Raw genomic sequence first — 72089 nt, 5'->3', positions numbered from 1 at the left:
TCCAGGAGTGTATTTTATTCGAATATTACAGGATTGTTTTTTCTATTTATCCGCATTAACTTACATGTTTTTACATTTAGAGCAAGTTGCCATTCATCACATCAAATAGAAATTCTATCCAAGCCATATCGTAGCCTCCTACAGTTACTCAACGACGTTATTTTCCCTTATACTACAGCGTCATCAGCAAACAAACATAGATTGCTGCTCACTCTATCCGTTTCTCTTTCACAAATTTTCGGCAGTTATTCTTACACTGTTCCTGAATCTGCACATACCTCCCTACTTGCAACACTTCTGAAAACTTCTTTCGAAAGACACACTTCGTCACTTTTAGAGCCACCTGTTGAATAGCATTGTGTTTGATAAATGCAAAGTTAAGTTTGTTCTTTACAGAGCCTTCCATTGCAGCGCAGGGTGGTCAGAAACAGTCTGAAAAGATTGTAAGGATGTTGCAGGGTAGATGGGGCTGAGAAGTAATTGTTGAGAAAAAATTCGATAGGTTGCGCAGTTTTCGAGTTAATTAGCACTGAAGATAGCCAATCAGGACGTTGCGTGTGTGGTGTCACCGCCAGACACCACACTTGCTAGGTGGTAGCCTTTAAATCGGCCGCGGTCCGTTAGTATACGTCGGACCCGCGTGTCGCCACTGTCAGTGATTGCAGACCGAGCGCCGCCACACGGCAGGTCTAGAGAGAGACGTCCTAGCACTCGCCCCAGTTGTATAGCAGACTTTACCAGAGATGGATCACTGACAAATACGCTCTCATTTGCCGAGACGATAGTTAGCATAGCCTTCAGCTACGTCATTTGGTACGACCTAGCAAGGCGCCATTGCTAGTTAATATTGAGATTGTAAAACATGTACCGTCAAGAGCGATGTACACCAATTATGGATTAACGTTAAGTATTCCAGCAGCAACGTACCTTATTGGCTATATTAATTACATTGTCCTGTTCCAGATCTCACGCCAGTTTGCGTGAGCTTAAACGCGTGCATTTCGGCCTCCTCTAGCAACACGGTGTTGGCTCTTCTGCCAACACATAAGCGTGCGCAAATGGAGGCAGCCCGCCAGAGGCAGTGTCGCCAAACGAGTCTCTCTTTGACTTCTTAAAACCGAACAAGAGAGCGCTACAAACATTGGACATGGGACGGTAGTGAGGATCGAAATCAAGCTAAAGGTAGAGCAGTCTCGTGCGCTATCATCTATGCCATGAAAACAAGTCACACTAGTTGATATTTCTCAGCACAAGTTACTTTATTATATTTTAATTAATTAATTAAGGAATTTTGTTTAAGAAAATTCTCTGCTTCTTATTTATTTTTAGTATTTTTAGTTATGTTTTCCAGTGGTTTTATTTACGTTTTAGCTTCAGTATTTTAAAAGCTGAAGAATATAAGTCTTTGGTTTTAAATATCACGGTAGAGCTGGATATATGTCCCGTCCCGCAGTTTCGACCTCGCTGATACTCCTCGTCGGAACTGCTCCACCTGGAATCTCTAAAAAGTTTATTTCGCTACGAAGATCGTTCGGAACAACTAGGTGCTATGTTGTGTGATGCGTATGGATTGGTCTGTCTAACTTTTTTATCAACGAAAAGTTTATTGCTTCTGAGATATTCTCTCGAAGAATATTGATCGTGAAAAGATGCAGGCTCGCTCTATCATTCCACACTGCACCTCCGATCGATCTACGTCACGTGATATCTGAAGAATGTTTGTCAAATCTTTTATAAATTGATAAATACGCACCTTGAATGCGTATTATTTTCTTGAATTTGTTTATTGTGCCATGGACTAACTAAACATTCAAAATAGAGCTTAATAGCGTCGCACAACAGTAGCAAAATCTCTCCAACATAAAACATGTCCGATCTCTCTAATCGCTTCGCACAGAGGAAATATATATCTTAGGTTACTTATTCCAGAGAGATTCGTCCGCAGCACGGAACGTACAATTCTCGCAGGCAGTTTATATTACTCTCGGCATTAATAAATCGCCGCACCGGAGACAACGATTTTCGCCATTTATGATCCATTACATCACACTGTTCCATTACAAGCTTTTCACACTGTTGCTATTGTCTCTCAAGTTATATCACATCAGTCAAGTAAGGAAACAGTTTAATTTTAGCTGTGAAATTAAGACTTGGTTGACTAGGGGAATAACTGTGGGGATAGGCTATAAATTTTAATGAGCACTCGGGAATGACTACATAAATTTTATACATACTTAAGTGTTCACAATGTTCGAAATGAGTATGAAGAGAGCTGACTGCACTCACGAAGTACTTATTGTTAGCTGTGATTCCTGTCCTGTCCACTGGCACATTTTCACGATTCGGAATGCATAGAGACAATAACTGGCATACTGAGAACTACACCACTTGTAGTCTTTGAATATTTTATCTGCGCTTCTGATCTTCCTGGTAGGCTATTTCTTTAATCAATTTCAGCCTCAGCGGACCACGCCATTTTGCTACATTATTATACAGGGCGAGACTGTCCAACGTCTTCTCACCTCAACTGCCCACAACAATGTTCTGTAACACAGAAAACAAAAAGGCGATGTAAGTGAATAAGATAAAATTGATTGCAGTGTATACGATGTGATATAACACGCTATCAATAACTGTTATTCTTTTACTCTCGTAGAACTTTAATTTAAATACTCATTACCATTACAATATCTTTTCAGTGTCTTAATTAACCTTATTCTCAATGTATATTTTCTGTAAATGTGAAGATGGTTGTATGGTCAAGAAACCGAAAAAGCAATAAAGAACCAATCGAAATTTGAAATTCTTTGTTCTTGCGATGGTGCAGTCAACAGTTATTCGTGACTGACATGCAGCATAGGGTACAAACAACTTTTGCTAAGTGCGTTTGTTTCGCAGATGTTAACATAATTTTTACAATAAGTACTTTCAGTTGATAATACTCATTCTACTGAGTAGGACAAATTTTTAAGCAAGACTTTATTGTTCACAGCTCCACATTCCTGGGAATAGCCTGCGTCGAGTACTGTGGCCTATCGATGCGCAGTCGGCACGGCACGCATCAGGAGAGCAGTAGTGGCCCTGGTTACGGGCAGACGCTGCAGGAGAAATGCCAATCGCTCGAGGGGAAGTACCGCTCTAAACTGAAGCCTACACTCACAATTTTGTAAATATGGAGCCCCTCCACACCCTCGCTTGCGTGGTGACTATTCCAAAGGACCTATCACCTCTTCCTTGTTTAGTATCTAAAAACAATTCTGCCAAAAATGCAGGAATTTATTTCCACTTGGCTTGTTAACCATTTGTAACTTTCACAGAAGCACAATGAGTGGCGAATTTTGAGTAAAACTTAACACATTTCTTGCCGTGTTAAAAATTGCTTCTATTACGAAAATACTGCGGAGTTTGCACAGTGCCACTAACATGGTGTGCACATGCAACTGAGAGAAAATTCTGAAACAGTGGTTTTTTAAGTTTATTAAGTGAGAAACTGATGAAAAATAAGCTCAGTAGCTTGTGACAAATCTCATGCTTGGTACAAAGTAAATGTGTAATGTCTTCACTTATGTTGTTCCAAAACCCATAGTAGAGATGGGCAAACTGAAACACGTAACTGTTTCGAAACAAATGAAACAGTACAATGTAATGTTTCGATACGCTGTTTCGAAACAGTGAAACAGTTTGTGTTTTGTAATCAATAAACCTACACATTTTATCATCTTGAATGACACATTTTATCGTCTTGAATGTCTACTGTGTAAGTATGTCCACATAAACACAAATGAGTTGCGAGAGCGCTAATCATATCGCAGAAAGTATGAAATTATCACTTAGGCGTCTTGGCAGTTTCGTATTTCTGCAGAAAATGCGCTGCTTTCATGTCGTGTGGCTTTCATACTTTTCAGTTGGCTGAGGACAGCCATAGCTGAGGACAGAAAGGCCACCACGAACGGAACTGGAGGTGGGAGCAAATTGCAGAAACAACGGATATGCTACTGGGATTCCCACATTCCGTTAGTATGGGTAATATACCCATCCTGCTAATTTCCATGCACACAAAGGGAATCATTGAGGATAATAGGCACAGTGACTATAGGCTCACAAGTAACGCCAAATAATTCGAATAAATAACAAAATATAACAGAAAAAAATTTTGTCTTTCAAGGTGTTTCGAACCGTTAATATAAATTCACCATGCTTCCTAGTCCTTCCCGTTCACCATTACACTATCAGTGATATGTCAAACAGATTGCTTGCAATTATACCTACATCAGATTTATGTATATGTCTAATAACTGTCACTCTACGCCTTTTTTTATTCAAAATGTTGTAGGCTTACTTACGTTTCTTAATATGATTACTGTACATGAACAGAGAAGCGTATGTTATCAAAAAGTGTAATTTAACTGAATGATTTTCACATATTTATTATTTTGAATGTGAATAGTATGCCTTGTTTATTGCTTGGTTAGTGTTTATAAAGCAGATGTTACGCCATTTCGGAATATGACAGTCAGCTAGAAACGAAGCTTTATTTTCGGATATCTTAAGCTTCATGCTATTGCTTGTCAAAAAGATTTTGACACTCTTGAAAGTGTTTCATGAAGTGGTATGTTAAATGTGTTTCAGTACCTGTGCCGAGCCCGAATCTCGTCCGACACAGAGGGGAATGAAACATCACTGTTTCGATACAATTAGTCCGCTCCAAGCACTGGTGGACTGAAACAGCCTTATTTTGAAACAACGATACAGTTTCTGTGTCTGGCTCGAGGCCGAATCTGACCCAGTTATCCGAGACAGGGATGGAATGAAACACCACTGTTTCGAAACAGTGAACCGTAGCCGTTCCGAAACACTGAAACAGTTCCACGTATCGATACACTGTATCGGAACATAGAAACAGTGGCCAAGTCTAACCCATAGCATTTCTTATTTCACCATCTATCGATGGCCCCTAAAAATTACGTTCTTTCATTGAAAAAGTCTGCAGTTAGTGGAATAACATGGTAGATAATGAAGGTTTGTATAATAACCATACGGCAAAATTCTCTCCTCTTTGCATGCTATGATTTTCCAAAGCCTCATTTCAATATTAGGTCTACAACTTTGCTTCCGCCGTTTTGCAATAGACGGCAGTAGCGGCAAGTGGGGTTCAGGTGGTTGGTCGTAGGTGTAATACAATAAGATTAGGCATCTGTAAACGTAATACCATAAAAACATTAGACGATTTGTGATTGCATCATAAGGTTATTCTCGATGAAGTACGTCAACTTACGCTCCCATTTCTCGCCATTTGCGGGAAGTTTTAATTTTCTGCTTTAACATGAAGAAATCTACGGCTGTGGCTCTTAAAATGCCGGGTAAGACCAATGGTGGGGGAATTATTAGTGGAAGAACGTGCGGAGAATGTTTGCAACGCCTTAAGAACGCTGATTTTGATGTCGAAGGCCGGCATGGCGGTGGAAGACAGAACGTTTTCGTAGCTACTGAAAGAGACTAAGACAGTCACAGGACATCGTTATCGAAAGCAATTCTTGCGTTCCAGCCCATCACTGAAACACAATACAGCGATAGACACGTAAAGGTAATTTTGCTTCAGGTCAGTGCTCGACCCCATGTCCCAAAACCCTTCAAAATATACATGGAACTGCTGAATTGAGAAGTCCCATCCCTCCCGCCGTATTCTCCGTACATTGCTCTCTCTGACTACCATCTTTTCCCATCAGTGGCATACAGTCTGGCTGACCAGCACTTCCGATCATATGAAGAAGTGCAAAATTGCATCGATTCGTGGATCCCCACAGAAGACGCCCAGTTACCCACTTCTTCCGCCACGGGATTCGTATGCTATCCGAAAGATGGGAGAATATAGTGGCCAGCGATGGGCAATACTATGAATCATAAGTTTTTTTGTAAATGTTTCACAATAAAGCCCCGAACTTCGAGTAAAAACGGCAGAAGCAATGTTGTAGATGTAGTACTTTAAACCATTTATGAGATATGTGGAATGTGGCTTTATCGCTTTATCGCTGGCGACGCACGATCGCAAATGAGTGTGCTACATCAGATCAATTTTCTCGAGATTGGTGACAGATAGAGACGTCTACCCGAGTGTAAAGAAAAATTCAATATGTTAGCTAAATTTCAAGAGCAGGGACATATTTCGTAATATGCACCAAACACAAAATCATAGGGACTCCTATTTTTCATTGCACACTCTTTCGAATTTCGAGAGTGTGTTACTTCTATGTAAATATCACAATAATTATGACCATTAACGAAATGATGGGCGCATCATTATGAACCTGACATATGAAAATATAAGTACTGGAAAAACGAAATTTTTTTTTAGTAAATAGTTTCTGCAAAATCGTTTGGGAAAGACTGCACGGCGTGCTCCTCGCTTTTGTCATTGCCGACAGGCCTAAAGGTGGGTGGCTAACGCTATTGGCCTCCCCTTTCGAACAAATGAATGAACTCGTCCGGCGCTTTGAACGAAAATTGGTCACTGTGCATTGGCCGCCTTGTCCCGGGCGGACTCTACCTTCCAAAACCTCAATGACTCTCTTCTTGCGCGTTCGCGCTGCAATATGTGGTTATTCAGGCTTTTGACAGGTGACCACATTAATGTCACAGAGACAAGTATTACAGAACTTGGGTAGTTTATGAAATGCACTCCATGAGAATCAAAACAAATAACGAAGATTAGAGTTTATTTCCAGACTGTTATCTCTAAGTATCAAAAAAATGGCTCTGAGCATTATGGGACATAACTTCTAAGGTCATCAGTCCCCTAGAGCTTAGAACTACTTAATCCTAACTAACCTAAGGACATCACACACATCCATGTCCGAGGCAGGATTCGAAGCTGCGACCGTAGCGGTCGCGCGGTGCCAGACTGTAGCGCCTAGAACCGCTCGGCCACCCCGGCCGGCCTCTAAGTATCACAGGAAAATGATGTTCCGCCGACATGTTTCGCTTTTCTTTTTGACACACACTTCGAAATGGCAAAAATATGAGTGGAAGCCACCCGTTGAGTCCCAAGACATTCACAGCTGCAGATGTGTACCCACAACGCATGTTTCGGTTCAACTTTATAGCATCACTTTGTTGTTTGTCCGTATGTCTGTCCGACTGTTAAAAACCTTCTTCTCAGGAACTGGTAGACGTATCATCTTGAACTTTACGTCACGTACTGAGTTCTGTGGTCTCTTAACAGTGCTCAACTGAAGCTTCGAAGTCAATGCAAACAAAAATTATAGTCATTTATGTTACGTATTTTAATACTCTCAAACTCACTCATCAAAACCTCTGGGGTACTCACCTTTAGCGTAGAATTCTGAAATTTGGCAAAAAGGAAGGTTTCACTGTATAACAAAAGGGAGAAAACCCGAAAACTGCAATTTTATAATTGTATCACACAATTTTTTTTTGTTTTCTTAGGGGCGGGTAGACGTATCAAGTTGAGATTTATGCCACGTACTGAGGTCTATGGTGTCTTGGCGGTGTAAAAAGTTGCAGCTTCTCTAAGTCAATGTAACTAATAGCTACGGCCATTTGTGTAACATATTTTAATACGCGCAAATTCAGTCTAGGGAACACCCCCTCCCCTATAATCAAGGAATTTGGTAAAAAAAAGGTTTCACAGTACAATAAAAGGAAAAAAATTGGAAAGTTGTTAACCTGTAATTATAACACATGAAAAATTTTTTGTCCTGTCATCTGTTATCTCCTGTCAAACTTCTTTTTTTTTTCGTTTTGTTAGCTTTCGGGCACTGAGCCATCTCAATATTAATGTGAAGTGCGACAAAACGTATGTATGGATAACACAACAGTCAGTCTCCGAACAAAGAAAATCTCCAACCCTGCCGGGATCCCACCACACTGACCTCGGAGCTACCGAGACGGAAAACGTGTGGATTGAAATTGGCACAGACAGTAGTGGTGCATTCAGCTGACTGGGTCGCAAAGGTAAAAGTCGAACATCAGCCCAAGAATGCCTTCATTGCTCCTATGGCGCGTTTCGGAATTTAGGATGCATCCAGGAGCGATCACTGTACGTAGATATGGCATTTTAGGTTGTATGTGAAACATACATTCACAGACTAGTCTGCGACCCAGTCACCCTGAATGGGGGACTCCTGATTATTATAACAATGGTCGCCCACCTTCTGCGTGAATTTATGTCGTCACATCTGTATTATTGAAATTAAAACATTCTCGAAAATCTCGCAATCTCTGGTTCCAGTATTTTGCCAGTATCAAAGTGGATAAGAGGCAGAAATGGTCGAGTATCTTGATTCCCAGAATGTATGAACAGTCCATACACATAATTAAGTTTGTACGAATCTCCCAGTGCGCGATTCCTACTTGTACCTGACCAGTTTTATTTTTAATATTTGTGGTATGCAAAGTTCAGAACACTAATATCAATGTGCCAAGCGTGGCGATGCAGCTCTCAAAAATTCTCGAAAAAATCGACTTTTAAGATTTTTGAGGAACTTTAGTTTACTAAAAGCAAGGTCTTTCACAGTATGGGATGCGTAGCTCACTCACTGTAAATGTTTCGTGATTCTTGTTGCTGAATAAATTCAAGAAAAAACAACTCGGCAGTGTTGGAGGGTGGTAGTTGGTTAAATCCATTGTGTCAGTGGTTTGAATCTTGCTATGGAGTTTCATTTTTTCTTTCAGTTCGAATACCTACATCATTCAAATATAATAGTCATCAAATGTATGCTAAGTAATAGCTAGCCATCGTTTTATTGAAAAATACACATGTCATTTTTTCTAATTACATATTGTTTGCAAAATTCCAGTTTTCATTGTAACTACTTAATTACGATACTTTATAAAAGATGCTGAATAAATTTGTAATTTTTTTAAATTTAAGCAATAGTTGAGGATTTATATTTGCAATGGATCTGACATGTAACTGAAACAAATATTAATAGTTAAGGGTTTATATTTGCAATTGGTTTGATATGTAACAGAAACAATGTGACGTTCATTTTTCATAAATAATTATGCTTAGATATGTGTTAATTAGCATATATTTGATGGATTTTATATCTATTTGATGTGGTATTCGAACTGAACGTGAAAAGGAAGAAAAACCCATTGTGAGGTGTAGATTAGATTAGATTAGTTAGATTAATACTAGTTCCATGGATCATGAATACGATACTTCGTAATGATGTGGAACGAGTCAAATTTTCCAATACATGCCATAATTAGGTTGATTTAACAACATACTTAAGTTAATATAACAACTTTATTTTTTTAATTTTTTTTTAATTTTTTAAATATTTTTTTCTTTTTTTTCCTTAATTTATATCTAAAAATTCCTCTATGGAGTAGAAGGAGTTGTCATTCAGAAATTCTTTTAATTTCTTCTTAAATACTTGTTGGTTATCTGTCAGACTTTTGATACTATTTGATAAGTGACCAAAGACTTTAGTGCCAGTATAATTCACCCCTTTCTGTGCCAAAGTTAGATTTAATCTTGAATAGTGAAGATCATCCTTTCTCCTAGTATTGTAGTTATGCACACTGCTATTACTTTTGAATTGGGTTTGGTTGTTAATACCAAATTTCATAAGAGAATATATATACTGAGAGGCTACTGTGAATATCCCTAGATCCTTAAATAAATGTCTGCAGGATGATCTTGGGTGGACTCCAGCTATTATTCTGATTACACGCTTTTGTGCAATAAATACTTTATTCCTCAGTGATGAATTACCCCAAAATATGATGCCATATGAAAGCAATGAGTGAAAATAGACGTAGTAAGCTAATTTACTAAGATGTTTATCACCAAAATTTGCAATGACCCTTATTGCATAAGTAGCTGAACTCAAATGTTTCAGCAGATCATCAATGTGTTTCTTCCAATTTAATCTCTCATCAATGGACACACCTAAAAATTTGGAATATTCTACCTTAGCTATATGCTTCTGATTAAGGTCTATATTTATTAATGGCGTCATACCATTCACTGTACGGAACTGTATGTACTGTGTCTTATCAAAATTCAGTGAGAGTCCGTTTACAAGGAACCACTTAGTAATTTTCTGAAAGACAGTATTGACAATTTCATCAGTTAATTCTTGTTTGTCAGGCGTGATTACTATACTTGTATCATCAGCAAAGAGAACTAACTTTGCCTCTTCATGAATATAGAATGGCAAGTCATTAATATATAATAAGAACAACAAAGGACCCAAGACTGACCCTTGTGGAACCCCATTCTTGATAGTTCCCCAGTTTGAGGAATGTGCTGATCTTTGCATGTTACGAGAACTACTTATTTCAACTTTCTGCACTCTTCCAGTTAGGTATGAATTAAACCATTTGTGCACTGTCCCACTCATGCCACAATACTTGAGCTTGTCTAGCAGAATTTCATGATTTACACAATCAAAAGCCTTTGAGAGATCACAAAAAATCCCAATGGGTGGTGTTCGGTTATTCAGATCATTCAAAATTTGACTGGTGAAAGCATATATGGCATTTTCTGTTGAAAAAACCTTTCTGGAAACCAAACTGACACTTTGTTAGTACTTCATTTTTACAGATATGTGAAGCTACTCTTGAATACATTACTTTCTCAAAAATTTTGGATAAAGCTGTTAGAAGGGAGATTGGACGGTAATTGTTGACATCAGATCTATCCCCCTTTTTATGCAAAGGTATAACAATAGCATATTTCAGTCTATCAGGGAAAATGCCCTGTTCCAGAGAGCTATTACACAGGTGGCTGAGAATCTTACTTATCTGTTGAGAACAAGCTTTTAGTATTTTGCTGGAAATGCCATCAATTCCATGTGAGTTTTTGCTTTTAAGCAAGTTTATTATTTTCCTAATTTCAGAGGGAGAAGTGGGTGAGATTTCAATTGTATCAAATTGCATAGGTATGGCCTCTTCCATTAACAGCCTAGCATCTTCTAATGAACACCTGGATCCTAGTATATCCACAACATTTAGAAAATGATTATTAAAAATATTTTCAACTTCTGACTTTTTGTTCATAAAGGTTTCATTCAATTTGATGGTAATACTGTCTTCCTCTGCTCTTGGTTGACCTGTTTCTCTTTTAATAATATTCCAAATTGTTTTAATTTTATTATCAGAGTTGCTGATTTCAGACATGATACACATACTCCTGGATTTTTTAATAACTTTTCTTAATATAACACAGTAGTTTTTATAATTTTTGATAGTTTCCGGGTCACTACTCTTTCTTGCTGTCAGATACATTTCCCTTTTCTGGTTACAAGATATTTTTATACCCTTAGTAAGCATGGTTTGTTACAAGGTTTCTTACGAGTATATTTAACTATTTTCTTGGGGAAGCAGTTTTTAAATGCATTTACAAAAATGTCATGAAATAAATTATATTTTAAATTGGCATCAGGTTCATGGTACACCTCATCCCAGTCTATCTGCTGTAGGCTTTCCCTGAAATTTGCAATTGTTAAATCGTTGACTGAACGTACTACTTTGGAGGACTGTTTAGTATTGCTGAATGGAACTATGTCATATATTGTAACTAGCTGTGCACCATGATCAGAAAGACCATTCTCAACAGGCTGAGCATTTATCTGGTTAAACTTATCTTGGTCTATAAAGAAGTTATCTATCAGTGAGCTGCTATCCTTTACCACCCGAGTAGGAAAATCAATAACGGGTGTCAAATTGAAAGAACCGAGTAATACTTCAAGGTCATTTTTCCTATTACCCTCTTTCAGAGAATCTACATTGAAGTCCCCACAAATAATAATTTGCTTCCCCCTGTCTGACAGATAGCACAACAAGGAGTCCAAATTTTTCAGAAATAGATGAAAATTTCCTGATGGGGACCTATATACAGTTACAATTATAAATGTGCCTTTATTTAATTTAAGCTCACAGGCACATGCTTCTATATGTTTCTCTACACAAAACTTTTTTGTTTCTATACTTTTTGCAAAATGATAACTTTTGACATATATGGCAACTCCTCCTTTCTCCATATTTTCTCTCATTACATGTGCAGAGAGCTTATATCCACTTACATTTACCTTATCCATATCAGTAACAATGTGATGCTCAGACAGGCATAGTACATCTATTTCATTCTCAGCTTCTAAATCTTCTAAACAAACCAGAAGCTCATCTACTTTATTCTTTAAACTCCCAATATTTTGATGAAATATACTTACATTATTTTTAATTATACTTTTCTGAGAACCTTTCCTTATTCTAACATTTGCAGTACTCTCCTGTCTGAGTTTCTCATTGTGCTTAGGCCTAGTTCCTATACCAGTGATCACACGGTGTTCAGAGAGGCAGATTATGTCAACTGGGTTGGGTGACTTTAATTCATCAATGCAGTTACCTAGGACTGAGATACAACTTGGTGGAGATAAAATTTCTGGTGATTGGTGAAAATTTATAATTGATAGCTATGATTGGTGATCCAATGTGCTAGAATTGTGCTGTTTAATTTCTTTCCTAAACTGAATATTTGTTTCAATCCTGACCTCTCGTAGAACTTGACATCTTTCTGTCTTACCTATCCTAAAAAAGGTGCTGCTCCAACACCTGTAACCACTGGTATTTTACCATTCATGGCAGTGCCTCCCCCCCTTAAATTTCCTGCTATTACCCCAGCCAGTTTCCCCTTCCCTTTCCTGTTGAGATGTAGGCCGTGCCTGGTATAGTCCCACCTACTGAGATCATCAACAGGAACCACACCAATATGAGCCCCCGCACCTGACCCAAGCAGCCGTTCCAACTCCAAATTAACTCTCCCAACAGAAGAGTTCAAATGAGGCCGGTCATGGCGTCTCAGGACAGATACAAATTCAACATTGATGTGTCTCGATGCCGACGCAATCTTTACCAGGTCACACTCTGTACTGTACCCAGGATCTCTGTCGATGCTGTTCCCTGGCCCTCCCACTATAACCACAGTGTCTTCCCTGGTAAATCCTTTACAGAGTGAACCTAAATCCTCTGTCACCTGATCCAGACTAGCACTTGGTTTGAAAAAATTTGTGACCTGGTATTCTGGTCCTCATTCCTCCTGCAGAAGTTGGCCTACACCTCTGGCATGAGAACTGCCTAACAACAAAACTTTCTTCCTTTTCGATGACTTTCCTACATTCTTTTTCAATTTCCTATTGAAAGTTTGTTGTGTCCTGTCTACACCTACCTCTGCTTGAGGCTCATCAGTTTCTAACTGAAGCAACAGGTCAAACTTATTTTTGACATTCACCATAAAACTGTCAGACTTAGTTCTAGGCCTGTTCCTTCTGCTACCTGTTGCCACTTCCCACCTCTCTTTGCCCTTCTCCCTCCTTAACCTGTCCAGATCTTCCCTAGCCTGTTCTAGCTCAGCCTGAAGGGCAGCAATTTTCCCCTCCTGTTCCACTATCTTCCTATCTCTGCTGCAAATCCTACATAACCACTGATGAGCCTGATCCACTTTCCCAACACCCACGCCACTGCAGTCCCCCCAGTGAAAAAAACTACTGCATCCATCACACCAAACCCCGGAACTAACAATTCTACGGCATGTCAGGCACTTCTCACTCATGGCAAAAATAATACTTTAGCTAGAATAAATCAGTTAAATTACCGAAAATCAAAAAAAACGTTACAAGAATTAAGCCTATTCACGAATGTATATAAGCAAGTTTCTGATTTAAAATTCCGCTGTTTTTCTGAGATCTGTATTAAAACAATGAAGGTATACGCTATTTATTATATATTTCACTCGATGGAATGAAAAAAAGGACAATTAAACGAGATACTTTAACTTTGATTCTCCAAAAACGTTACGAGAATTAGGCCTATAAAACAAATGTATATCGGCAAGTTTCTGATATAAAGTTACGCTGTTTTTCTGAAATCTGTATAAAAACAATGAAGTTATACGCTATTTACGGTAGTTTACTTATTTGTTACCGAGAAACTAATTAAATTACCGTGAAACAAGAAACAAACACGTTTACAGAATTTAAGCCTAAGCGCGACTTCGCGAAGTTACGATCTTTTCGTGTTTTCTAAAAAAATACGCAAAGAAAAGTCAAACCTTTAATGGCAAGGCTAAACGATACACTAATGCACGTATTTAATTTGTTGTCGGCGTTAAACTAAATTATATTCCTGTCTAAATCACTTAACTTTCTGGAAATGGTTTCTGGCGTCACTTACTCGGCGGCCATCTTGGATCCAACGATCCACTGATTATCGAGTTTACATTCTAAGATGCTACCAAGTGAACCACGCGACGAGTGTCAACATTGGGTTTAACTTTGGTGAATTAAAGTGCCTCACAAATCTTGAAGGCCGTTTCTCTAGAGAATTTTGAGAGTTGCTTTGAACTGCTGTGGGAGAGTGATATTAGGGTTCTGACCTTCACATAGCATAAATACAAAAAATTACAAAAATCCGATTTCTGGATGGTCTCCTTGCTAGAATGAAAACCAGACACCTTAAGGTAAAAAAGAGACCATGTATTGCCTCCTAATATTGTTTACAAACGTCTTTTGTAGGTATATATTTTCTCGATCAAAGAAATGTCATGTTTTGAAATATTTGTATGATACTTTTGTTTCAGCTCTCAGCAATTTAGAAAATTTATCATACGACTTTCACAAGGAACCACCACTATTTTGCTTTGTGGCGCCTCAACACTAACATGTGTATAGCATATTTGCTTGCATTTTGTTGAAAGCTTCTAATTATGAGGAATGAAGATGAAGAATGAAAGTGGGGCTGTTGTTAATCTAGTTTAACTAGTTCCATTTTGCTGATGACATACTGCTTGCCTCTAATGTGGATGTATACAGGGTGTCCTAAGAGGAATGGTTAATATTCATGGATGTGAAAGGAACGATCATTCGAAGCAAAAGAGTCTACTAAACATGCGCTTTAAAATGCATACTTTCTGAGCTGTGAGCACTTCTTTATCTTCCATACCACGATAAAAGTCGCTTCTACTGCAAGATTTTGCTTTCTATATTTTGGGAGGGGATAGTATGGAAGAAAAAATAAAGAATGTCCAGTAAATATGGGCTTGGAAGTGCATGCCGTAAGAGTTATGAGCACTTGTTCAGAAAAAGATATGGGTTTTTCAACTATGGAGTACTGTGCAGTAGCTCTTAAAGTATTCACTTTATAGCCCATGTTCAGCTGTAGATTTGTTCTTGTTTTGGTCCATAGTACCTCCTCCCGAGATATGGAAAGCTAATTCCACAGTATCGAAGATGAATAAGTGCTCATAGCTCTTAAGGTATGTACTACAGAGCTCACATTTACTTGAATTTTTTGCTTCGAATGATCGTTCTAATCATATCCCTGAATACTGACTACTACTCCTGAGACATCTTATAACTGAATAACTATTGGAATTTTTTTTTCCTCGTCTAATACTGGAACAGTAAATTTACCCAAAAGAATATAGTGAAAACATCATAGTCTTTCCGCAAAGTACCTCAAGTCCCCTGAGCATCTCCTTTAACCTTTGGAATGGGCCATTCTAATTCTTACAGTGTATCCATAAATTTGTTGGTTGTCTGCTGTCTTGCCCGCTTAATACAGAATTCAAAGAACTTGTAAGTTACTCTAAAACTGGTCACGTCATATTCTGGTTCTTCTATAGGAATCTTTCCTTCTTTTATTGAGGACTTAATTCTTTTAATCACAATGAGAATGGTGACAATATAGAACACTGCAATTGGTTTCTAGGTTTGTTTATGTTGGACATGGTTTTCCTTCGTCTTACTCCATCCTATGGACCAAAAACAGGCGAAATACCCTCAGACTTCAAGAAGAATATAATAATTCCAGCCGGCCGAAGTGGCCGTGCGGTTAAAGGCGCTGCAGTCTGGAACCGCAAGACCGCTACGGTCGCAGGTTCGAATCCTGCCTCGGGCATGGATGTTTGTGATGTCCTTAGGTTAGTTAGGTTTAACTAGTTCTAAGTTCTAGGGGACTAATGACCTCAGCAGTTGAGTCCCATAGTGCTCAGAGCCATTTGAACCATTTAATAATTCCAATCCCAAAGAAAGCAGGTGTTGACAGATGTGAAAATTACCGAACTATTAGTTTAATAAGCCACAGCTGCAAAATACTAACACGAATTCTTTACAGACGAATGGAAAAACTAGTAGAAGCCAACCTCGGGGAAGATCAGTTTGGATTCCGTGGAAACACTGGAACACGTGAAGCAATACTGACCTTACGACTTATCTTAGAAGAAAGATTAAGGAAAGGCAAACCTACGATTCTAGCATTTGTAGACCTAGAGAGAGCTTTTGACAATGTTGACTGGAATACTCTCTTTCAAATTGTAAAGGTGGCAGGGGTAAAATACAGGGAGCGAAAGGCTATTTACAATTTGTACAGAAACCAGATGGCAGTTATAAGAGTCGAGGGACATGAAAGGGAAGCAGTGGTTGGGAAGGGAGTAAGACAGGGTTGTAGCCTCTCCCCGATGTTGTTCAATCTGTATATTGAGCAAGCAGTAAAGGAAACAAAAGAAAAATTCGGAGTAGGTATTAACATCCATGGAGGAGAAATTAAAACTTTGAGGTTCGCCGATGACATTGTAATTCTCTCAGAGACAGCAAAGGACTTGGAAGAGCAGTTGAATGGAATGGACAGTGTCTTGAAAAGAGGATATAAGATCAACATCAACAAAAGCAAAACGAGGATAATGGAATGTAGTCTAATTAAGTCGGGTGATGCTGAGGGAATTTGATTAGGAAATGAGTCACTTCAAGTAGTAAAGGAGTTTTGCTATTTGGGGCGCAAAATAACTGATGATGGTCGAAGTAGAGAGGATATAAAATGTAGACTGGCAATGGCAAGGAAAGCGTTTCTGAAGAAGAGAAATTTGTTAACATCGAGTACAGATTTAAGTGTCAGGAAGTCATTTCTGAAAGTATTTGTATGGAGTGTGGCCATGTATGGAAGTGAAACATGGACGATAAATAGTTTGGACAAGAAGAGAATAGAAGCTTTCGAAATGTGGTGCTACAGAAGAATGCTGAAGATTAGATGGGTAGATCACATAACTAATGAGGAAGTATTGAATAGGATTGGGGAGAAGAGAAGTTTGTGGCACAACTTGACCAGAAGACGGGATCGGTTGGTAGGACATGTTCTGAGGCATCAAGGGATCACCAATTTAGTATTGGAGGGCAGCGTGGAGGGTAAAAATCGTAGAGGGAGACCAAGAGACGAATACACTAACCAGATTCAGAAGGATGTAGGTTGCAGTAAGTACTGGGAGATGAAGAAGCTTGCACAGGATAGAATAGCATGGAGAGCTGCATCAAACCAGTCTCAGGACTGAAGACCACAACAACCACAACAATGGACCAAATTGTTGGTGTGTAACTGTATCGTTGTCTTTATTATGGTCTGGAATACAGACTGCGAAAAAATGTCTGGGAAGCTTAACAGCCTTCTTCTGAAAGAACATGAGAATGCTTGGAGTTTTATGATCGTCCCACCATTTGTACAAATGCTCAGATTACAGAAAAAATGGAAATGAGCATACAGCGTTGTGGGCCAGGAGTCCCCCATTCGGGGAAGTTCGGCCGCCGAGGGCAAGTACTTATTGCATGCATTCGACGCCACATTGGGCGAGTTGCGCGTCGGAGATGGGGATGAAATGATGATGTGGACTGCATAACACCCAGTCCCTGAGAGGAGAAAATCTCCTGCCCCAGCCGGGAATCGAACCCGGGACTCTTGGCGTGGCATTCCGCCGCGCTGACTACTCAGCTAACGGGGGCGGAATCTCTCTTATACGGATTCCTCCATCCACTTTCCACCAACTGGCCATCTTCGCGATGGTCTGTTGCCTGGCCCAGGTAAAATGTTTTGCCAACTGGCGCCCTCCTGCTCTGACCCTAAGTGGGGAGAGGGGAGTCCCTCTGCAGGTACAAACCACAGAGCGCTGCTTCCCAGGATCATTCGCTCAGCCAGGTCACTGGACACAGCATTTATAGCCCGCAGTCCATCTTTCTCCCTGTTCTCCATTGCCTCCACTACGGTCCCTTGGGGACAACATGCAGTTATATGAACATTCTGCCCAGAATTTCACCATGTAAAAAAGTATAGGCCACACACACCAAATGTAGTACCGGGGAACACCGAAATCATGATCTAAAATATGAATATTAACCTGAGTGACAGAGTTATTAAAGTGAGAGACTGGCGTGCTACCACTCAACTTTTTGGGATGCACATAAATCTCTAACTCCTCCGTTAAATCCGTTGTATGTGACTTCTGGATGTAATAGAGTGTCTTAGGATTTTCCTCTATATCTGCGAATGTGTGTACTGCGTTTTTGTGTGTGCTGCTATAAGTGCTTTTGTGAATTGTTTATGGGTGTAACACTTGATACGTTATGCGTATCTAATATGAAAATACCTGACCTTCTCTCTCATGCAGTAGCTTGAGCTTTTGAGTTCTACATGTGACTCTGTATATTGTTAAGTGTAAGAATGTATTTGTTTTATTGTTTAAGGTGTGAACTAGTTTCTTTTTTGTTCATTGTTTTTGGACAAGGTTACTGTATTTTCAGGTGACCCCAGTAGGGTAGTGAATGAAAACACACAAGGCAGTGGTGAAACATTCTAAAATAGTGTAGAATATACACCAGTGCTGTGTGTGTTCTCGTTTGTAACGTATAAAATATTCTACCAAGAACCAGTGGAACAATCAGTCTAAGCAGCGTTGTTGTGTTGTAACGCCGGAAATGCATATCCTCCTGTTTCCATCTATTGTACTGTAAATTTTTTCCTTATTTTGTTACCTGAATATATGACATTTCTGTGCCTTTATATATTGTAATTGTTTTACTATTTGTATATATATATATTTATGCATTTATGTCGATGTACACTCCTGGAAATGGAAAAAAGAACACATTGACACCGGTGTGTCAGACCCACCATACTTGCTCCGGACACTGCGAGAGGGCTGTACAAGCAATGATCACACGCACGGCACAGCGGACACACCAGGAACCGCGGTGTTGGCCGTCGAATGGCGCTAGCTGCGCAGCATTTGTGCACCGCCGCCGTCAGTGTCAGCCAGTTTGCCGTGGCATACGGAGCTCCATCGCAGTCTTTAACACTGGTAGCATGCCGCGACAGCGTGGACGTGAACCGTATGTGCAGTTGACGGACTTTGAGCGAGGGCGTATAGTGGGCATGCGGGAGGCCGGGTGGACGTACCGCCGAATTGCTCAACACGTGGGGCGTGAGGTCTCCACAGTACATCGATGTTGTCGCCAGTGGTCGGCGGAAGGTGCACGTGCCCGTCGACCTGGGACCGGACCGCACCGACGCACGGATGCACGCCAAGACCGTAGGATCCTACGCAGTGCCGTAGGGGACCGCACCGCCATTTCCCAGCAAATTAGGGACACTGTTGCTCCTGGGGTATCGGCGAGGACCATTCGCAACCGTCTCCATGAAGCTGGGCTACGGTCCCGCACACCGTTAGGCCGTCTTCCGCTCACGCCCCAACATCGTGCAGCCCGCCTCCAGTGGTGTCGCGACAGGCGTGAATGGAGGGACGAATGGAGACGTGTCGTCTTCAGCGATGAGAGTCGCTTCTGCCTTGGTGCCAATGATGGTCGTATGCGTGTTTGGCGCCCTGCAGGTGAGCGCCACAATCAGGACTGCATACGACCGAGGCACACAGGGCCAACACCCGGCATCATGGTGTGGGGAGAGATCTCCTACACTGGCCGTACACCACTGGTGATCGTCGAGGGGACACTGAATAGTGCACGGTACATCCAAACCGTCATCGAACCCATCGTTCTACCATTCCTAGACCGGCAAGGGAACTTGCTGTTCCAACAGGACAATGCACGTCCGCATGTATCCCGTGCCACCCAACGTGCTCTAGAAGGTGTAAGTCAACTACCCTGGCCAGCAAGATCGCCGGATCTGTCCCCCATTGAGCATGTTTGGGACTGGATGAAGCGTCGTCTCACGCGGTCTGCACGTCCAGCACGAACGCTGGTCCAACTGAGGCGCCAGGTGGAAATGGCATGGCGAGCCGTTCCACAAGACTACATCCAGCATCTCTACGATCGTCTCCATGGGAGAATAGCAGCCTGCATTGCTGCGAAGGTGGATGTACACTGTACTAGTGCCGACATTGTGCATGCTCTGTTGCCTGTGTCTATGTGCCTGTGGTTCTGTCAGTGTGATCATGTGATGTATCTGACCCCATGAATGTGTCAATAAAGTTTCCCCTTCCTGGGACAATGAATTCACGGTGTTCTTATTTCAATTTCCAGGAGTGTATAATTGATTTGTTGTGTAAAGATTATTTGTATTTATACGCTGGGTCTGGCCTAGGGAAAACTATACTATCGAACGAATACATCGATAGGTCGTGTGGAGAATGAAAGTGTTTAGGATCTTTGGTAGTGTTAACTCTGTCGCGTGGAGCGCGGGCAGAGAGGGGGTCTGGCTGGAGTAGCGAGTGGAGCAGGTGTGTTGTGTGACGCTCCCGCGAGTTGCCGCGCTTTTGGGGTTTGGCAGCATGTAATTGCGCTCGACTTGGGATGATAGTTTCTGACATGGTGTCGCGGACGGGAAGCATTAGCTGGCGCACATCAAGAGCCCGTTTCGTCTGGTGACCGTGTCGAGAAGAAGGCGCGCCAACATCCAGCTTCTGCAACAGCGACGGCCGACAATGAGTGACTGTCGCCACCTCCTCGATCGACGGCTTCAAACCTTCAATCAACCAACAAGGAAGACTGGGAGCACGTAAAGTTTTAGAACTGTATGGCAGACCTCAGCTTTTCAAACTGTACCATTTTCGTAACTATAATTACAGCAACTTAGCATGAACATTTGTTGCTCATTGTCCCAATTGCATTACCAAGCAGGGTCCCTTCCTTTTCCGGAATGAACCCGAGTGTCGTTGAAATTCAAACGCCAGCATTAAAATAATAATATAGGATTTCACTGCTTTAATTTCAAAGTTCAGTTAAAGTTTTCATAGCTGGCTACAATATTTAGATTACACAAGCACGAATTAAGAGTGCGAGTTTTGTTACCGTATTTTAGCATACCTGTGACTGCAGCTCAGCTTGGTAGTACTAAATTTTACTATTGTTAATTGTTCAGAATCATTTAATTCAAGTTCAAAGTTAAATCTCTTCTTTCTAAATTGCGTAGATTCAAGTAGCTTTTGAAATGATTGTTGAGGTAGTCCAAGACTAACCGTATTTTACTGAATTTCGATGTGCTTAGAAAGCTGACTATTAACTTCAGTCACCAAATTAACTTTCGATTTTCCGGTTTTATTAATTCTTTTGCTAAATTAAGTCAGGGTGTAGCGAAATTTATTACTTCTGACAAACTTTCAGTTTTCACACTACACGTGTCAACCTTCAGTTGCCACGCTTCTAGTGCTAATTATATGTGTAATAACCTTTCTTTTTCAGTTACTATAGTAATTGTCCTTAGGACTGGCGACCGTAATTTCCCCCAAATCTCAAATACATAATTACCGCTAGTTAATTGTTACCGTAACGGCTGCACATTTACTTTCTTTATTAACTTTACCCCTTTTCAAAATTAATTTCCACCAGTTTCATTAGCACTTTTCCTTTCATTTAGATGTAACCCTTTCCTCCCTCTTTACCGACAAATTAACTTCGGTGACGATTGCTTTCCCAAATTTCCATTAGGTACACGCGGTTTAATTTTTCACTGTCATTAAGGTCGATAAGTGAGGGGGAGGTTACAGTGTGTGTGAATTTCTGCCCAAGAAGGGAGGTGCAGAACCTGTAAATAAACAGACAGAAATATTGTTTTCTAATTTTAGCATCTAATAAATACTGAGATTTATATTTTCGATCTTCCGATTGCAGTAAAGCCAAAAAAAGAGACTGTATAGCCAGAGAAACAGAAGGAAAAGTACGTAGGTATCACATAGAAAACCAAAGTAAATAATTGCGACACAAAATGGGAAATAAATCCCCGAACGTTTCGTGCTGTGCGTGAGGAAAAGTAACTGATTATTATTTACAAGTATATACTACTCCTTTATTTACAAGTATATACTACTCCTACATACATCCCCGTGTGAGGCGATCACCATGAACAGCATCACCCTTGAACGTGAGACCGTGCAGACAGGTTCGAAATAACACCCATGGCATCGGTGCATAGCCTGCTAATGAGGAAATTTGCGTCGTCAGTAGTCCTCCCCTAGGTGGCCAAAAGATGGCAATGAAGACTTATTCTGTAGCTGGGATTCGACACAGCTATCTCCAGATGGATAGACAGCGCTCTGCCGCACAGAGGTAGATTGTTCTGGTGCAGGGGCGTACGTCATTAACACTTGCTATGCTAGCCGGCAGCAAAAGTTGATCATTCTGTAACTACAGGGCTGCCCAAAGTTTCGGCAGTCGTCACGTGACGACTGGAAACCGCCAGAGCGCTCTCTCCTGCTAAATATTTCCTGGTACTGCCACCATCCGGAGGCGCTACGTGCACCTCAACCGGCGACAGCAGTTAGTGCGAATTTGAGTCTGGAGTTCCTGGAAATGTGGGAAACCCGCTCGCACTTTGGGTAGGAGGTCGGCGCGCGGTTTTGCAGCGTTTGGCACCATCACTCGGTAAAACCTGGCATCCTGTTGCGCTGATTCAATGAGCAGCGCCCCTCGGTAGTCACGCAGTTTTACCGTTTCCTTATCGCTACTGAATGCCACGTCATCGACCTCAATTCTCCTCTTAAGATTAAAGAGATCGTGCTCCTGTCAATGACACCAGCGGCTTTCGAATCTACGAGAAATTTAAATGCGAGCGAAAGAGGTGTCAGCTGTATCGGATAATGCGTAACTATTGGTACAGTGAGTGCAGTTTTATAGATCGTTTTCACCAAGAAGTCTTAATGGTTGCTACCAAATGCTAGGAGTTATGATTATTTTCCTGGTATTTATTACAAGCAGTTCGCACTTACGTCGCCTCGTTTACCCCTCCAAAAAAAAAAAAAAAAAAAAAAAAAAAAAGGTTCAAATGGCTCTGAGCACTAAGGGACTTAACATCGGAGGTCATCAGTCCCCTAAAACTTAGAACTACTTAAACCTAACTAACCTACGGACATCACACACATCCATGCCCGAGGCAGGATTCGAACCTGCGACCGTAGCGGTCGCGCGGTTCCAGACTGAAGCGCCTAGAACCACTCGGCCACTCCGACCGGCTTACTCCTCCAGATCAAAATCATAATCTCCTATGCATGTGATAGTTTTTGCTATTTTTGTTAGGAAACGGCGATTCCTTCGATCCTCCATTACATTTAAAAAGGAGAAGATATCGGAAATTTTTTCATTATTTCTCAATTTAGCCTTCACCTTAATCACTAAAGCAACACAAAGTTTTGAAACAAAAGTTAATAGTTATTTTCTAACATAATAGAGAAAATAATGAAAGATAGATGAAAACAGAAAGGAATGTCCTCGAAACGCAAAGCTGTTCGTAGGTAAAAAACCGCTACGAACTTATGTATTAACATAATATGAGAGCTTGCTGAAAAGTAATGCCTCCGAATTTTTTATGTGAAACCTCCTAGGGATTTTAAAATAAAGCAAGCATTGTTAACATTCTGTATCTTCATTCTTCACGTCTACATCTTTACTCCTTAACGTAGTCACACTGGCGGGGAACATGCTTCTCCCAACGAGGGACCACTTTGCTGATACTGTCAGTGACTTTGTTAACGGAGCCACAACCTCGGTTCTGCTTGCACCGCTTCATCAGTGTCCGCCCCCGGTAACTAGTGATCAGCGCGACAGAATGTAAGTCCGAAGGGCCCGGGATCGATTCCCGGCTGGGTCGGAGATTTTCTCCGCTCAGGTACTGGGTGTTGTGATGTCCTAATCATCATCATTTCATCCCCATCGACACGGTAGTCGCCGGAGTGGCGTCAAAGCGAAAGATTTGCACGCTGCGAATGGCTTCATCAGTACCAAACTGAATTCCTCGAACGTGTTCTTTAAATTTTGGAAACAAATGAAAATCGGATGGGGCCAAGTCGGGACTGTATGGGGGATGATCGACGACAGTGAATCCAAGGCGTCGGAGTGTTTCAGACGTCGCAGCACTCGTGAATGGTCTGGCATTGTCGTGCTGAAGGAGGAGGTGCTCCATGTAGGGACGAAATATTCTGCGGTTAGAAACTCGATTACAGCACACTGTTTCTAACTCGTCGACATAATTATGTTACACACCGCTATGTTGCACACTACAATTCGGAGCCCTCTAGCGGCAGATGGCTGAAAATATGTAGACGTAAGGAATAGATGTGGATTGGTTGTTTTACTTAAGAAGCTTTAAGTTTTCACACAAAAAAATTTCGAGGGCATTACTTTTCGCCACGTCTCAAAAATGAGATCGACAGGAAGTGCAAAATGGCTAAGCAGGGATGGCTAGAGGACAAATGTAAGGATGTAGAGGCTTGTCTCACTAGGGGTAAGATAGATACTGCCTACAGGAAAATTAAAGAGACCTTTGGAGAGAAGAGAACCACTTGTATGAATATCAAGAGCTCAGATGGCAACCCAGTTCTAAGCAAAGAAGGGAAGGCAGAAAGGTGGAAGGAGTATATAGAGGGTTTATACAAGGGCGATATTACGGGAATGGAAGAGGATGTAGATGAAGATGAAATGGGAGATAAGATACTGCGTGAAGAGTTTGACAGAGCACTGAAAGACCTGAGTCGAAACAAGGCCCCGGGAGGTGACAACATTCCATTAGAACTACTGATAGCTTTGGGAGAGCCAGTCATGTCAAAACTCTACCATCTGGTGAGCAAGATGTATGAGACAGGCGAAATACCCACAGACTTCAAGAAGAATATAATAATTCCAATCCCAAAGAAAGCAGGTGTTGACAGATGTGAAAATTACCGAACTATCAGTTTAATAAGTCACAGCTGCAAAATACTAACGCGAATTCTGTACAGACGAATGGAAAAACTGGTAGAAGCGGACCTCGGGGAAGATCAGTTTGGATTCCGTAGAAATGTTGGAACACGTGAGGCAATACTAACCTTACGACTTATCTTAGAAGAAAGATTAAGAAAAGGCAAACCTACGTTTCTAGCATTTGTAGACTTAGAGAAAGCTTTTGACAACGTTAACTGGAATACTCTCTTTCAAATTCTGAAGGTGGCAGGGGTAAAATAGAAGGAGCGAAAGGCTATTTACAATTTGTACAGAAAGCAGATGGCAGTTATAAGTGTCGAGGGCCATGAAAGGGAAGCAGTGGTTGGGAAAGGAGTGAGACAGGGTTGTAGCCTCTCCCCGATGTTATTCAATCTGTATATTGAGCAAGCAGTAAAGGAAACAAAAGAAAAATTCGGAGTAGGTATTAAAATTCATGGAGAAGAAGTAAAAACTTTGAGGTTCGCCGATGACATTGTAATTCTGTCAGAGACAGCAAATGACTTGGAAGAGCAGTTGAACGGAATGGACAGTGTCTTGAAAGGAGGATATAAGATGAACATCAACAAAAGCAAAACGAGGATAATGGAATGTAGTCAAATTAAATCGGGTGATGCTGAGGGGATTAGATTAGGAAATGAGACACTTAAAGTAGTAAAGGAGTTTTGCTATTTAGGGAGTAAAATAACTGATGATGGTCGAAGTAGAGAGGATATAAAATGTAGACTGGCAATGGCAAGGAAAGCGTTTCTGAAGAAGAGAAATTTGTTAACATCGAGTATAGATTTAAGTGTCAGGAAGTCGTTTCTGAAAGTATTTGTATGGAGTGTAGCCATGTATGGAAGTGGAACATCGACGATAAATAGTTTAGACAAGAAGAGAATAGAAGCTTTCGAAATGTGGTACTACAGAAGAATGCTGAAGATTAGATGGGTAGATCACACAACTAATGAGGAGGTATTGAATAGAATTGGGGAGAAGAGGAGTTTGTGGCACAACTTGACTAGAAGAAGGGATCGGTTGGTAGGACATGTTTTGAGGCATCAAGGGATCACAAATTTAGCATTGGATTGCAGTGTGGAGGGTAAAAATCGTAGAGGGATACCAAGAGATCAATACACTAAGCAGATTCAGAAGGATGTGGGTTGCAGTAGGTACTGGGAGATGAAGAAGCTTGCGCAGGATAGAGTAGCATGGAGAGCTGCATCAAACCAGTCTCAGGACTGAAGACCACAGCAACAACAACGCTCTCAGAGGTGTGCGACATCACGCAGTGGCGTAACCGGCGTATGGTGCCCTGGACGCTGTTTTCACGGGGTGGTGCGTTTCGACAAGCGAAAGCTATGAGGAAGAGCAAAATAAAAGGAGGAGAGGAGGGACGAAGTAAGAAGGAGAAGAAGAAAAAGCAGAGGAAGAAGTGGAAGGTTTGGAAGGTACTAATATGGGAAGTGGGTAGAATTCTATGGATGGAAATGACGAGGAGATTATGATGGTACTGTGTTGAGCAACGGCTGCATAAGACCAGCCTTTATGGTACGGAGAGGCTAGTATGTTGTTTTCGGCTACTATGTGGAACTACTATCGTTATGCCAACTGAGAAAGGAAAATGTTTTGCACACATTTGTTAAGGCTTTTACTGACACTTCTTGACGTGTTGCCTGTTGGCACTTACCTCGGGATTTTCGGCCGATGACCGTTCAATGCTTTTCCTCGAAAACGAGTTGCCGGATTTGTAAAGACTCCATTGCCGGTGGATACCAGAAAACAATCGCTCGAAGGTCCCAAGACGAGAGAGCCAAAAGGCATGCGACGCTACATTTTGCGGTTTCATGAGTTACGGCCTTCCATCGATCGTCAGTGAAACCATGGAAAAGAAACCGTGTCATTGTTGAAGCAATGCGGCTTTGTACTGTGTATTTTCTATGTTTGGAATTCTATATTCACATCAGCATCTACAGCTCTACTTCGCAAGAGTATTTCCACTGCGATTCCTCTCGCTTTTCTGTTCTATTCGGGAAGAACGATAGTCGGCAAACCTCCGTATTAGCTCGAATTTTTCGGATTTTCTCGTTGTGGACATTTTGTGAGACGTATGTGGGAGGAAGTAATATGGTTCCCAGTTGTTCCCGGAATGTACTCTCTCGGAGTTTCAGTAGTAGACCTCTCCGTGATGTGCAACGCCTCTCTTGCAGCTTCTGCAGTGGAGTTTGTTGAGCAGCTCCGCAACGCGCTAGCGCCGACTAGACTCTCTCATGATGAGACTTACCGGTCTTCATCGGGTCTTTTCTGTCTCTTCTAGCAATCAAAAGCGGCGAGGGTCCCAGACTAATGAGCGGTACTCAAACATTTTGTAAGCCACTTCTTTCGTGAATGAATTATATCTCCTTATGATTATTCCAATGAATCTCCATTTGGCATCTGATTTTCCTGCTATTTGTTTTATGTGATCATTACACTTTAGATCGCTCCACATGGCTCCTTCTAGATATTTTACGGTAGTTGCTGTCTACCATAATTGGTCTCCAGTAATGTAATCGTTCAGTAGTTGATTTCTTTGCCTATTTATGGCCGCTACGTTACGTATGTTTGCGCTCAGGAAAAACTGTCAGTTCCTGCACTGATCATCGATATCTGCAATTCTTCCTGCAGTTCGCTACAATCTTCTGGGGTTGCTACTTGCTTGTAGACAACAGCATTATCTGCCAACAGTCTTAAAGAGTTGTTCCATAAAAACACGGGAGAACTGCCGGGTATCAGTAACGTTCTGCCACGATGTTTCGGCGCAGAGTCTTCTGGCCATCTTCAGGTGAATGCCACTGTAGTAGTACTGGCGAGTGCGCGCTGAGCTCCGCTATTTAAAGCCGTTCTGAGGTGACATTGCGCATGCGCTGCTCAGCGTGCGCGTGCATAACGGCTCCGTGCGCTGCGCCTTGCGCCCTCCACTGCGAAAGCCTGGCGTATCGGTGTCAGGTCGATTTCCATCTTTATGCAGATAACTACGTCGACTACCAAGTTTCTCTATAACAGGATTCCAAGCAGAGTTCAACTGATAACCGCTATCTCGATTGATGAGAGTCTCGTTGTCAGACAATCTTATTTCCACAGATTCATTGATAATGGAGCTCCAAAAGTTTGATGTATGGGCCAAAATTTTTGTGTCGTCGTAATTCGTGGAATGGTCTGTGGAAATACAATGTTCGGCGATTGCGGACTTGGTGGGTTGGAGAAGGCGAGTATGCCGTTGGTGTTCCACAATGCGTTCCTGCATAGTTCGTGTTGTTTGCCCTATGTATGATTTGCCGCATTAACACGGAATTTTGTAAACATCTGGTTTACACAGGTCCAGGTCGTCTTTAACGGATCCCACCAGTGATGAAATTTTGGAAGGAGGACGAAAGATGACTCTCACTTGATACTTTCTCAATATTCTGCCTATCTGTGAAGAAATATTCCCAGTAAATGGTAGATAAACAGTCGACCTGAAAGCCTCTTCCTCTTCCTTGTTCCGTCGTTTGTAGGTCTTCATCACGCTGTTCACTTGCCTAGGTGAAAAGCTATTCTCTAAAAATAATTTTTGCAGGTGTTCCAGTTCCGCTTGAAGACTGTCGGCGTCAGAGATAGGGTGGGCACAGTGGACCAAGGTTTTGAGAACGCCCATTGTTTGTGCTGGATGGTGGCAACTAGTAGCTTGTAGATACAGGTCTGTATGAGTGGGCTTTCTGTACACCGAGTGACCAAGTGTGCCATCACTCTTCCGTCGCACCAAGACGTCTAAAAATGGCAGATAACCATCTTTCTCTATCTCCATGGTAAACTTTATGTTTTCATGTATGGAGTTCATGTGACGTAAAAATTCTTGGAGACGGTCCAGACCCTGAGGCCACACTATAAAAGTGTCGTCAACGTACCGCCAAAATACTGTCGGTTTAAAAGTGGCAGAGTCGAGTTCTCTCTCCTCAAAATCCTCCATAAAAAGATTGGCCACCAGGGGAGACAAAGAACTCCCCATGGCGACACCATCAGATTGTTCGTAAAATTCGTTGTTAAATATAAAATATGTAGAGGAGAGAGTGTGCTCAAACAACGCTGTAATGTCTGCACCAAACATATTGCCAATGAGTTGTAGTGAGTCCACCAGAGGCACCTTTGTGAACAGTGAAACCACATCAAGACTGACCAATAAGTCACTACTTTGCAGTTGTAGTGACTGAAATCGACTGATAAAATCACCAGAATTCTTTATGTGATGTGCACACTTGCCTATCATTGGTTTGAGCAAAGATGCCAAGAATTTTGCTAGGTCGTAGGTGGCTGCTCCAATGTTACTCACAATTGGACGTAATGGCACATTTTCCTTGTGGATCTTAGGCAGTCCATATAGCCTATGTGGAACTGAACTGTTTGGTTTCAGTCTCTTGATAACCTCCTTCGGTAGAGAACTATTTGATAAAAGTTCTGCTGTTTTTCGCCGGGAAAGCTTTAAACATCACAGTCTTAAAGAGCTTCGGACGTTTCCTACAAGATAGTTTATATACACTGTAAACAATAACGATCCTATCACATTCACATCGCAGTATTTCAGAAATTACCATTACATGAAGATTTTGTTTCGTAAAGAGCAACGCATGGAGTCCTATCTACAAGGAAGTCCTGAATCCAGCCAGTGGTCTGATACTCTGCAAGCTCGTACTTTGTTTACGAAGCGGCGGTGCGAAACTCAGTGAAATGGCTTCCTGAAACTGAGGAACACTGTAACAACATGGCCGCCGTTGCCTACGGCGCTTCGGATCTCATGGACGAACAGAGCGAGCACAGTTTCATAAGATCTCTGTTTGCGGAATCCATGTTGGTTTTTATAGAGCAAACTTTCACTTTCCAAAAACGTCATTACATATAAGCTTAAATCGTGTTCGACAGTTGTACAACAGACTTGTCAGCCACATAGGGCTCTAATCATTTCGGCTCTTCTTGAAAACAGGAATGAACTGCACTTTTCGCCAGTCGGAAGGTGTAGAAAATGGAAAATTAAAACTGAGGATTCGTTAGATGGCGATTAGTTTCGCTCTAGGATAGGTAAACACACCAGAGAGGCAGTTCTGATGTTGCGGTTGATGATTGAAGCAAGACTAAAGAAACAAAGCACGTTCATAGGATTTACCGACCTGTAAAAAGCGTTCTACAGCGTCAAATGGTGCAAGATGTTCAGAACTCTGAGAAAAATGTGGGGTAATCTACAGGGAAAGACAGGTAACATACAACATGTACAAGAGCCTAGAGGGAACAATAAGAGTGGAAGTCCAAGATAGAAGTGCTCGGATTAAACATGGTGTAGGACAGGGTCGTAGTCTTTCGCTCCTACTGTTCAATACGCCGAAGAAGTAATGACAGAAATAAAAGAAAAGTTCAATAGTGGAATTAAAATTCAATGTGAAATGATATCAACGATATGATTCGCTCATGACATTGCTACTCAGTGAAAGTGAAAGATTAAAGAATCTGCTGAATGGAATGAACGGCGTAATGAGTACAGACTTGGATTGAGAGTAAACCGAACAAAGACGAAAGTAATGAGAAGCAGCAGAAATGAGAACACCGAGAAACAGAAAATCAGGACTGGTGATCGCAAAGTAAATGAAGTTGAGAAATTCTGCTACCTAGGCGGCAAAATAACCCGTGATGGACGGAGCAAGGAGAACATGAAAAGCAGAGTAGCACTGGCGAAAAGGGCGTTAATTCAAGTAAGACATTTCTGAGAATATACGTTTGGAGCACAACTTTGTATGATAGTGTAACACGGACTGTGGGAAAGCCGGAAAAGAGAATCGAAATATTTGACATGTGGTGCTACAGAAGAAAGTTGAAAATTAGGTGGACTGATAAGTAATGAGGAATTTCAGCGCAGAATAGTGAGGAAAGGAATATATGGAAAGCACTGACAAGAAGAAGAAGGGACAGGATGGAAGCACATCGGCTAAGGCATGAGGGAACTAATTCGATGGTACTAGATGGAGCTGTAAAGGATAAAAACTGTAGAGGAAGACAGAGACTGGAATACATCCACAAAAAACTGAGGTCGTAGGTTGCAAGTACCGCTCTGGGATGAAGAGATTGGCACAGGAGAGGGAATAATAGCGGGCCGCATCAAACCAGTGAGAATACTAAAATAAATAAATAAATATGAGAAACCAACCAGCGGGAACAACCGAATGAAAACAGTCCACAAATAACGGGAGTGATGCTGTTACAGAGTACGTACGCGTGCGCGAAACATGAACAACATAATCCGTAGAATATCATCCTGTCGAGGTAACTTTTCCCCATTAAGCAAACGACTTTGCTTTCCTATTCTGAAATCTCGTATCTCAATATCTGTCGTTACGAGTTCCGTGCTATATATAGAACAGACACCACGCGGAATCCGCAGTGGCCCGCTGCATCATACACAGTCGAGTTTCTTAAATGTATATGTTTTATTTCATTGTAAAGTTGTTTGACTCTCAGTGAGTTAGTAAACACGACGAGGATTAACTAGAATAAATGAGAAGATGTCAGCAGAAGCGGAGAAGGGAGGGAAGCGCAAATTCAGAGCTTTCCGTGGGCAGTAGTTACCTCACTTAGGCCACTGCAGTCACCTTCTGCTAAAGAGGTATTTGTAGCCAAGTAGTTGTCTTTACAGACACTAGAAACACTTATAAAAATTATATTGGCTGTTTCATACTGACATCGTTAGATCAATTCCCATCACAGTTGTCTTAGCGACTTTCAGCACAATGCATTGGCAAAAAAAGGTAATTATTGTGCTTGGAAATTAAAATTATTTTAATAGATATAACCGTCAGATTGTCTCTGCATGATAGAAATATATTTCCTAGAATCTCAACAAGGGAGGGACGGTATCTAATGAATCTGAGCATCGTCTTCTGATACGTAGAAAACTCTGGCCACGTTTAGGTTGCAAGTATGGTGTGTAATGAAATCCCATGTGCCTTTTCTCTGGCGAAATTTCTTAATGGAAAGCTACAGACTTAATATTTGAAGTCATTTTAGTTATTCGAAGAATCTAATCTGGACGGTACCGCCATTTAGTTCAGGAAGCAGTGGTGTCTGTCATTATGTAGTTCCACGCATGTCGGACAAGCCCATTACGTATATCGTGACCCAGTTGTTACACTGGAAGCCCTACGGCGTCGCATTGTACCAATCGCTGCTGGAATACCACCTCCAATACGCAGAAGACATTCAGATTGCAATTTCCTCCTCCTGTCAGAAAGTAGGTCAGTGACAGTTGCTAGTGAAAGGTTCTACGTTTCAAATAGAGGAGTGTCGAAGTACACGAACCATTGCAAAATGTTACCTGTCATCAATTTATTTTTCAGTTTTGATTGTCTGGCAGTATGGTCGTCTCAGTAATCCTCCATGTGCTTAGGGATTCGAACTAATTTTCTGTGTGCATAAGGTCTCGAAGTAATTTCTGGAATAATTGTGTAAACTGAAGGTGGAGAGTGGAGGAGAAACAAGAAAAAAGGGGGAGGAATTTTTTAAGTCAGCAAGGAGTGAGTAATGGGTACATGGTGCTGGTTGGCAACGTGAGTCGTCGTGGGGCATACCGAGATAGTCCGCCCAACTGCGGTAAACACTGTGCGTGGGTAGCGCATTGGTTAAGCAACTGCCTTGTAAGCAGATTTCGGATACGAATTCCGGTCCTGTACGCGTTTTCACACATCGCCGCTGACTCCGCATTAAGTCCCGATGTAGCTGACATCACGAATTCCTTACCTTTCCTCTCCTTCCTCCACCGTCCCTCCCCCCTACCGATCTTCCACTTTCAACTTACGTAATATGAATCGCAGCTGCTGATTCCGCGTGGTTTCAGACATGTCCGAAAGAACAGACACCACGCAGTCATGTAATATCACATCATATTCTGGAGTAATCTTACAAATTTTACATCAAGTACCTGTCAACGAACTCCTCTATTGCTGCCCTTTCAATGTCGTCTCTACTTACAGAATTACCCTGTGAACACAACTAAGGTAGCACAAAAAGTGTGGTCAGAAATAGTCTGAAAAGCTTCTAAGGGTGTTGCGTGGGAGGATGTGCTGAGAAATAATTGTTTCCGAGTTATTTAGAATGTATCTTAGCCAATCAGGTCATTACGCACGCAAATTCAAGCAATTCTACGTGCTAAAATGCGGTAATGCACAGACATCTGTAGGTCCTTGAGTTATCACTTGTTCAAATACTCATTACCAGTTAAAATGTGGCTTTTTTGGGAACGGCAAATTTAAGCTAAGTGCACAAAAATCTACCATCATTTTTCGGTTTGAGGAAACTAAACGAAGAATTTGGCGACACAGTCTCCGGCACGCTGCTAGAGTTTGAGGGTGCAACGAATTGACTGGCTAATTTCAATGCTAATTAAATCTGAAATGGCGCAACGTATCGAATTTTTTTCTCAATAAATACTTCTCGGTGCAACCTATCCCGCAACTCTATTACAGGCTTTTCAGATTGCTTGTGACTACCCTGTATTTCTCGTCAGTGCTGTCAAATCGCTTCTACTCCAGCGAGTGTTAAAGCAATGAATAACAAGAAGTCAGCAATGACGGTACGTGGACATTGGAGCTTCTTCCGCTAGAGTCTTTCGTTTGCTTATTTCTAGGAATCAACTTCTGTTGTAGCTCGATACACCTCACGGACATTCATAAAGAACAATGCCGTGATCGGTTAAAATAGCTTTTAAATGTTTAATACGCCGTAATGTTGGGTCTTTTTCCAGTACTGATCAATTGCGACAAAAGAATTTTCATTTCTATTATCACACCTACAGAACCATGTAACTCCGTCAGTTACCGTTTCAAGTAATGATTTCCCTTCACTTATGCTAAAAGAGTCTATGGGTAGCTGTACAGTTGTCCTCATGCTCATGGATTAGAAGACCGAAACGAACAACCAGGCAGGAAATGCGATAGGCTGAAAGTATAGTGATATTCTGGATCATGACGATGGAATTTAACTTTTGTTGTAGCTCGATGCACCTGACGGAAATTCATAAAGAACAAAGTCGTTCGTTTATTATATTGTTTTATCCATTATATTTCGTAGTAAACGTTAGTACATTAAGTTAAAGCATCTATCTGAACATAAAAGTAAACGCCATAACTGTTAATACATTTATCCCACTGTGAGACAAGACGATCAGTACCTTAATGGAAAAATGTTTGCAGTTGCCTACGGGACTATGATTGTACACAGTCAAGAGGTTTTCAAAAATGGTTCAAATGGCTCCGAGCACTATGGGACTTAACTGCTGTGGTCATCAGTCCCCTAGAACTTAGAACTACTTAAACCTAACTAACCTAAGGACATCACACACATCCATACCCGAGGCAGGATTCGAACCTGCGACCGCAGCGGTCGCGCGGTTCCAGACTGTAGCGCCTAGAACCGCTCGGCTACTCCGGCCGGCTCAAGAGGTTTTCCTCCGATGCAAATCGCCTCCAAAAACATAGAAATCGCATGTGGAGAGAGATCGGGAGTGCATGGAAGACCTGTATCGGCTTCCTAGGTAAACTTCTGTGGCATAGTCGAAACCATTATGGCAACATGTGTGCTCGCGGCGGTGTGTCTGAAATGCTTTCCTCTGCAGTCCCCAAGAAAAACGTGTAGTTTAAACGCTGTCTGTCACGGGTCAGACCTCCATCGGAGAGGCGCAAAAGAAGGGGCAAAATGTGTGTAAGAGGGGGTGTCACGGCATTCACATCGTGTGACACGTCCACTGTGGCAATAGGCGGAATTTTGGCGAGATGTGGTGCCAATATGATGTTACCAACCAACCTTACACCCTACGTGTGCTTCTGGGCTCTGGCCTTACTTTCGCATGGACCGACAACTTGCTGTCTGAAGCGTCGCCGAGTCCGATGGTGACGTAGCAGGGCGCTACGCTTTTGCACCTTTACAGGGAAACGTTTAGACACCTGTAAGCCACCTTTTAAACTTCTGCGTCGCAATGGGAGACCGTTACGAGGTTTCGATAAAGTGACCCTTCAATTGTGTTGCGCAGTGTAGCTACGAAAAGAGGTGATACGTCATTCGGTGAGTAGTTTTTCACAATTCATTTCGGTTAAAAAACAAAAAAGAATTGCGACCTCTTAAGAGGTTCCGATAATATTTGAGGTGAACAGCTTAGCCGAATTATCATCACTGGTTTCGATTTATTATCAAGCCCACATCAGATTATTTCCATACGTTACATCTATTTTACATACATGCTCTGTTGTTGTTTTGTTGTGGTCTTCAGTCCTGAGACTGGTTTGATGCAGCTCTCCATGCTACTCTATCCTGTGCAAGCTTCTTCATCTCCCAGTACCTACTGCAACCTACATCCTTCTGAATCTGCTTAGTGTATTCATCTCTTAGTCTCCCTCTACGATTTTTACCCTCCACGGTGCCCTCCAATGCTAAATTTGTGATCCCTCGATGCCTCAAAACATGTCCTACCAACCGATCCCTTCTTCTAGTCAAGTTGTGCCACAAACTTCTCTTCTTCCCAATCCTATTCAATACCTCCTCATTAGTTACGTGATCTACCCACCTTATCTTCAGCATTGTTCTGTAGCACCACATTTCGAAAACTTCTATTCTCTTCTTGTCAAACTAGTTATCGTCCATGTTTCACTTCCATACATGGCTACACTCCATACAAATACTTTCAGAAACGACTTCCTGACACTTAAATCTATACTCGATGTTAACAAATTTCTCTTCTTGAGAAACGCTTTCCTTGCCATTGCCAGTCTACATTTTATATCCTCTCTACTTCGACCATCATCGGTTATTTTACTCCCTAAATAGCAAAACTCCTTTACTACTTTAAGTGTCTCATTTCCTAATCTAATTCCCTCAGCATCACCTGACTTAATTTGACTACATTCCATTATCCTTGTTTTGCTTTTGTTGATGTTCATCTTATATCCTCCTTTCAAGACACTGTCCATTCCGTTCAACTGCTCTTCCAACATGCTCTGTAAGCCACCATAATATGCATGGCGGAAAATATCTTGTACCGCTATTGGTAGTCTCCTTTCTTGTACCGCGCTTGCAAATGGAGCGAGTGAAAAGCCAAGGTCGTGCGATACCACCTAACGTTGAAACACGTATGTGACATAGCAGCGATGGCGAGGCATTGTAGCATCTGTGACCAGAGAGTATGCGCTTGACCGCGCGAGTGTTGCGAGCGGTTCTCAGTCAGTAGTAGTCGTTACTCAGTCTGTTAGTAGCTGTAGGCCAGTGCAGTACAGTAGTCGTTGCGAGTCGAGTCAGTCAGTCGTTGCGAGTCTGTAGCTCTGTCTAGTTGAGAGCAGTACTGAGTCTGTAGTCGTCATGCAGAGCGGTCGGTCAGTAGTAGCAGCCCAGTGCGGTTGTGTGATGTAAGCGGTCGGCAACACTGGTCAAGATGAGGAATAAGGTATACTGTTAATTAATATAATCATTAGATAATGAAAAATTTTATTTATTGTAATTACTCTCCAACAAGTCTCCCAATAATAATTTTTTATTTCAAAAGCATTTTCTCAAAAAATTTAATTTTTTATTGAACTCAAGATTTCGTTGCACTTCCATTTCATTCCACTTCTTTTGAAGAAAAATTCCACTAAAATCACAAAAAAAAAGAGAATATTATTATTTGCAATGCAGTTCCTCCAAGCGGTGCGCAACAACAAGAGCAGATATGTGACATCCATTTATTCTCAGGTAAGACTTTAATTCTGATTGCTTTACACAGGGCCAAAGACCGATATTTCGGTTTAATTGAATTTTCTTGTCACTGAATGGACTTTACTTTTGAAGGATTTTTATTTGAGTCAGATTGCGAATTTCACATTTTTGTTGCCATTGTCAGTACATTTGATTGTGGGCAGGTTACGCCTAGAGCCATGTCCATCAGCATTTCTAATTAGTATCGTCCTTTTTTCTTTTAAAATTTTTGTAGGGAGGTTACACTTGGCTCCCATTTCTATTGAGTATTGTCATTTCTTTATCATTCCTTATAAAATTACGGTGGGGAGGTTACACTTGGCGACACCCAGTCCAGGATCGTATTTCGTTGAGAGTCTTTTGAACAACAGTCAGATATCTGCTCTTATTTGCTTAAGTATAATTAGGATTTGGCGCTACGCTTTTATTAATCTTGTGACTTTCTCTCTACAGGTCAACGGAAATTTGTTGCTTTGTTGTATTTGTGTGTTGCTTTTGCATTGTGCTCATTTGTTTTATGAAAAATTTTGACTATTGTAAAAATGCCGCGAAAGACTGTGAATAGTGTATCGCGAAGTATTGTGAATGAAATTACCGACTTAAACAACGTGACCGATAGTAATTGTGATACGCAACGTAATGATGACAATCCTGCGTTCACTAACAATCAGTGCATTCCAACCACTAAAGATGACTTTCACCTTAATGATGAACAAACGAACTCAATTGTCTCGTCTGTTAACTTGACGACAATTGATGACGCAGAATGCTCTATGGTAATGAGCGCTGCCGAGCTTAACACACCCGATTTAGAAAATCCAAGTAATGTACAGACAAATTTGTCTAATGAAAATGAACAGGATACTGAAAGTACGACGGATTTATTTAATTCCGAAATAATGTCTGACAGTGTACATCCGACTGCTCAGAATAACCAAATGGTTACAGTAAGCGTGAAAGTTCCAGATCCACCACTAAACAGCACAGAGAGTATAAACGCTAACTTTGGCTTTGAACAAATCATGGTAAGATTGCTACAACAACAGAGTGAAGATATCAAACAACAATTTAATGAACAGGTCAAACAACTTAGGGAAGATAACAAACACTTAAATGAAAAACTTGACAATAATGACGAAAATTTCAAACAACTTAGTGAACAAATTACAGCCGTTGCCGCGCAGTGCCATGACACTAAGGAACAGTTGCGCGTGGAAATTGAGGCTTGTTCACAAAAAAATAGCGAAGAAATAAAGTCTGTTGCACAAGAATTAAGGGAAATGCAAACAGCCGCAACAGAAACACTCAGAGACGAAATTAGCGGAGTCGCTAAACAATGCTCTGAAAAAGCTACACAATTACGGGACGAGTTTAAAGCAATGACGGTAGAACTTTCGCGCTCAGTGGACGCAAAGATAGACGCGAAATTCAAACAGCAGAACAATCAGATTAACGAGCGCTTTAATCAGCACATACAGAACAGTGATACGCGTTTCCGCAGATTTATTCAAGATCAAAACAAAGTAAAACGACAAGTCATGGAAACAATCAGTGCACAGAGACAAGAGGACAAACGTAAAATATTCGCGAAAGCGAAGACGTATGTAGACAATAATATTACTACAGTGTCCGACAAAATTAATACCATAGAACAATTGAACGCGGAATTACGGGATGAAATTTCTGATCTTAAAGCAAAAACAGATACACACACAGTAAATATTCAAACAGTGACAGATAGATTCGAACAACTAGATCTAACACAGGATTGCGATGTCATGAAAGCTGATGTTAAAAAACTGAGCGAAACTACGCGCAAGTTGCAAAAACAGATTAATGCGTCTGATTCTAAAACCGATGATCAGGTTAAAATACTGACTGAAAAATGTGATGAATTGGCCAGTCGTATTGATGTTATCGAAAATGCTAATGACAATAAATCAGACGATACTGCACCGGTTTCATTTATCCAAACGCCTGAATTTCAAAATTTACAGCAGACTATTAATGAGATCGATTCATTTAACAACACGTTACGTAGGAAGTTGTCAAATTTACAACAAGAAGTAACAGAAATGAAAAACATTTCAGTTAATAACATACCACAACAGACGCCACTTTATGAACATGTGTCAGAGTCACGCAGCGTGTATAATATGAGCAATTTACAGCAACTACGCGACTTAAAATCCGAAAAGCTACGCGACTTAAAATCTGAAAAGCTACGCAACTTGAAATCCGAAATGACACAGACGAACAGATTCACACACAAACCTGAACGTGTTATCAAACTGAGTGACGAGAACGTAGATTTCGAGCAATTTGCATTTGTAAGCAAATGTAAAGAATTTAATAATGACAGAACACAGATACACGATTTGCACTGTATACGACAATTTATCTTTGTACATTCACCGCTATTATCTGTAATGGAGAAACTAGCTTTGAACCAGATGCGACAATTTATTTTTGTATTTTCATCAGCATTACGTATTATGCAGAAACTGGAATTAGCAAGAATACAGCGATTTACTTTTGCAATTTTACCGCCATTGCCTGTAACGCAAAAGCCAAAATTTATTTGCAGTGCGTAAATGACCTCAGGGGATTCATTACGCTTTAATGAATATGTGCCGTAGCGAGCATAGGGCCCTGAGCTGTAGTAGTGCTATTTCATCTTTAGTTTTCTGCACTGCTGCCTTCTCTTCTACTATCCTTTATATCTATCAAAACTGCTCTTTAACTATTGCTCTACCTAGTATTAAGAAACGAGTAATGAAAACCGGATATGACAAATTTTTACCGAATGTGACAATATTCAGTAGGCACTCCCGTAATGACAACTACCGCCGTAATTTTAATTACAGATAAAATCGTAATCATCAGTATGTATAAAATTTTGAGCAATCGGAACCACATTTTGGTAACAATAGATGTTTTTTCACTACAATAGCATGAAAGTCAGCCGCTTAGCATACCTAACCAACAATGCAGTCTACAAGGTCAACCAAACTTTAATGTTTCGCCGTGTGCACGTGTAGTCCCAGATCCAACAAATAGTAACGCACAGCAGCAAGGAAATAACTACGTACAGACAACACACTATTTCAACTCGCATAGCAATACGCCGTATAGAAATTACTATCTTGACAGACGTAAAAATGATGAGCACAATTTTCAGCGTACATTTAATAACAGTCGATCTTATGAGCAGCAACAACATTAGCAACAACGAATAATCATGAATGAAACAGACAATAGGTGTCATCCATAGCGTAACACGTCAGTAAGAAATAACAGAACAGTTCATATAGTGGATATGCCACAACATTCTCCAGTAAATAATAACACGTACGATAGATTTTAACCAGATACAGCACAGATTGCATATTACAGTAACGCAAACATTACTTTTGACACGCAGAATTTTGTTCACGAGAATGTTATTTGAAACATGCTTTGTTGAATGCTCCACTTTTATCGCACCCAGATCTTACTAGAAATTTTTCCATTGCCACCGACAGTTCCAACAGCGCTTTAGGCGTACACATTTTTCAGGAAATTGAAGAAGATGGTTCAATAGTAATCAAAAACATCGCATTTGCAAGTCGCATTTTGTCACCTGCTGAGCGAAATTATTCTGTTACAGAACTTGAAACATTATGTGTTGTATGGGCTTTCACGAGATTTAGGCATTTTCTTTATGGCAGACACACCACCGTTTACACTGACCATAGAGCCATACAATTTTTGCTTTCAGCCAAATTCACTCACGATAGATTAAGTAGATGGAAGCTGTATTTACAGGAATTTAATTTTACGATTGTTAACATTCCCGGCACACAAAATGTTATAGCAGACGCACTATCGCGTTCTCTCGGCAACAATCAGCAAGACGTAGCAACCAACTTCTGTAAAACAAATTTCAGTGTCATGTACATTCAGCAAGTTGCATTTGAAAATTTTATTTCATCGTCATTGCAGGACATAGCACAAGAACAAAACAAAGACAATGTGTGGAAAGAAATTAAACACCTTTGGGAAGATAAGAATAATGTTACGATTAGAAACCACTACACTGTACGCAATGACATTCTGTTTCGCCGCTCTCATCCTGACAGCAACATTTGGTTATTATGCATACCTGACGAACTGGTTAACAAACTAATTTGGTACACTCATTTAAGTTACGCACATTACGGAGCACGAAAATGTTTTCTTATACTGAGACAGAACTGTTATTTTACCAACATGGAGAAACGTATACGACGAGTTTTAGCGTCTTGTAAAATTTGCCAGAAAGCTAAATCAGACACCACTTCACATATTCCTCCATTATATCCCATTATACCTGTTAAGTTAAGACACATGGCCGCAGTAGATATTTTTGGTCCAATTCCGAGAACTAACAGAGGTTTTTGCTACATTTTTGTCGCTGTTGAGCTCACTTCAAAATTTGTTACTTTCACTCCATTACGCAAAGCTACTGCTAAAACTGTTTCGAAAGCATTTGTAAAACATTTTTTATCTCAGGTAGGGCATGTAATGAAAGTAATTTCTGACAATGGATCTCAATTTCGTAGTATCGTATGGACACGCATGTTACGAGCCAGAAACATTTCTCCGATCTATATATCCAAGTACCACGCTTCTTCGAACCCCTGTGAAAGATTAATGAAGGAAATTGGTAAACTGTGTAGAATATACTGCCACAAAAGACATATTGATTGGGATACACACATACTGTCATTCCAAGATGTAATTAATTCCATTCCAAATGAATCCACTATGCTATCTCCGTCTGTTATACTGAAAAACGTTGAACCACCGAACAAAATTAAAGAATTAATAGAATTTCCCAAAAGTCGTCGCCTACGACACCACGAAATAATTAACATTGCGCTGAACAACATCAAAAGTGCCGCAGAGCGCCGGAGAAGACAGCAAAAACAGGTTTGTAGACGCCGAGACTTTCACGTTGGACAGAAAATATTAGTACGTACACATTATTTATCCAGTAAATTAAAAGGTAAGTGCAGTAAATTTGAACTTCTATACGCAGGTCCATATCGGATTCGCAGCATCCCTCACCCCAATGTTGTACATGTCGAAACTTTGAGAACTAGAAAATCGAAAGGCAATCACCATATATCAAACATTAAACCGTTTATTGAGTGAAACCACTGTATGATTCAACACACTATGATGCCATTTACTAATGCAATTATTTCACGTGACTAATTACTGATGATTATCGTATTTTTTCTTGGCAAGTGCCCGGCAAGGTAAGGTTAGCAGGTCGCTCTTCTTGTCGTTACACATCAGACCGTGCATATTTTTCCAGATGAATTTACACATTTACGACTATTTCTGCAATTATATTTATGTGACTACTTATTGATGATTATCGTATTTTTTCTTGCCAAGTGCCCGGCAAGGTAAGGTTAGCAGGTCGCTTTTCTTGTCGTTACACATCAGTCCGTGCACATTTTCCACTTTTTGTGTATATGATTGTACTCCAGTTTTGTTTGTATGTATTGTGAAATAGTTAAGATATAACACACACCAGTCGACTTTGACATTTTTTTTGCCTTATGACATCTCAACATCGTTACTGTTTTACATTTTTTTTTTTTGCTGCTGGATTGTAATATTATTCTGTGTACATTTTTGCATCTGAACACTGTCAACGTCTTTAACATATTACGTTTTCTGTCATGTTATGCTGTATGGTTAATTATGTTACCATAAACCAGTCATTATCTAGTGGGTATATGATTTAAATGCAGGACATTAATCTTTGTTCATCAATTTCAGAAAGGAATGATGATTCTAAGAAATAAATTTAACATAAATGGGAATTTCACCTACGGAATAAACGAAAGGAGATGCAATAACTTTATGAGGAAGAGTAAATGGATCAGGATTAACAAACATTAACAAGAATATACAATACTCATCATAGAATAGCAGTCTTAACTAATTTTTTCTTTCAGAATACAAGGTGATTGATGCAGGCTGTCAGACTGAACTACATATCTTAGTTTTAGTGATGAAATATGCTAGAGATAAGGAATAGTTATGTAATGAGTAATGAAGTGATTTTTTTGCAGATGATAATGAATACTGATGAATAATGATGAAGGATATGCTGTTATGAATAATGAAGTTTTTCTTTACAGGTGATGATAATAATGAAGTTATGATAATATGGATAATGAAGTGATGGATAATGAAGTTTTTTCTTTACAGATGAGGATAATGTTGAAGTTATGTATTTATGCTACGTAGTTATTTAAGTATTTGTTGCAGTTTGCTTTGACAGCAGGTGTTACATTGCATAGTAGGATGACTGAAAGTTTTGGAAAGGACAGCTATGGAACACATTTTTATACACACTTCACTGCCTGTTAATTCGAAGTTCACTACTTTTCAGCATAGTGTGCGTTTCTTCTTTCAGGTCAATAATCCGTTTTTGTATTTTTTCCAGGAGAAATTTTTCATGACACTTACTAAACCTGTTACTTATTATACCTGTTCTAGTACTTGCATTTTTATATTTTTTACCCATTTGTGTTTATCATTTATAAATGTGATCACATGTACTGCCTTGTTACATAATCTTGCTACAGCTGACTCATGACGAATGACGTTACCTATCCTCATTTGCAGCAATAGGTCAAAAGCAAAAAGTATTATGCCTCAGCAATTAATTATCGATCCCAACGCAATGCATTGCTAACAAAAAACATGTATTACCAGTCCCACATAATGTCACTAGTTTATGATAATTCTGACTAATACTGATCAACTCTGAATAGCATGTCACTTGAGTAATGACCTCTTAATGAGACTATATTCAAAATAATGCTTTGTCACTAGCGAATAACTGCCACTGTTTATTGTAATGATACTACGTATAAGCCTGTGATTACTAATGATTTGCCTGTAATTAACTGATTTTAATAATGACTTTGTAATGATCTGAATACTACTGAAGGAGAAACACTGTTTATTGTAATGAGACTACTTATAATGCCTATGATTACTAATGCTATGACTAATTAGCTGATTTTTAATAATGACTTGTAATGATCTGAATACTACTGAAGGAGAAACACTGTTTATCGTAATGAGACTACTTATAATGCCTGTGATTATTAATGCTATGACTGTAATTAACTGATTTTTAATAATGACTTCGTAATAATCTGAATAATACTGAATGATGATTCTATTCAATACTTGCTGGCCACTGAGTGCCAATAATTAATGTCACTTGAAGAATTGTTATTAATTATGCCATTAATTAGCCTTTTTTTTCCCATGTTGAGTTTTCATGTTTTGGTTAATGGCCAATGAGTGCCAATAATTTGTATCACTCAATGTATTATGTTAATGCTAGGCCAATAATTGACTCTCCTTTTCAACTAAGACTTCTGATGAACATTATTCTGTCATACTAAATATACTTTGTAACTGGCCAAGGACCGCCACTGTTTATTGTAATACGATTACCCATGATGCCAGCTAGTGATTCTTAATAGATTGGAATGACACAATTAATTAGCTATGGTACTGTTTACTAATGCTTTGTAATTAGGAGACTACTAATGATTCTTACTATATTAGAATGACAAATGATTAATTAACGACAAATGATTAATTAATTGTAATTATACAAATGATTAATTAACTGTAATTAGACAAATGATTAATTAACTGTAATTAGACAAATGATTAATTAACTGTAATTAGACAAATGATTAATTAACGACAAATGATTAATTAACTGTAATTAGGAGAAGGTTAATGACTCTTAATTATACTCTGTAACTGAAAAGAATGCGATTATTTCATAATGCTTTGTAACCAGGAAAAGAAGGCTACTGATTCTATGTACAACAATTAATGAACATTTTTCTGTAATACTACATACTTGGTACAGAAATGTTCAATAACTGGGCTATGAATGCCACAAACTACTAATTAAGTCTGTAATTGTCAATATTATGTGACTTGATGTCCTTCACCTCATAAGCTGACTACCCTGAATTACTGCAATGTCCATTTGTCCTGTTTATCCCAGTGATCATGGAGCACTATATTTGGTTTTGCACTAATTCTACGTTGGTGTGCCTTGTAAGAGTGTGGTGTTGACACGACATGCTGTCCACCACCATGAGCGATGAAGACATTATTATGGTCCCACTGTTTGGTGTACGTAATGTACTGCCAAAATGAAAACATGGAACATTACTACGACAGTTCAGTGTCTTGGCTACACTGATAAATGCTGATGGGAAAAGATCTTCAAGTTGTGTCACTTGGTGTTGTACTTCTGTGGAAAGATATGGACTTTCAGAGCAGCTGTGTGCACTCTAAAGTGCTACAACCATGATGCAATCCTTCCCTTTCCTATCCTGATTCTTGTCACATAAAAAAAAAAAAAAAAAATTTTTTTGGTAATATCATTTATGTTCATAGGTTATACATTTTTCGATTCGCTGAACTCCAATGATGTCACTTGTCAACATAATATTTTTTGCCAGTCTGTTCATTTGTTCTGAATATGCTAAAGAATTTTCAGTGCCTGTGCACTTTGTTATCTGTCAAATAATTTGTATATATTTTTCTGATTTGCTACTATGTTTTGTACTCACATTTTGTCTTTGTCTGATATATTTTGTACTTAGTGCGTGTGCACAACATTTAAATACTCTGTAAGTTGTAGAATTTTGTTAATTAAAGAAAAATTTTGCCGCGCTTGGCAAGTCCAAATGACTCACCATCGCTGCCAAATTTTTGCCCCCCCAGTGGAGGGTTATGAAACACGTATGTGACATAGCAGCGATGGCGAGGCATTGTAGCATCTGTGACCAGAGAGTATGCGCTTGACCGCGCGAGTGTTGCGAGCGGTTCTCAGTCAGTAGTAGTCGTTACTCAGTCTGTTAGTAGCTGTAGGCCAGTGCAGTACAGTAGTCGTTGCGAGTCGAGTCAGTCAGTCGTTGCGAGTCTGTAGCTCTGTCTAGTTGAGAGCAGTACTGAGTCTGTAGTCGTCATGCAGAGCGGTCGGTCAGTAGTAGCAGCCCAGTGCGGTTGTGTGATGTAAGCGGTCGGCAACACTGGTCAAGATGAGGAATAAGGTATACTGTTAATTAATATAATCATTAGATAATGAAAAATTTTATTTATTGTAATTACTCTCCAACAAGTCTCCCAATAATAATTTTTTATTTCAAAAGCATTTTCTCAAAAAATTTAATTTTTTATTGAACTCAAGATTTCGTTGCACTTCCATTTCATTCCACTTCTTTTGAAGAAAAATTCCACTAAAATCACAAAAAAAAAGAGAATATTATTATTTGCAATGCAGTTCCTCCAAGCGGTGCGCAACAACAAGAGCAGATATGTGACATCCATTTATTCTCAGGTAAGACTTTAATTCTGATTGCTTTACACAGGGCCAAAGACCGATATTTCGGTTTAATTGAATTTTCTTGTCACTGAATGGACTTTACTTTTGAAGGATTTTTATTTGAGTCAGATTGCGAATTTCACATTTTTGTTGCCATTGTCAGTACATTTGATTGTGGGCAGGTTACGCCTAGAGCCATGTCCATCAGCATTTCTAATTAGTATCGTCCTTTTTTCTTTTAAAATTTTTGTAGGGAGGTTACACTTGGCTCCCATTTCTATTGAGTATTGTCATTTCTTTATCATTCCTTATAAAATTACGGTGGGGAGGTTACAACGTGGCATAGGGCAGAAATTCGACGTGGCATGGACTCAACAAGTTGTTGGAAGTCCCCTGAAAAAATTCGCGTCCTTGCTGCCTCTATAGCCGTCCATAATCATGAAAGTGTTGCCAGTGCAGGATGTTGTGCACAAACAGACTTCTAGATTACGTCCCATAAATTTTCGATGGGATCATGTTGGGCGACCTAGGCGGCCAAACCATTCTTTCGAATTGTCCAGAATGTTCTTCTAGTCAATCGCGAACAGTTGTGGTCCGTTGACATGGTGCATTATTGTCCATAAAAATTCCACCGTGGTTTGGGAGCATGAACGGCTGCAAATGGTCTTGAAGTAGCCGAACGTCTAGAGGAGCCAGTCCATTCTATGTAAACACAACCCACACCATGAGCTTGCACAGTGCCTTGTTTACAACTTGAGTCCATGGCTTCGTGGGTCTGCGCCACACACCTACCCTACATCAGCTCTTACTAAATGAAACCGGCCACGGTTTTCCAGTAATCTCGGTTCAAACCGATACGATCATGAGCACAAGAGAGGCGCTGCGGGCGATGTCCGGCTGTTAGCAAAGGCACTCGCGACGGCCATCTGCTGCTATAGCCCGTTAAAGCGACACTGTGTTAACGAATACGTTCGTCGTAGGTCCCACATTGATTTCTGCGGTTATTTCACGGAGTGTTGCTTGTCTGTTAGCACTGACAACCATACGCAAATGGCGCTGCTCTCAGTCATTAAGGGGAGCCGGAGGTGGTCAAATCCAAAAAACTATGATTTTTTTTTTTTGCTACCGAAAATTAATTGGAACATTCCTCTTTAATGTAAACTTTGAATTATTGTTCTATTAGCCCTAGAGGTGGAGTTATTACCATTTTCCCCCACGCCTGCAGAGGAAATGGGCGGCCGCTGAATGCATCTAACACCCTCTCGTGACTTCCTGGCGAACTGCTTGGGATTTTCTCGGCCTGTTACGTATACAGCGCCTTATGTTACGCATGCAGCGAGTGTGCAAGGGTTGGCTACATTGTTTGCTGTGACAAATGAAGCGCTAAGAGCGCGGAACATCGTCTCTTTCCTGTTTAGTGTTTACCGTTTCGAATTAGTTCATTGTTGAGCCTGTTGTTGGTAGTATTATACTTCTTGTGTAAAGCGTTGTTCTGGTTACGATGCCACGTTTTAGTAACCGTGTATATAAGAAGAGGAAGCACGTAGGGAAAAGAAAATTAACACTAATACCAAGTTGCGATACTACAATTACTGAAACAGTGCGTTCTTCTGCTAAGCAACACATGGCCGACCATAGCCCTGTGACATCTTCTAGCGAGCAGCTGACTGGTGGAAGTGACAGATTTCGTGACTATGTTAGTGACAGTGATGATGTTAACGAAGTACTGAATATTGGATTATTATCTTCTGTGCTGAAAGAAAGTGTTCTGTGCAAAATGTGTTCAAGTGTATGAGTGGAACTAGAGATAAAAAAGCACTTTGGTTTAGCTTGTGAGATTAAGATAATCTGTGCATGTTGCAAGTATCAAGTGACTTTTTACAATTCACTTGCCAGTCTCTTTGGTGATAATGGACGATGTAGAGTGTTTGATGTGAATGTTCGACTTGTGTATGGTCTTCGATCCATTGGAAAAGAGTCTGCTGCTGGTAAACTGTTTTGTGGTATTATGAACTTGCCATCGCCTCCAAGCAAATTTGGGTACTACTGTGAACTGGTAGGATCCCCTGTTGAAGATGTGGCTTTGAAAACCATGAAGGAAGCAGTGGAGGAATCTGTAGAAATGAACGGTGGTTCTAGGGATTTGGTAGTTGCATTAGATGGTTCCTGGCAAAAGAGGGGTCATAAATCCCTGAATGGGGTTGTAACTGCTACTTGTGGTGATAGTGCAAAAGTGATAGATGTTGCAATACTATCAAAACATTGTAGGTGCAAAAATAAAGTCAAAGGAGAGCACAGTGGAACCTGTGAGGCAAATTTTAGTGGATCAAGTGGAGCAATGGAAGTGGATGGAGTGACACAAATTTTTGAACGTTCAGTTCCCAGATACAACGTTATGTACAAATACTACTTTGGGGATGGTGACTCCAAAGGTTTCAAGACTATAGAGGAACTGAAACAATATGGAAATGAATTTGTAGTTGAAAAGTTGGAATGCATTGGGCATGTGCAAAAGCGTATGGGAGCACGGCTTCGAAGGCTCAAATAAACTTTGGGTTCAAGTAAGCTCAGTGATGGAAAGACAGTAGGAGGGAGAGGCAGGCTTACTGATGAGGTGATTGAATGTCTACAGAGATACTATGGGTATGCTATACGGCAAAATACTAGTAATGTTAGTGACATGCGAAAAGCAGTGTGGGCATTGTTCCTTCATACTGCCTCTTCCAATGAATACCCTCAACACAGCCTGTGCCCAAAAGATTCCTGGTGCAAAAATAATGCAAAAAAGGACTATGATCACAAACATGGTTTGCCAGCAGCTGTGATAAATGCAATAAAACCAATTTTTCATGACTTAGCACAACCAGAATTGTTACACAAATGTCTACACGGAAAGACGCAGAATACTAATGAGAGCGTAAACAATTTGATTTTGAAAGTGATTCCTAAAAGGGTGTTTGTAAGCATAAAAACACTGCACTTTGGCATTTATGATGCAATAGCAACCTACAACCAAGGGAACAGTGTGAAGTGTGAAGTTCTGAAGGCATTAGGATTTACAGCTGGGGTGAACACTGTACGAGCACTAAGAAATATTGACAGAGAAAGGATAAGAGGAGCAGAAAGAAGAGAAAGGCATATGAAGTATGATGGAACAACAGGCCAGAAAAGAAGACAGAAGAGGAAGCTTTTGGAGGATGAAGAAGAAGACCCTGATAATCCGTCCTATAGTGCAGGAATGTATTGAGAAACTTTGATAGCCATTTCCCGTAAATTAGAATTTTTCGAATGTAAGGAACATTTTCTCAAAATCCACTCAAGCTAGAGAGATGAAATTTTTATACAGCACTCCTAGTGGTCAAACTTACATTGTAACACAGCCATTTGGCAATATGTTCAGTAGTTTCATTTCAGTTTAATTGTAAAGCAATTATTTGTAAAAAATTTGGGTCATTAATAAAAAAAATAATTGGAAGGAAACTAGAAAAGATACTCCAAAATCCCTCGGTCATAACTGCAATACTAAACCACTCTATATGTAAAAAAAAATTCAAATTTTTCTATTTGGTAGTTTATTCATAAATGTTCCTCAGACTTAGTGATTTTAACATGGGCAGCATAGGCACCTCCGGGTCCCCTTAAGTGAAGGTCGTCGGCCACTGCGTTGGCCATAGTGAGAAGTAACGCCTGAAATTTGATATTCTTGGCACCGTCTTAATGCGGTGGATTTCGGTTTATTGAATTCCCTAATGACTTCCGAAATGGAATGTCCTATTCGTCCAGCTCCAAGAATCATTCCGCGTTCAAAGCCTATTAATTCATGTCGTCGTGTCCCCTCCAGGAATTCGAATTAGAGTTTATGAAGCATCTTCGTAATACGTGTTGGTCGAACCTGCCAACAACAAATCTACCAGCATGCCTCTGAATTGGTTCAGTGTCTTCCTTCAGTCCGACCAGATGGGCATCCCAAATACTGGAGTTGTCTTTAAGAATAGATCGCACTGGTGATCTACACGCGATCTCCTTCACAGATGAGCTACATTTTCTTCAAATTCTCCCAATAAACCGAACTCAACCATTTTCCTTCTCTATTACCGACCTCACGTGCTCATTCCACTACAGACTGCTTTGCAACGTTACTCCTAGGTATTTAATCGTCGTGACTATGTCAAGCAGCGCTGTACAGGGTGGCAGCCAGTCGAGAAACATTTTATGGAATTGGTTTACAAATTTATTTTAAAGGCCCAGCCAAATCTTTTTAAGTTTTCTCCCAGAGCAACTTCCGCTGTGCCTATGTGACACAACTTGCCTGACTTGCAGAACCGAAGCAGTTATGTCCAAAAAAGCTACTGACAAGAGAGGCCTTGAGCCCTACGCTGAAACTGCTAGTGAATTCACACCCTCGGATTTAGCCAATAGCGATCGTGGGATACAAGTCACGTGTGTGGACGCTGGAGCGTTTTGCAGTGTGGAACACAGCTGCCTCGCTCTCTTGTGATCCAGACCTCGAGCAGAACAGGCGTGTTTTGGGGAGGCAGAGACTCTGGCTCTGCGTTCCATGACCGGCCACCTATATCAGTTAACATAAACCGCCTCCCCTTCCGCTCCCCATTTCAGTTAGTTGTTCGACCTCCTAGACTGCCCTAAAACTGGTAACTTCCGACCCTGGGCGCGCCCCTTATATACCGTACACTGAAATATATCCTCTTTCTTTTACCTAATTTCCTGTTCTATCATTTAACTGCAGCCCTGGACGTCCACTTACTAGTCCTGACCGCTCGACACCCTGTGCATTGTCGTCGCAAGCCGAATCCAACAACCTTCTTCTCCCTTCGCTGCCCATGTACGGCACACCGCCAATACTGTATTCGGATACTACAGAATTGTTTTCCCGCTCAGCTGCGCTTTAAATATTTCTACGTTTAGAGAAAGCTATTATTGAGCATAAAAATGCTAAGTTGGATGGAATTTGGCATAAAATGACCAATTATCCTCCAAAGGTCATGTAAGGATGACACTTTTCCGTACACTACAGTGACAGCAGAATATACTCGCAGATTGCTGCTCACAATATCTATCAGATCATTTTTGTGTCTAGAGAATAAACGTGGTGCTATCGCACTTCCCTGGGGCACTCTTGACGATACCTGCATATCTGACGAACTCTCGCCGTCCAGGACAACGTACTGAGTTCTGTTACTTAAGGAGTCTTCGGACCACGCACATATCTGCGGATCCTCTTCAGAAGGCTCGTATCTTCGTCAACAGTCAGCTGTGGGGCACCAGTTCCTGAAATCTAGCAATCCTCAATCTCGCTGCGGCCCTTCATCCAAGGTTCTTATGAGAAAAGGGCAAGCTGAGTTTGGCATGAAGGATGTTTTCTAAATCTGGCTTTATTTCGGGGGGTGGAAGCTTTTCAAAAATCCTGCAACAAACCGGCGTTAATGGTATTGGTCTGTAATTTCGCGGATTGTTTTACCCCCTCTTATGTGCATGAGTCACCTGCTTTTTTTCCAGTTTCTTGGCACTTTGCCAGGGGCAAGAGATTCGTGATAAATACGGGATAAGTAAGAGGCCAGTGAGGAAGAGTACTATCTGTAAAACCGAACTGGAATCTCATCTGGACCTGACGTATTATTTGTTTTCTACTCTTTCAGTTGCTCTTCTAAATCATAAGGGGCGGACAAAGATATGAAAACACCAAAAACGTAAGACATTATCGTTCATAAAACCGTTTAGGAAACTCATTGGCATTCAAAACAATTCCTGAGACAATTCAACCTCGTACTCACAAGACCAATCCTAAATGGTGCGAGCTGTGTGAACAGAGGTCCTGTCTTCTTGAATCACAGCATCACCGTTGGGGAAGAAAAATTGTACCATCACATGGACCTGATCGGCCAAAATGGTCACGAAATCCCTGGCAGTAATGCGACCTTGCATAGTAAGCAATCGTCTTCAATGATCGCCTGTAGTTATCTCTTAATAAAAAGTTTCGTGCACGTTGTGACATAGCGAGGGACGTTTTCCCACTTTCCCTGTATGCGCTATAAATCTTCGGTACGGTGTCTTTTGAAACACCAAAAACTTGGGCTATCTTGGTTACCACGACCACCAACAGTTTTCCCACGTTCGAATTCACTTAGGTATGACATAATGCACTCACAACTACACAGAACACGGTTCTGACGCGACTGACACTTGCAAGATACTGCGGACATTCTACAGGTACCATTCGTGGTCAAATACAACACTGCACCCTGAAGGCTTGGCTAGCATGTGTATTTAAGTTCAAACATGCGTTTCTCGCGATATTTCCGTATTTTTGTCCCGCCTCTGTATTTGATTACGATACATAGTAACTGAAGTCATCATGAGATTACTCGAATACGTTCCATAGTGCCTCCTGTAAGTACACTGGTGTCCAAAATTAAAGCAACAAACAGCTATTTCCAAGTCATATGTCTAATTCACGACATAGTCGTACAAACTGTCAACAGATGTAAGTGCGATCGTGTCCTGGACGGAAGAAGGCATTCTGGTCACTGGACAACCACGCCGACGATGACGTCCGGGCACCTATCAAACGGGAGAGTGTTTTCTGCGTAGACCCCACAACCACAATCGCCGTGTACATACTCACTGTTGGTGTAGTATGGCGCAGAGAAGACGCCTATCAGGTTCTCTGCGATGGAGGTCCATGGGAAGAATGGAAGCAGGACAGTCGCAAACTGATGTGGCCCGATGGTTTAATGTGAATCGTTCTCTTGTTTTCCGGATGTGGCGACAGTTAAAGACATCGAAACTGAATCCTGAAGACCAGGGCGGAACCGACCACTTTTAAGAGAGAACCGTTATTTGGCTGTAAGCGCACGACGGTACCGCCTTAGCACTGCATGGCAACTTCCATCCCACCCCGTAGCATCCACTGGACGTGTTGTAGCGAGGCAAACGGTGTACAGAAAAGTTAGTCAGGGTGGCCTTTATTGTGGGAGACCTGCTGTGTTTGTACCTCTGACGTGTCTTCACAGAAGGGAACATCTATAGTGCAGCTGCCAACATGCCACCTGGACGGTCGAACAGCGGGCCAATCTTACTTTCACACAGGAACCCTGATATAGTCTGAACAGTTGCTCTTGATGGATTCGCATCTGGGGGAATGTGGAAAACGATTTCGGGACCCAGCCATTGTGGAAAGAGACTGATATCGAGGATGATCCCCCATGGTGTGTGCAGGGATTACATTGACCACTCGAACACTCATGAAATTGTACGGTTAAATCTGCAAGATTTAACTGCTGTCAGGTGACAGATCTTGGGACCTCATGTGCGGTTGCTGCGGGGTGCTATGGGCCCAGACTTCATATTGCTGGACCATGATGCTCGACGATATAGCGTTGATGTTTTCTTGGAAACGGGAGGTATTGGTTCAAATGGCTCTGAGCACTATGGGACTTAACATCCATGGTCATCAGTGCCCTAGAACTCAGAACTACTTAAACCTAATTAACCTAAGGACATCACACAACACCCAGTCATCACGAGGCAGAAAAGCGGAAGGTATTGCACGCATGGTGAGGCCTGCTTGGTCTCTGGATTTCAATGGCATAGAGCATGTGTGGGATGCACTGCGGAGCCGGCCGGTGTGGCCGAGCGGCTCTAGGCGCTTCAGTCTGGAATCGCGCGACCGCTACGGTCGCAGGTTCGAATCCTGCCTCGGGCATGGATGTGTGTGATATCTTTAGGTTAGGTAGGTTTAAGTAGTTCTAAGTTCTAGGGGACTGATGACCTCAGATGTTGTCCCATAGTGCTCAGAGCCATTTGAACCATTTTGCACTACGGAGACAAGTTGTACCACATCAGCATCCACCAACCATTCTCCAAGATTTGCGAGCAGTAGTGCAGGAAGAATGGGCGTTATTGCCTCAAAATGAGATTGGTGACGACATTCACAGCATGCCCCGTCGTTTGTCAGACCTCTATTGCTGCCACAGGTGGTCACACCCCAATCTCATCGCATTACCCAGTTGTCGGAATGTGTGTGTAAATCCGTTAAGTTGGAAAAAAACGAAGAACATTTTTGTCTGCCGTTATGCATATTGTAGCTATTACGTTCTGTATTCTTTATATTGTTTCTGCTTTACTATCACCTGATTATACTGCTTTGTGGCAAAATAAACGGTACCTTGCAAAATTTCGGGTTGTTGCTTTAGTTTTGGACACCAATGTATTTGACTGCATTACTTAGTAACTTCTCAAGTTTTACTACGTAACGTATTCAAATAATCTGATGACGGCTTGGTAAAAAGTGGAAACCGGTAATGCTTGTATTCGTGTGACTTAAAGCTGTAATATGTAATAAAAAATTGTACTACTTTTCGCTATCTTTGTCTCTAGTGCCTATTTGAAGCAGAAATATCTATTCTTCCGCACGAATATCGCAGTTTTATTTTATGGGGAAATGTGGCCATTAGAGGAATGTTTTTAGACTGCATCCTTCCAGTTTCCTCTTTCCCCAATTTCAGGTTACCTTTTTGGGAGTAGTGTACATGCCGTCGAGAGCCAAACTTTAAAAGCGGCATTTTGTAACCGAAGCTAACCTCGTCGCAGATGACGAGTTCTTAAGAAACCACTGACGAATTTCTAGCGGAGCATGACTGTTGAGGGCGACAATATCGTTTATCCCACGGACTGGTTGTCGATTGGACAAAGCTGTTTCCTAGTAGTAGGACCTCCGATCAGCTAACGTTCGTCAACATCTACAACACCGCATGGAATTCGCAATCCTAAGACTAAACATCTCTGGCGCATGATCGTCTCGAATCGTGCTCGGGGAGGCAAAGTATTTTTGTAGCAGTGGACTACAGCTGCAAAGATAGATGATGTCCGGCACCAGTGTTGAAGAACAGTTTACTACAGAGTATTTTGTCTGTTTTTCTTAACCTTTTGAGACTACTATTGACCAGTGATCACTTACTCGTAATGCTGCATAGAAATTCATGAAAGAAGACTGCGACGTGCTGTTTAGTGAAATATCGTCAGGTCCCATGAAACCCTTGAACACTGTGGTGAATAATGCTTAGAAGCATTGACCCAGCACACTGTGGCACGATTTCGTACTTCAGTTGCTTTTGATATCCAGAATTTATAGTGTTTTGCCAGTGCACCAACGTCTCACTTAATTTAAATAACTTAGAAATTAAATGAAGTGTCAAAAGGCATTTAATATAGGCACAATTTTATATGTTAAATAATTTGTAGTAAAAAAACATATTTTTTGAGTACTTGCGTACGCGAGAAGAAAGTTCCCCAATAATGCAAATGAAAACAATTTCCAACAAAATTAAAAAATGACGTACTGAATAGTTATATGTTGCGAGAACAAAACAGAGAAAAAATTAGCGTGGTAAAACCCAAATGAAAATAGACAGTGAGAGTGTCTACAAAGTAATGTTCGCTGCATAGTCGGTGGCACATTTGGAGGAACTTCGTAACGGGCACAATCGCTGGTGCAGTGGCGTCTCATAACTGATGGTTGGCGCTCTAGGAGACCGTCTCATGTAGATGGCTGCCCTCTTTATTTTGCTTCTAAAATATAACAATTCCTCACTCACTTCAGTTCCTACTTTTTGATTGCACTCTCCACGAGGAGAAAAGCTTGTAACCACAACTCTTTTCCCTCTCCGTCTAAATTCTTGACGTGGGTCTACAAATTTTCCACCTGCTTGCTCAGTGGAATTTTGCAAACTTTCACTTCATCTTCCTCTCTGGATGGAGCCACGTGGATTTCCCCAGCGCCATGTCATCAGAGTACCGTGAGCGTGGGCAAGCGGCCCATTTCGCTGACAACCTCTCTGCTGAGGGCTCCAGATAGTATATGGAAGTTCCAGCACTCTTAACCGCGTCTGTATACGCCATTATCCTATCATATATTTCAATCACTTCCGTCATGGGTATTCTTTTATCGTGCGTGATACGGCTTGATGGAAATATCATTGTTACATTCTATACAAACAAACCTTTTTACTGAAATCGTTTTGCAAACGATAAATCATTTTCATTCCATTGTATCTGTAACTTTATTCTCTTCAGTTTTCTTGTAAACTGTTTATTGCTTATCCCGCGTTTAGCAGTATCAGATCCACGCATTATTTTGTATGACTACATACAAATGTAGTGATACAGAACAGTCACTGTGAGGGCCAAAGATAACCGGGGTATAACTCATGTAGAATACAAAATAGCATTTTATCGGAATTTCTTAATTCTTTTTCGTGACTCTCTTGGATCTATACCATCATCATATGTCTGTTGTTCTAAATTAATATATAAAATATGAACAACTGATCCGTAGTGTAATGTCACCTCCAGCGTACTCTGTGTTGTCGGTGAAGCTACACTACATTTAGGTGTGGTTGTTTGTTATAGTTTTATTATGTTTTACATCTTTTGATTTGTTTATTTATACATGACTGCCAGAAACCGCATTTTTAAACCTCGTTACATCCTTCTTTGAACGCACTACATTAAAAAGCGTTAGAAATTTGTCGTAAGGTCTTATGGGAGCAAACTGCTACCATATATTTAATGTTAGATAACTGCAACAGATGTCATTTAAGTTGGCGATATGCAATATTGTGTATAGATAAGCCTCAAACAAAATTTATATTATTAAAAAATTCCTTTACGCAGCGTTTTGCAGCTATAGTGCTAATGAACTGGCTGTGTGATATCTAACTATATTCATAATATACAGCACGTACAAAATGTATTAAGCATAAGATGTAGTTATATTCCAAAAACATTTTATGTTTAGATTGTTTTGCTTTATCGAGACAACTTCATTAACTGAAATTCAAACAGAGACAGTAGACAAAATGCTCGTTTTAACCCTTACAGCAAAATCTGTAAGTTATTTAGAGGACCATAAAGCGGAATAATAACCAGCCTGCAGAGCCTCACGATCTCTAGATAACAAAGCAAGCAAACAAGATGTTTATAATTAAAGACCAGGATACAGAGAGAAAATTATAAACAGTTACATGTAATTTTAAAATCGTAACGTGAACACGACCAGAGATTGATTTTGTGTCATTAGACACAGAATAGTAATCATTTGAAATTAAGAAAAATATTGAAACTAACTCATATTGCCGCAGGCAAAATAAAATCAGGCCAGTGGCAAGATGTGGAAGCAAGAAGCAAGCCAGTATGGGTCAGATCGTCGACACATTACGACACCGCCTGTTGTCTGAGGATACGCATTCAGCAGAAAAAAGACTGTGACAGAAAACCAAAGGAAGCGAGACAACATATTCGTTAGCTCGTAAGACATGCTAAAAGGAACTCTGTCTCTTTGACAAGAGCACATAGCAAGGAACTGACACAGAAGTTAACAGCCTGTTACGTGAATAAGGATCACACATGCTGTCATTAAGAACTGAGGCTTGCGTCAAGGCCTCATGCTAGCTTCCTTTAAATACCACAGCTCTCCAGTTCTTGTCATGAATTCATCACTGGGATCGATAGCACTGGCAGTAATAGCACTCAATTTCATGATTACAATGCTGTAGTGAAACTATGTCCTAGATCAATGGTTTCAGTCTGGGGGTAATTACCCCCTTAGACGTACAACGAAATTTTCTGAGGGGTAAAGATTAACGATTTGATTCTGTTTCAGTCACGAAACTAAATTATTTTCAAAATATTATTACTAATATTCTAACATTCTGCGTGGTGTCTGTTGTTCTATGTCGTGTCTCCCTACCACTTTCGCGCAACGACTCTCTGAGCGTGTTTTTTAGGGAATTGACTAGTTTGAACCTGGGACTTGTTGGTGGTAAGGAGACGCCAGACCACACATGACATGTAGAGTTCAGAAGAGTTCAGTGAGACTAGCGATGATATAACCAAATACTTAATTATTTCAGCGTCAACTCCACTGCACTCCCTGTAAAAGAATCTTAATACTATCTAAATTTAGTGGAAGGGGTTCAAGGCTTTCCTATTTTTAGTTAGCTGGTAAAATAACGTCGAAAAAGCAGTTAAGTTTACCATTGGAAATTTTATTCTACTCACAAAACATTGTTTATAAATTGCACTAATGATAAAGGGAAATGTTTTAATACAGGATGATAAAAACCAACTGCCCTCAACAAAAATGTGAACGAGTATTCCCTGAATGGGTTTCCAAGTTCCGCAATGGATCGAAGGATGACCTATGCCATATCGCATCTATAATCTAGGTTTAAATTAAGTTTCACAAAAGAGAAAACTATCAAAATGGTCTACAGTGACCCTCAATTATCTTTAATTACTTATCTAATTTGTCGTAAATTACAGTGGCTGATGTGGCTTCTCAATAATTATATAACAGAAAAATCATCGCATTTCAGATTTCAACTTATGTAGCAAATGTGAATACCATGAGCTTCAATTGACGATCGACACTAGTATTACAAGAAAGGGGATATAACAGATGAGACTTCTGCAGTTCTGAGTGAAGCCTTATGCGCTCAAAAATGCGACATCGCGTGCGTTCATTACCTTGTCGGTGTTCGTCAGGGTGCGGCGGCCAGTGCAGCTCCATCCAGCTCGCCGTCTCCGAAGCAACTCTCTCCTAACTTCTCCTTACTACCATTTACCGAAGTTGGTTTAAAAAAAACTATCTGGCTGTGTTTTCATCTGACCAATCAGGGTCTCAATGTTAACCTTAAGCTCCGCCTACAAAAATTCTGTCTATCCAATGAGAAACGTTATACTTTTCGTGGTGGGGCAATGTTTTTAAAGTTTGCAACCTAACAGAGACGCGAAAAAGTCTCCCGCTAAAACTTGCAGCTGGTGTGGCCGTTTTAGTGTTATCGTAAAACCTATACTGTTCTTCTGAAGGGCTCTATCTTTTAACATGGGCTGGGGGGTGATCCTGGCGGTTATTTTTCGTTGTGGGGGAATGTTTTTAACGTTTGCAACGTAACAGAGACGCGAAAAAGTCTCATGCTAAAACTTGCGGCTGGTGTGGCCCTTTTAGTGTTATTGTAAGATCTATACTGTTTTTCTGGAGGGCTCTAGCTTTTAACATGGGCTGGGGGGTGGTCCTGGTGGTTAGCTGGCGACGTGGGTGTCCGTCCCTTATCGTAGGGCCTTCTAGCTTAACACGGTTCTGCTCTCGGCTTCTGTTCTCGTTTTCTCCCCTCGGAACTGCGTCTGTCTCACGGTGGGAAGGTATGACATGCATTTAGGCATTCTTGTGTTAGTCTGTGGTATTCCATTTGCTCACTCGTTACTCGTATTACTTTGGTTAATTTAATGTCACGATTTATTCGGAGCTATGTGACATACTACTGGATTTGCTTATCATGTCAGGGTTTTTGTGGAAGGTGTTGGATTTGCCTGACACCTTACAATATCACAATTTTGTAAGACTCTAATACTGATTATATAATATATGAATAATTACTTTTTCCCAATTAGTAGCATTAATCCGGTGGAGGTTGCAACTTCCTCACATAGACCATCCGCTAGATAAATATTTTGGGCTTTTTTCCGTACATTGCTGATGACAAAAGTGAGACATATACGTAGCAAATACTAAATATCTCAAGAAAATGTCTTCTCCAAGTTGTAGAGAGTACCATAAATTGCTTCATTGCTCGCCTACAGATAAATGAATTAACTGACAGCCCGACATAGCATAACTACATAAGGTGTGCGCAATGTTATTATTATTACTATTATAGTTATTATCATCGTTATTATTAGACTGGTTTGACACAAAGCATTAACAGCCTCAAGTAGTGCAAACAGAGCTCCCAGGGCCCTCTGGGTATAAATACTGGACAAGATACTCCAATACAGCATTCTCAGGTAGCACCTGAAGAAGGCAACGAGTTACGTGGCCGAAATATTGTGCCAGAGCGACACAAACATCCGGCAGTAGACCCTATTATTCTACGTGTCAAGATCTCGCTGGGAAAGCCTGAAGAGTTACAATGTTAATACTGTTGTCAGATTTTAACACTGCAATGGACACTTCAGGGGTTTGTGTCACAGCTTATACTTCCTGTTTAAGCAATTCATTTACTGCCTACATGTTTGTTACCAGACTCATACTGGATGTTTGGTATGTTCAATATGAAAAGAAGACTTGCTCGGCAAATTCAGAGCGGGAGAGTTCCAATATGATCCAGGAAATGCTGCTCTATCCACACACACATATAGTGCACAAGACTATGAAGGACGACTCAACTGCCCATACCTATGGGTTTTCATGCAACTTGCAACGCCAGGAAAAACCACTCACGAATCTTCCGTATTGTCTCGCTCGCTACACGCAAATTATTAGTCTTGCAGAAAGTATGAACAGGAAAATTTTGTAAGAAATTTAATGTACTTAAATTCTGCAGCGGGATACGTTTTCGCTGGATGCCACAATTTTCGATTTATTCAAGAAAAACGTGTTTGAAAGCAACTTTTATAGCTTTTTCTTCAACAACTAAAGAACTACGACCTATAGCGAAAACGTACCCGAATACAAAATTTACCTACGTTAAATTTCCTACAAACAGATGCTGTTCATTTTTGTTCTATAGGGCTAATAGATTCCACGTAGTGAGTAAGAGAATATCAAAATCTTGCTCATGATAAGGCGTTGCAGGTTGCATAGAACCCATAGGTAGCATCAAATTTGTACAAAGGGCAGGATTTGAACTAGGGTCTCTCTTTCACAAGGCAGATGCGTTAACCACCGCAGCACCCTGGCGTAATGGCTTTGCACAACTGGACGGACTACTCCAACACGCCTCCCTCTTCAATCCAAATTCCCTTTCGCACCTAAGATGGCTAATTACGAGGTGCATTCAAGTTCTAAGGCCTCCGATTTTTTTTCTCCAGACTGGAAAGAGATAGAAACATGCGCATTGTTTTAAAATGAGGCCACATTAATTGTCAATACGTCCCAGAGATGGCAGCACCGTACGGCAGATGGAATTTTACCGCCAGCGGCGAGAATGAGAACTGTTTTAAATACTTAAAATGGCGACGTTTTCCTTACTTGAACAGCGTGCAATCATTCGTTTTCTGAATTTGCGTGGTGTGACACCAATTGAAATTCATCGACAGTTGAAGGAGACATGTGGTGATGGAGTTATGGATGTGTCGAAAGTGCGTTCGTGGGTGCGACAGTTTAATGAAGGCAGAACATCGTGTGACATCAAACTGAAACAACCTCGGGCTCGCACAAGCCAGTCTGATGACATGATCGAGAAAGTGGAGAGAATTGTTTTGGGGGATCGCCGAATGACTGTTGAACAGATCGCCTCCAGAGTTGGCATTTCTGTGGGTTCTGTGCACATAGTCCTGCATGACGACCTGAAAATGCGGAAAGTGTCATCCAGGTGGGTGCCACGAATGCTGACAGACGACCACATGGCTGCCCGTGTGGCATGTTGCCGAGCAATGTTGACGCGCAACAACAGCATGAATGGGACTTCCTTTTCGTCGGTTGTGACAATGGATGAGATGCGGATGCCATTTTTCAATCCAGAAACAAAGCACCAGTCAGCTCAATGGAAGCACACAGATTCACCGCCACCAAAAAAATTTCGGGTAACCGCCAGTGCTGAAAAAATGATGGTGTCCATGTTCTGGGACAGCGAGGGCGTAATCCTTACCCATTGCGTTCCAAAGGGCACTGCGGTAACAGGTGCATCCTACGAAAATGTTTTGAAGAACAAATTCCTTCCTGCACTGCAACAGAAACGTCCGGGAAGGGCTGCACGTGTGCTGTTTCACCAAGACAACGCACCCGCACATCGAGCTAACGTTACGCAACAGTTTCTTCGTGATAACAACTTTGAAGTGATTCCTCATGCTCCCTACTCACCTGACCTGGCTCCTAGTAACTTTTGGCTTTTTCAAACAATGAAAGACACTCTCCGTGGCTGGACATTCACCAGCCATGCTGCTATTGCCTCAGCGATTTTCCAGTGGTCAAAACAGACTCCTAAAGAAGCCTTCGCCGCTGCCATGGAATCATGGCGTCAGCGTTGTGAAAAATGCGTACGTCTGCAGGGCGATTACGTCGAGATGTAATGCCAGTTTCATCGATTTCGGTTGAGTAGTTAATTAGAAAAAAAATCGGAGGCCTTAGAACTTGAATGCACCTCGTAGTAGAGACAGCAAGTGTAGTTCCCGCAGTCCGTCAGAGGGGGAGAGGGGTCAAGGAGAAGTTTCTGGAAACCTGACAAGTGCGTACCCATGCCATGTGACATGTAGAAGGTTGTTGACTTTTTTGTTTTTATGCGCATCTATGAAAGATACTACTACCATATCCTGTGGTCATTTTCTATCCAACCCTTACCATCAAGCCAGTACTGCAAATTGAAACACTGATTTGTACAAAACAAGCATGTTCAGAAATGTAAAGGATTGTATGAGCACTGTACACTTGGGTTCCTCATCTACCTGCAGTCGCTGTCATCGAACAGTTACCACTTACACTGCATCTATAGAAAGTCAGTGCTGACCATTAAAACTGCTCCACCAGAAAGAATAGCATGTAACGAAATTGTATTTACTCGTCGTATATAGTATCATAGGATGAAAACATGTCTAAGTTTGTGGATGATTTTGCGATATGAAGAGTGCTGGCTGGCAGCAACAGCGTGTCCAACCCAGCTGTGCAACGAATTGAACTGATCTCAGATGACAGATACCAGTACATTTTTTCGCGCTGTTGCATTCAACTCTATTTCAGTATTCATCAATTGTAGTGCCTGTTGTCTGGGATATACCAGTATCTCTGTAATCCAAGAAATTATGTATTGATTGGGTGAGAAATCTGGAGAACGTGCAGGCGTGCAGCACAGTAGAACACCCTCTGTATTTAGGTAGGTCGCGACAGCAGGAGCAATATGCAGCCTTGTGTTATCTTGTTGAAAGATAACATGATGGAGATCTCGAAGGTATGAAATAATCATCGGCCTCAACACATCATAAATGTAATGTCTGCTCTCCAAGTTACAGAAGTGGTCATGTGTACCAAATGGTGCCTCATACCATCACATGTACTCGGCTAATATGAGGCTGACGAATTAGTCTGGTAACGTTCTTTCTCCTTGAAGTCTCCACACATGGTTACGTCCATCGTGGTGCTGCGTACAGAATCAGGACTCGCTTGAAAAGACGGTGTGGTGCCACTACTGTATTTAGTCTGATCAATGGACGCATCTCTGTCGACGCGCCTCTAGAGGTAAGCTATGCTGACAGTCAGTTGCACCCGAGGCCTCTTCACACTATTAGTGTGCATGCTTGTCTTACATCAAACAAGCCTGCTTTCTGACAAGGGGAGGCCGCCAATTGTGAAATTCAGATTCGATTCATACTGCGCGTAATAAAAGCTCATGGCCAGAGGTGTAATGTGGCAAAGCACCAAGATGCACTTCTCAGCCGTTGTAGAGAAAATCGACAGTTAAAAGAAACCGTTGCGGTGAAATACTCTCTACGATCAACAATTTTCTGGAGCGTCGTGGCGCAGCGGTAAGCGCTCGGGTTCGTAATCCGAAGGTCGCGGGATCGAATCTCGCGCCATGCAAACGTTTTTTTTGTATTTGTAATATATATACACTCCCTACGATCAATAAGTTTCTGCAGCGTCGTGGCGCAGCGGTAAGCGCTCGGGTTCGTAATCCGAAGGTCGCGGGATCGAATCTCGCGCCATGCAATCGTTCTTTTTGTATTTCTTTTATATATATATATATATATATATATATATATATATATATATATATAAAATTCCCGGCAATCAGTTGCAACAATTATGCATATAATAAGATGTTGAAAGTCGTTTGTCGTGGAAAAACTGGCGACTTCGAACATCATTATGTTTTCCGCAAACAAAGTTCTATTTCACAAATGATATTAATTATCTTCATAATGTCATCGACGTATAGTTAACGGAAGACGTAGAAACGATATTCCGAAACGAATACGTATAGCGTAAGTCAAACGTTCGAATTAGAATAGAGACACCACGAACACAAATTTGCTGTGGCAGGTATGAAATATAAACTCCGTTACTCGCTCGTTACACTTGAACGACAGATGTTGAATGGGCCGAAACGAGCCGCCGCATAACAGCGTAGTTGCGTGCTAACTTCGAAAGAAGGTAGATGCAGTCCCTAGCGCAACTTATAACATCGTCGAAAATCAGTGCGGACGGGAGAGCTTTGGTACACCCTGTTAAAAAAAAAGGGAAAAATGGAGGCGGTACAATTGGAGAGCGATCCGCCTTCACCAACATGCATAAGCAATTCATTAATAGTATAGATTCGATCCGGCGACCTTCGGATTACGAACCCGAGCGCTTTCCGCTGCGCCACGACGCTGTAGAAAATTACTACTCGTAGAGAGCATTTCACCGCAACGGTTTCTTTTAACTATCGATTTTCTCTATAACGGCTGAGAAATGCATCTTGGTGCTTTGCCACATTACACCTCTGGCCATGAGCTTTTATTATGCGCAGTATGAATCGATTCTGAATTTCACAATTGGCGGCCTCCCCTTGTGAATCACAGAACGCAACATGGCTGTACGGTTTGGCAGGGTGGAACGACGAACCTGCCTCTCCTGTTGGGCGCCAGTCGCGTCGAACCGGTGCTGGGTGTTGAGCATAGTCCCGCTTGACCCATCTATTCCATATGACCATGACTGTTGTGGTATCTCTACCAAAGTGAGCAGCAATATAACCAGAAGACAAACTTCAGTTTTGACAGGCCATGACCCTGCTGGTGTCGCATTCCGACACATCCTGGTAACGCTTCTCGTTCTCACACGAGTGGAGCTGTGAAACTACCGTAGGTTACTGTAGACTACCATAAATAAGCGTAAACTACAGTAGTTTTCTACGGATCGGAGCGTGGAATGTCAGATCCCTTAATCGGGCAGGTAGGTTAGAAAATTTAAAAAGGGAAATGGATAGGTTGAAGTTAGATATAGTGGGAATTAGTGAAATTCGGTGGCAGGAGGAACAAGACTTCTGGTCAGGTGACTACAGCGTTATAAACACAAAATCAAATAGGGGTAATGCAGGAGTACGTTTAATAATAAATAGGAATGCGGGTAAGCTACTACAAACAGCATAGTGAACGCATTATTGTGGCCAAGATAGATACGAAGCCCACACCTACTACAGTAGTACAAGATTGTATGCCAACTGGCTCTGCAGATGACGAAGAAATTGAAGAAATATATGATGAAATAAAAGGAATTATTCAGATAGTGAAGGGAGACGAAAATTTAATAGTCATGGGTGACTGGAATTCGAGTGTAGGAAAAGGGAGAGAAGGAAACATAGTAGGAGAATATGGATTGGGGCTAAGAAATGAAAGAGGAAGCCGCCTGGTCGAATTTTGCACAGAGCACAACATAATCATAACTAACACTTGGTTTAAGAATCATGAAAGAAGGTTGTATACATGGAAGAACCCTGGAGATACTAAAAGGTATCAGATAGATTATATAATGGTAAGACAGAGATTTAGGAACCAGGTTTTAAATTGTAAGACATTTCCAGGGGCAGATGTGGACTCTGACCACAATCTATTGGTTATGACCTGTAGATTAAAACTGAAGAAACTGCAAAAAGGTAGGAATTTAAGGAGATGGAACCTGGATAAACTGAAAGAACCAGAGGTTGTACAGAGTTTCAGGGAGAGCATAAGGGAACAATTGACAGGAATGGGGGAAAGAAATACAGTAGAAGAAGAATGGGTAGCTTTGAGGGATGAAGTAGCGAAGGCAGCAGAGGATCAAGTAGGTAAAAAGACGAGGGCTAGTAGAAATCCTTGGGTAACAGAAGAAATATTGAATTTAATTGATGGAAGGAGAAAATTTAAAAATGCAGTAAATGAAGCAGGCAAAAAGGAATACAAACGTCTCAAAACTGAGATCGACAGGAAGTGCAAAATGGCTAAGCAGGGATGGCTAGACGGACAAATGTAAGGATGTAGAGGCCTATCTCGCTAGGGGTAAGATAGATACTGCCTACAGGAAAATTAAAGAGACCTTTGGAGATAAGAGAACGACTTGTATGAATATCAAGAGCTCAGATGGAAACCCAGTTCTAAGCAAAGAAGGGAAAGCAGAAAGGTGGAAGGAGTATATAGAGGGTCTATACAAGGGCAATGTACTTGAGGACAATATTATGGAAATGGAAGAGGATGTAGATGAAGATGAAATGGGAGATATGATACTGCGTGAAGAGTTTGACAGAGCACTGAAAGACCTGAGTCGAAACAAGGCCCCCGGAGTAGACAATATTCCATTGGAACTACTGACGGCCTTGGGAGAGCCAGTCCTGACAAAACTCTACCATCTGGTGAGCAAGATGTCTGAAACAGGCGAAATACCCTCAGACTTCAAGAAGAATATAATAATTCCAATCCCAAAGAAAGCAGGTGTTGACAGATGTGAAAATTACCGAACTATCAGTTTAATAAGTCACAGCTGCAAAATACTAACGCGAATTCTTTACAGACGAATGGAAAAACTAGTAGAAACCAACCTCGGGGAAGATCAGTTTGGATACCGTAGAAACACTGGAACACGTGAGGCAATACTGACCTTACGGCTTATCTTAGAAGAAAGATTAAGGAAAGGCAAACTTACGTTTCTAGCATTTGTAGACTTAGAGAAAGCTTTTGACAATGTTGACTGGAATACTCTCTTTCAAATTCTAAAGGTGGCAGGGGTAGAATAGAGGGAGCGAAAGGCTATTTACAATTTGTACAGAAACCAGATGGCAGATATAAGAGTCGAGGGACATGAAAGGGAAGCGGTGGTTGGGAAGGGAGTAAGACAGGGTTGTAGCCTCTCCCCGATGTTGTTCAATCTGTATATTGAGCAAGCAGTAAAGGAAACAAAAGAAAAATTCGGAGTAGGTATTAAAATTCATGGAGAAGAAATAAAAACTTTGAGGTTCGCCGATGACATTGTAATTCTGTCAGAGACAGCAAAGGACTTGGAAGAGCAGTTGAATGGAATGGACAGTGTCTTGAAAGGAGGATATAAGATGAACATCAACAAAAGCAAAACAAGGATAATGGAATGTAGTCAAATTAAATCGGGTGATGCTGAGGGGATTAGATTAGGAAATGAGACACTTAAAGTAGTGAAGGAGTTTTGCTGTTTGGGGAGCATAATAACTGATGATGGTCGAAGTAGAGAGGATATAAAATGTAGGCTGGCAATGGCAAGGAAAGCGTTTCTGAAGAAGAGAAATTTGTTAACATCCAGTATTGATTTAAGTGTCAGGAAGTCATTTCTGAAAGTATCCGTATGGAGTGTAGCCATGTATGGAAGTGAAACATGGACGATAAATAGTTTGGACAAGAAGAGAATAGAAGCTTTCGAAATGTGGTGCTACAGAAGAATGCTGAAGATTAGATGGGTAGATCACATAACTAATGAGGAGGTATTGAATAGGATTGGGGAGAAGAGACGTTTGTGGCACAACTTGACCAGAGGAAGGGATCGGTTGGTAGGACATGTTCTGAGGCATCAAGGGATCACCAATTTAGTATTGGAGGGCAGCGTGGAGGGTAAAAATCGTAGAGGGAGACCAAGAGATGAATACACTAAGCAGATTCAGAATGATGTAGGTTGCAGTAGGTACTGGGAGATGAAAAAGTTTGCACAGGATAGAGTAGCATGGAGAGCTGCATCAAACCAGTCTCAGGACTGAAGACCACAACAACAACAACAACAGTAGTTTTCCTGGCAACTCTTGTCAGTTAAGGTCGTACCCGCGTTACCTGTACGTTATATGTGTTGCATACCTGTCACACGTTACCTTAAAATAATCACTCTATTTACATATTTGATCAGCGTCTTATTTGATTCCCCGAAAAACAGAAGTGTGAACTGTCCAGAAACTGAGGGAGGATATATTAAGGGCCAGGTAACTTACGGAAAATTTTTATTCTACGTAGTTACTCACTTGTCTGTTGCTTACGAATAAACAGTATTTATAGCAAAACTGAAACTGTCAATGTTTAATTCAAGTTTTATTCGAAAATTGTTGATTTGTGGCGTGAAACATAGAGAACACACTTCGCTCAACAAGAAGGTTATAAGAAAAAAAACCGCAAAACAAAAAAAAATGTTCTGTAAATCATGTTTCTGTTATTTATAAACAACTTTTGCATTATTAATACTAATAGGAAACGCTTGCCTTTGATCATGATGAAGAGCGTTCTACTGAGTAAAAAAAACAATATCTATGTATATTTTGTATGTTTATGCATGTAAATTATAGTTGAGTCAAATGTAATTGTTTTCTTTACATAAAAAACGCAGAAGTTACGTGAACAACAAATTTTTATTACTTATAAATTCAATTTATATTCTGTAAGGATACAAAATACACAATGCACTAACACTGAATGATCAGCGGTGCTAATTATATGCAAAACGAACAACAAAAATAAAGAGAAGTCGTTGGCTCCCATTTTCTCTCTTAGCCATTCATTTATCTTTCTTTCCCTACCCGTTCTACCAATACTACGGGTAATCCTACCACTTACTGTGTCATTTCTGTAGCCTACAAAAACTGGCGAACCGCAGTTTTGGTTCAAAAATGGTTCAAATGGCTCTGAGCACTAAGGGGCTTAACATCTATGGTCATCAGTCCCCTAAAACTTAGAACTACTTAAACCTAACTAACCTAAGGACATTACACAATACCCAGCTATCACGAGGCAGAGAAAATCTCTGACCCCGCAGGGAATCGAACCCGGGAACCCGGGCGTGAGAAGCGAGAACGCTACCGCACGACCACGAGATGCGTGCGCAGTTTTGGTAGAGTGCATTTCTGTAGACGAGGCAGCACAGGATCTCCACGCAAACAGTTTATATTCGCCGGCCGGTGTGGCCGAGCGGTTCTAGGCGCGTCAGTCTGGAACCGCACGACCGCTACGGTCGCAGGTTCAAATCCTGCCTCGGGCATGGATGTATGTGATGTCCTTAGGTTAGTTAGGTTTAAGTAGTTCTAATTTCTGGGGGACTGATGACCTCAGATGTTAAGTCCCATAGTGCTCAGAGCCATTTGAACCATTTAGTTTATATTCAAATGCCATTTCTGAATGAGTAACCCGCTGTGTACTCATTCCTTCTATACACAATGTAGAAGGCGTTACTCATATATCTAATCTGTGCTGTTGCGCTGAATCGTTGACCATTCGTGTATCTAAACAACCAAATTCACCAAGTCAGGAATATACCAACTCAAATACAACTCCTATCGGTACCCACACATAGGACATACGACAAGGAACTTGCGAACACATGAGAGCTCCGAAGAGTGACAGCACATATCCTACTTTCGTACAACACTTAATAAATGAAAACCACCATCCACAAATACCGAAACCGATCTGCACACCAACGGCGTGCACGGTAAATGAAGGCTAGAAGATTACACACAAAAGGATGTATTGGCGTAATAAATGAACACACAATATTTTTCAACAGCAGAATCTTTAGTGCTTTAAGAGAACTGACACAGAACAGAGGGTAAGGAGCAGAAGTCGTCAGAACTCCCGTTACAGCCTTCAAAAGCTTCTCGTGATATGCGAAATATCTCGCGACACACGTCAACAAGATGGTGTAATGTTCTGAACTATCGTCAGGATGACAAGCTATGTTTCTCTGTGCTTTTACAGCATCAAGAAGCCCACCAACTAACGTTGAGCACATCACATGACTACGATACAACCTAGCACCTAGCAAAAGTCCAATAGCAATAACACGCACGTTTCTATTTTTGCCGCAGTGGATACAACGGTTCCCTTCAGAACACCGAAGTTAAGCGCAGTCCGGCGTGGCCGGCAGTTGGATGGGTGACCATCCGGGCCGCCATGAGCTGTTGCCATTTTTCGGGGTGCACTCAGCCTCGTGGTGCCAATTGAGGAGCTACTCGACCGAATAGTAGCGGCTCCGGTCAAAGAAAACCATCGTAACGACGGGGAGAGCGGTGTCCTGACCACACGCCCCTCCTATCCGCATCCTCAGCTAAGGATGACACGGCGGTCGTATGGTCTCGATGGACCACTTGTGGCCTGAAGACGGAGTGCTTTCTATTTTTGTTAATACCCGCCGCTCATGCCTTAGATATAACATGCTAGATGCTGAAAATATAGCAACAAACATAGAAGTTATGAAAAGAATCTAAAGTAAAAAGATATTATAAACCTGTTCACATAATATAGTATCTGGAAGCAAACAATGCAAAAGTAATAACGGTTTTCGTAACGTTTTGTAACGATGCTAATTTTTGTATGTTTTAGAGGAAAGAATTCCACTGACGGCTGTATTTCACTGAGATTAATTTGGAAAAGAAAACGAACAAAAGTATTTTGCATCAAGGCAGATCCACAACACTGTATTGTTTTACGCAGAATCGGACCAAGAGAAGCGTTTTCAAGTTGCAGTGACTGCAAATCTGACATTTGTTGCACGCCTTTTTAAATTGTGATGCATTGTCTGCTGACTTTTGTCTCGGGATCTTCACGGGACGTTTGTTTAACGATTTTCCTGATTTTTCGCCAGAAAAAATTGTTGCCAAAGTTTCACCCTCAATTGCTGCTGGCGGACTGGAGTGTTATGGACTATTATGTCCCTTTCATGCCAACGTCTGAGGGATTTCCTCTGGTCACTACTGCCGTGATTCTGCTCTTGTAACCTCCAACGGTCGTTCGCTACAACAAGAGTATATAGGATCCGTTTACCTTGAGGCTTTCTTCTTTCATGTTAAAACGGTCATGTTTGTGAATGTCATTGGCTTCCTTTCATAGAAATTCACGACGTCATATTACGAAATAAAGAAGGCCTCAAGGTAAACGTCTCGGCGAACGACCGTTGCAAGGAAGAAGAAGGGGAGAACCACAGTGGTAATGTTCGGGGAAAAGCTCTCAGAAGTTGGCGTGACAGGTACATGTAAGTTCCTGCTGTGGGCACGACTCTACACCACCTGTATCTAGAAGGTTTTGCTCCAGTCCGCCTCTTTGATAATGCTAGCCACTCGTGTTGGCGAAACGTCAGGAAAATCGTTAAAGGAATGTCGGCAGAAGATCCCGAGACACAAACTACCGGTCAGTACGTCAGCAAGTGACTTTGAATGCCTCGACCGTTTTTTACTTGTTCATAGTATTGCAATTTTAACGGCCAGTGGTGTACACTAAGTATAGATTCCGAAGTAAATGTAATAATCAGACTATAGTTTTAGGACACCCTAGAGGATCTTGTTTCAAAGACAGCTTTTTCCTTAATATAGGCCGAAAAGGAATTCAGAGGACTGCATACAGGATGACACTGTGATGATCTTCAGTGTTGATGAAGGAAGGTAAATGTACCAACTTGAGGTGAGAGAACCTGGTCAGGAAACAACAGAGTCGAAAATTATAAGCGAAAATCGTTCTGATACCTCTGGCAGTGCAATATATGTATCGGTGCTGTTGTTGCTGAGATTTTAGCATAGACAACTTTCAGAGATGGTAGTACGGACCGACATAAGAAAAATATGTCCAATAAACAAGGGCACTAGAGTGCATACTTAAGAGCTGCGTGCACTTGTTTGTCTTCGTTACCTTGAACCACATCTCTTCTACCCAACAAGTGCCAATAGCTCTTAAGTTTGCTTTAGAATCCATGTTTAGCCAACGGCCTTCCCACGTTGGTTCCCGTCAGATCACCGAAGTTAAGCGCTTGAATGGGTGACCATCCCGTCCGCCAAGCGCCGTTGGCAAGCGTGGTGCACTCAGCCCTTGTGAGGCAAACTGAGGCGCCACTTGACTGAGAATTCGCGGCATGGGTCTCGTTAACTGACATACAGTCGGGAGAGCGGTGTGCTGATCACATGCCCCTCCATATC

Source organism: Schistocerca piceifrons, chromosome 6 (assembly GCF_021461385.2).
Source record: "Schistocerca piceifrons isolate TAMUIC-IGC-003096 chromosome 6, iqSchPice1.1, whole genome shotgun sequence".
NCBI classification, from domain to species: Eukaryota; Metazoa; Arthropoda; class Insecta; order Orthoptera; family Acrididae; genus Schistocerca; species Schistocerca piceifrons.
The sequence above is the reverse complement of the archived record's forward strand: the minus strand, read 5'-3'. Positions refer to the sequence as shown.